General features: G+C 39.3%; 2 protein-coding genes across 3 annotated transcripts in view; one reads left to right on the top strand and one right to left on the bottom strand.

Annotated features, from left to right (window-relative positions):
* Positions 1-7,010: 7,010 nt before the first annotated feature.
* Positions 7,011-34,294, bottom strand: LOC121855489 (serine protease hepsin-like). Its single transcript, XM_042350464.1, has 10 exons — positions 34,261-34,294; positions 28,880-29,020; positions 20,472-20,539; positions 19,031-19,174; positions 13,606-13,839; positions 12,224-12,384; positions 9,590-9,753; positions 8,824-8,922; positions 8,515-8,687; positions 7,011-8,060 (listed from the first exon to the last, which is right to left on the bottom strand). Exons 1-10 carry the CDS (start codon positions 34,292-34,294, stop codon positions 7,875-7,877), a joined length of 1,404 nt encoding a protein of 467 aa, XP_042206398.1. The 3' UTR covers positions 7,011-7,874.
* A 16,054-nt stretch (positions 34,295-50,348) lies between these two features.
* Positions 50,349-60,948, top strand: part of LOC121855582 (liprin-beta-1-like) — a 214,986-nt gene continuing 204,386 nt past the window's right edge. Inside the window, exons 1-3 of one of the 2 annotated variants that reach the window (XM_042350612.1) lie at positions 50,349-50,418; positions 52,417-52,728; positions 56,516-56,559. In XM_042350612.1, coding sequence (XP_042206546.1) covers positions 52,644-52,728; positions 56,516-56,559 — 129 coding nt within the window. In that variant the 5' untranslated portion in view covers positions 50,349-50,418; positions 52,417-52,643. Of the gene's footprint in view, positions 50,419-52,416; positions 52,729-56,455; positions 56,560-60,948 lie in introns of both variants that reach the window. The other variant, XM_042350611.1, reaches the window with a different exon arrangement.

Genomic DNA, 60,948 nt, shown 5'->3' with positions numbered 1-60,948 from the left:
TACTGTATAGTAATACATGTATATAATTAATACAAATACTGTACATACTGTACATGTACTCTATTTTGTTAATACATTACTTGCCAAAAAATTCTTATACACCATAATTTGAATAAGTACTAAAGCCATTAATTGATGAAAAAATACAAAGATAATAAAGGAAATTAGAGTGTCTCATATTGGCTGATAATTTTTATATTGTTTAACGTGTTGAGTTTGGGTAGCTAAAGACATAAATGTATGTGTGCCAAATTATCTTTGAATTTCCCTTTACATATGACTATTGTATGTAGCACAAAGTTGAATTTTTATTCTACACTTTAGTCATATGCATTAATTATCAGGTATATTCTGTATACTCTTTCGTTGATTGTATGCAGTCTTGGTGTCTATAGTTGTGTAACCCACATTTCAGTGATCCCTCAGTTATTGGAGGTAAATTTCTTTAAGCTTAAGAGAAAAATTATTACCAAAAATTTTTTTATGTGAACTGAATCTCAACTGCTTAATACAGTGGAAATTGGGAGTTACTGTACCTGTGAAAAACAAAAACTTAAGAATAGAAAAATAAGATGTACTAGTAAAATTGATAGTGGAATGTGAAATAGGAAACCAAGTGCTGTTGTATAATTACCCAGTGCTGATTGATAATTAAACAATACAGTATATTCTTTGTTGTGTTGTGTAGTAGACTCTGTGGGAAGTCTCCTCACTTTACAGTACAGTACTCTGTCTGTTCAAGATGGTATAAGAGTACATCCCAGTTTTTAATTTTGTTTCAGTAAATTTTTTATCTGGAACTTATTTTAGTATATGAACACATAAAGCAGTTTAAGAATATATGGTACAGTGGTCCCCAGAATTATTGTGACTCTTATGTTGACATTTGTAAATATCCCAGGACATAAAATTATACTACAATTTTTATCTGGTTCGATTTCCGAACACTTGTCTGTAAGTTTGTAACATCATTTTTTATAGGATTCTCTACCAGCAAGTGTTGACAGCACTTCCCTCAAGCCTCTTCAGGGCATATGATCAGCTATATATTGGCAGTCATTTGTTAAAAAAAGAAAAAAAAGAAGGGAGAGCTGTCATATACGTGATATCACTCAGCTTAATGGCATTTTACTACAGAGCATCTGCTCTTACCTTTGAAAATGTCATTTCCTGGATAGAAATATAAAGCTAATGCTTTAACATGTTCAAGTAAGGAAAACAGAAAGTAGTCTCTAACTTTGTGTCCAAAAAAGATAGAATTACAGGATCACATGACTTAGACTGGTGTTAACAATATGTCTTGTAATTGTCAATGAGATCTATGGAAAAAAACGAAACAATACTGTACAATACTCATTTGTTGCACACAATGTAAATTGTGGGTGTATACCATTGGACAACTCAAGTTACTTGTGAAACAGTATTTATTTTTCACAAACAATCAATCCTATTATAAATTTTCTGGACCTCTCTTTTTGCATTATAATTATTAAATATTTTAGAGATGCCCCTTCCAGTAAATATAAATACATCTTAAGATTTTAGAAGTACAGTACAGTTCTAGGTATTGTACTCAGTTTGAAGATCCATTGGAATTACATTATATATGAAATACAGCACTGTACCTGTACAGCTCTTTTTGATTTGTAGTAGTGGAAACAGAAGGTGTCTGTATATGGACTGTCACATTTAAACCAACATATAGAGTTGCGAGACATTTTTATAGAATTAAGCTTTGGTGTTTTGAGCCCAATATTAGGACCTTTAAAGATAACCATTAACTAGTATATTTTGAAAAGTAATGAAGACCCTTTTACTTCAGATATATGATATGGCTCAACTGTTATATACAGTAGTGCAGAAAATAGAAAACAAGCTAATTAAAGCTTATTTTTTTGTTGTAAACCTTGATGATAAATTTTTGTTGCTGATACAGTAGGATATATTTGTCTCTTGCTCTTGTAGTTCAGGTATTACAAAGCTACTTAGATTCATTCATTTTTAAAGATTAGGCCAGATAAACTCCAACATAAAGTGGTGGTTATGGCAGCTGGTAAGGAAATGTTTTAATGTTACTATAATTACTTCAGAAGGATATTAGGTAATTCTTGAATTATGAACTGCTGCCACTCCCTTCCTTTTCTAGCAATTGACTCACACCAGTATTTCACAGGGTGGTGGTAGTTGTTATATTCCCTGTATCATGTGGACATGAAGATGATGGATCTCAGGTACTATACAGTATGTGTTCCAATACAGTACTGTACACCCTTGATAATTCAGAATATATGGGGCTCTAACCATTCCAAGTTATCGTGGCACTTACCTCCTGGTCTTTCATTCCACCCCCCAATACCCAACGTTTTGGCCCCAATGACCTTCCATAATCAGAAAACTTTCACAAAAATTAACTCTTATCAGCACTGCAGGAGAAGGATGAGGATAATTCAAGTTTGGTGTCAGAGGTGATGGGGTGCTACTGCTCACTGCACTACATTACATTTCTGTATTGTAAACACTTATAGGACCAACTTTACCAGGGAATGCTTGTGAGGTGTTCACTGAACCAGTGTGAGAGAGAGAGAAGGATCCCAGACAGTACTCAGAGCAGTTATTTTTCAACTCATAATTTCCGTTAGACATTCGTAATTGTTTTTTCATCTCTGTTACATGCACACACAGTCTTTCATATAGAATGTATAAAAAAAAATATCAAATGTTTATTATAAGGTAAAAAACATAAGGGAATAAACATTTCTTACGTGTGCTGGAGTTATCACACACAGTGAGAGAGGGAGATTGGCATGGGGGATCTTTCAGCTGTTCACTGTTTAGTGTCCCATGTGTAGTGAAATGATTGCCAAATGGCAATGCAATATTTTTATTTTATTTATTATTATTATTTTTATTTATTTCTCACATTTACTGTTTCAGTATACTGTATATTATTTTATGTGCAAAGAATAACTCCCTTGGGCAACCTGATACAGTTCAGCTGCTCAACCATCCAAGCTGACTCACATCGGAGAAGGGAGGGATACGGTTACACCTGGAGCTCACTGTCTCTAAACACAAACTTTCACTTCCCAAACTTACATAGCCATGCTCTTCATTTTTTTTTTTTTATGTATTATAGTTTTATGTTACGGCATATTTTCATTATTTCTAAGCCACATTATAGTATTACAATGATTTTGTTTTAGGTTTTTTCTCAAACGTTCACAGACAATTGATAAACATGGTGAGCTAACAAGAGATGCTGGGTGGGTAGGCTCACTCAAGAGCGAGACCTAAGCTTAAGATTGCATGTGTTATGCCAATCTGAGATTGCGTCATCATATCTAGGAATATTGTGTTATGCAAGAAACATTTATTTTGTAAAAAAAATATATATATATATATATATATATATATATATATATATATATATATATATATATATATATATATATATATATATATATATATATATATATATATATATATATATATATATTTTTTTTATGAGTTATCAGGGGTTTACTGTAACTGAGATCCATTGCCTGTGCAGCCATATGAAACAAATTACAACATTTTATAGTACTGTACTCAACATTATGTACACATTTTATTGGTTTAAATTACCATACTGTACACTAGGTAATTGGATGTGCTGCCAGAGTTGTGCAATAAAATATTTTTATGTATGAAATGTTATTTTGATCTGTGATACGGATTTTAATCTGACAAATACACATTTTCATAATATCTGTAGTATTAAGAAATAAGTTAGTTTCTTTCAAGGTCAACATACTAATGCATTGTATGAATTTTACCTATTTGTGTGTCAGAATGCTTAAGTTAAGGGTAGCAGCTTTGACTTAATACAAGTGTTTCCTTGGAAATATAAATTGCTTTTTAGTTTAGTTTCTTTGTTTTGAAGAATCAGGACAGTGCTATAACATTCCATATTAATTAGTTTAGCAATGGAATTCCTTTGAGATGACATGTTTTGCATTTTTTTAAATAAATTATACTTGCATTTTGTTACTTGGTTTTTATGTCATGTAAACAAAAATTTACTGCATATATATATAAACACAAGTTGACCAGAATTGGTAAGTACCTGTTTGTAGCCCTAGAGGTGGTAATGGCAGAGGGCTGGAGTGGTGCCATGTCGAGTGGTAGAACTCAATATACTTGTAGACAATATACTACCCAGTAAGTCTGGTTGTATCAGTGTTAGTAAGGGTACAGTTTAGGATTTATCAACTCCCAGAAGGTTTGCTTTGTTTCAATACTTATTAATTGCATGGGCTCATTTCTTATGCTATTGCTTCCAAGTCACTAGTTAATCTTAACACAACTTCTTGGATCCTTGTTGGATTTGCTGATAAGAGTAAAAGTTATTTTACATTCTATCATACTGTATTTGGTTATAACTCTGTTTCACCTTGTGGCACAAAGTTTGTTACATGAAATATTTGGGTATTACAGTATAGTGCAATAGTCTTGAGGGGCTGAAACTGTGTTCATAAAGCTACATTAGTTATTCCAAACTATCACAGGTAATACTCTGAGTTTTGGCAGGCAAAAAACAGTAATCGGTTGTCTGACACAAAGATAATCCACTGATGAATTTGATCTATGCAGATCAGTGAACTTTTAATATCAGTTTTCACAGTCCAAGTTTCATCAAAAGTATAAAATAATGAGCAATAGCATCTCTTAAGAGAGATGTTGTAAGTATGCCTTTATACCTAACTTGCCTTCAGCAGCTCAATTAGAGAATATCACTCATCACTTGTGAGTAGGAGACATCAGCTTTATCAGTAAATGAGAAGCTGCACACCGGCACAGGAAGTCATTCTCTTGAAGGATCTGCCTGGAGCAGTTACTCATCATTCAAATTCTACATTTTTCAGTGATACTTCATAAGAATATGTCTAAATACTATAGAGCCAACTTGAGTAAAACTGTGTCAGGGCTTGGAGACAGGAATTACTCATGGATTGCATGGTACCCCAACATAAGAACATAAGAATGAAGGAAACTGCAGGAGCCTATTGGCCCATACTAGGCAGTCCTGTTACACCCAACCCCTATTGCTCATATATCTGTCCAGCCTATATTTGAAGCTACCTAGCATGTTCGAGTTAATGGTGAAGTTTGGTAACTTGTTCCACTCATCCACTATATTTCCAAACCAGAGTTTACCTATCTCACGTCTAAATCTAAATTTGTCTAATTTAAAATCATTACAACGAGTTCATTCCTGGTTGGATAGTTTGAGTACCTTTGTTATATCACCTTTTTTTCCTGACTTCCATTTATACACTTTGATCATATCGTCTCTCACTCTACGTCTCTCGAAGAAGTACAAATTAAGATGCTTTAACCTGTCTCTGTACTCTAGGTTCCTAATTCCCGGGATTAGTCTTGTCTTTCTCCTCTAAATGCTTTCTAGGGATTCATATCCATTCTGTAGTATGGTGACCAAATCTGAACCGTGTAATCCGAGTGAGGTCTCACAAGCCCACAATATAGTTTTAGGATGACCTCGTTAGTCTTGTAACTAACACTCCTTTGTATGAACCCAAGTACTTTGTTAGCCATGTTTCAAGCAAATACACATTGTTGACTTGGCTTAAGATTCCTACTTATCATAACTCTTAAATATTTCTCAGTCGGACTTGCCTATAGCAACATTTTTCATCTGGTTTCTCTATTTTCATCTCCGGACCTAGACTAAGTACTTTACATTTTCTCCACATTTAAATTTATCTGCCATTTTTCAGTCTATGTGAAATTTTTTTTTAGATCTTCCTGTAGCTTTGCAGAGTCCTCGTCAAATTTAATTGCACGCCCTATTTTAGTGTCACCAGCAAATTTATTTATGTTGCTGTCTATGCCGTTAATGCTTACTCGCTGTTTCCTGTCCTGTAACCAAGTCCTAATCCATTTTAGAATATCTCCTCCAATTCCATGAGCCTCCACTTTTCATATTAGTCTTTCGTGGAGAACTCTGTTGAAGGCTTTGCTAAAGGAGAGGTATACCATTTCATAATCATGTCCGTCGTCCGCTGATTCGAAAACAGTTGAAAAGAATATTTATAGATTTGTCAGACATGAACGCCCACTTGTGAAGCCATGTTGGGAATCATTGATCAACTTGTGCATCTCCAGGTGATTTTGAATAGTTTGTAATGATTGCTCCCAGCAATTTGCCTACAATTGAGGTTAAACTGATTGGACAGTAGTTAGAGGATAGTGATATATCTTCCTTCTTGAAAGTTGGTATCACATTTGCTATCCTCCAGATTTCTGGCATTACACCCATTTTTAATGAAATTTAAACAATTTTGCTAAGGGCATACTAAGTTCTTCCTTACATTCCTTTAATACTCTGGCAAATATCTCAAGGGACCTGGTGACTTATTAGTCTTTAGCTTGTTTATTTGTCTACTGATGTAGTTACTAGTCACTACTATCTCCTGTAATCTATTTTCTTCACTATCTCTGTACAGTAGTATAGTCTGCATTTACGCAGTAAATTGAACCCGTGGAGGTCCGCGTCAAACGAGAAACGCGTAAACGAAATAACAGAACATATGGGATTAATTGAAATAGAGATTGGGCCGACCCCCAAACTACACTTTTTCCGACACAATACGTACGTTGTAGTAAAAATAACATCTTAATTTTATGATGGTATGCACACAATTAATATTTAAGAGAAATATAAATAATATTAGCTAAAATGTTTTACCTTTAAATAGCTATCAGAAACTGTGATATGACATTCAGTTAACTTTATAATAAATATATCACAACACTACTGTATATCCTCACTTAGTATGGAAACCTTGATGCAGCACTGTATGTATTGAGATTTGGACTCTGTGTCACCTCTTTGTATATTAATAATGATCTGAACCTGAATTCTGCTCCTCATTTAAGTCAACCCTTTTCTGTAACAAGAAAAACAAACTTTAAAAGTTTGAAAGTAGAGGTCAACCAGAATTTATATATAGGTTTTTAAATAATAATTTATTATCTCCTCACATGGTCATAGTTGAGGTTTACAGTGAAGCCTCCATGATAGAGAAGTTGGAAGTTGGATCACCACTTGACCTCATTTTAAATGCCCATGCGCTCAGGTGCTCCTTAATCCCTTGGGTACAAGGGGTCACTCTGGGATGAATAAAATTTCTGGCATCCAGTAGTGAATGAGTTAAAAAGACCCTGAGTGAGGTGCTGGTGACTGGGACCTTATTGTTTTTGTAATTCATTTACTCTAATAGCACATTGAAAAAAAAATGGAGATATAAGTGCATAAATACAACAGGTATTTACAAATGTATGGAGATAAAGTATTCACTAATGAAAAGAATGCAGTACAGTACAGTATATAAATCAAGAAATAAACTACGTACAAGTAATAGTGATAAGACCTTATCAACTGTATTTAGAAAAATTTATAATAGTTTTTCTTATGAAATGTCCATTACAGTATTTACAATGCACAGGAATACCATTGTAATGTTATCACTTGCTAAAAAAAAATGAAAGAAAACCACATGAAAGATAACTACAGTAATGGTAAATTTTTGGGTAGAATTGTATCAGGGCCAGTGCTGAGACTTTAGAAAATCTTCATCATTTATCAAGGGCTCAGTTATGGAATGAGGCAATGTTATATAATATATTAAATATTTTACACAGAATTGTTATTGACATCAAATCACCAAGTCTTGCTTAATGCTGCTAAAATACAGTCTTGTGTGACCACTTGTTATTAATCTTTATCAGTACTACTGTATAATGTAACTATTTTCTTCTTTATTACTAGTTTTTGCTTTTGTGGATTAATTTTCATTGTCTTCTCCTAAACCTTAAGTTCTCCGTTCACTTGTATTATCCATAAACTTTTTAAGGACAAGTTCCACCCAGAAGCGATGTTTTTGGACGAGTGTGTAGGCAATGGGGTTACTCCTCAAGGCATTAGCAATCCCTCCCACACCCACCAATTTCACCCTATTGGTTGTCGAGTCTTCCTGAAGAAGAATAGACTTTCCTACCTGGATGGTGAAGAAGAATTAAAAAAAATATATCAGTTTCAGAACATAACATTGGATTGCAACATGTGATAGGCTAATGATACAACACCTAAGCACTTTACTGTACCGGAAAATGTAAAAAAAAAGACATTTTCCATGTATCATAGAGCCAAGGATGTCTGATAATGTAAATTTATGGGAAGTTTGTCAGTCTGCTTCCTCAAGTTTGTTTAAGATAATTACTAAATTGACAAAATGTAGTTGTACAGTAAATTGTTTGAGATCTAGAAGCATAATGCAGACAAAATTAACTTCAGATATAATCATTATCACTATGATTGCCTTCTTATCATAAAAATTTGCATAGAAGCACTTTGCAACAGCACACAAAAACCAATACGGTAAGTCATATAAAATAATCCAAGTTGAACAAGCTTATTCATTTAGATCTATTGTACATGCAGTGAAGGCTTACTGATTCAAAGATCCGGTCAGCACAGATATGGTCTTCAGTGAGGAGAGTGTAGAGGGTCGACTCCTGATCTGGAAATCTCTCATTGACGAGCCTGATGGCAGTGAAACAAATAGACGAGCCCAGCACACGAGAGTTCCTCAATATATTCAAGCTGGCAAGACGCCCTTGAGGAGCTGAAAGAACATGTATTTACATCATATACATATATACTCTAAATGAAAAAAAAAGAGAATCATAAATTAGTCAGGATTTTTCTGTAAATACTGTACAGTATACATGAGATCTAGAAGTGGACAAGACTTGACTTACTATCAATGATGCTGTTGAAACCAACAATGGTGCCCTCCCCAAGAGCCAGTGGGTCTGGGGTGTCAAACACCCCTGGCAGACAGATTGGCTGTATGTAGTCTGCAGGAGAAAACAAACCAACTTGCTACTGTATATGGTGATAACTTTGTAAATGAGTACAGTGTTTCAATATCTTATTATCAGTTGTGTGTTGACTTGTAAATACTCTCTTAATAGCCTTTTGTGCTAAGTTTCGAATACTTAAGGCAAAATTCCTGTGAACTATTTAGTGAAGTGGATTTTTTTTTGTAAATTAGTTTCTAAAACTATTTTGTAAATCAGTCACTAAAATTATTATTTTTGTAAATCAGTCAATGAAGACAATATCTTTTATAAGAAAATTCCTGAAAATTTCCTTTATGTATGTCTCGGATTCTGACCAGTAAAAACAGGTCACCCAGAGTAATCATCTATCATCATCAGCTTCATGTTGCATACACTGAGAGCAAGAGAACAACACTTCATGTCACTCATGCAGTAACTTAAGACCTGTACTTCTTTCCAGTCATAGAAACCCTATTAACACAATAACTAATACTGTGTATTAAAATCATCCTCATCTTTTAATTCATCCTCACTGTGGAAGTGTACTGTGGTGTTGGTGTCAGCTAGTCATCAACACCATTAAACAACTCCCTGCTCCCTTAATTTACTCACTTTATTGAGATGCAGGCACAGGGCCACCTTATGACAAAATATCCCCCCTCCACCCTTAATACATTCTTACCATTAAAAAACACTGGCATTGCCAGTTCCAAAAGGCCTATGTTGCTGCCGTTGAGGAAGTCAGTTGGACCCCTGATGGACGGGTGAATCCTACGACCCACCACATAATTCTCCACTGCAAAGGGCTCAGGTAAGGCCTTGGTCACATTAAGTTGTACAATGTTGCTGTTGGGTGGAAGAAGTGAACCTATGGTAAAGTCACCATATATATATATATATATATATATATATATATATATATATATATATATATATAATATATATATATATATATATATATATATATATATATATATATATATATATATATATATATATATATATATATATATATATATATATAAGTACTGCTGAGGACTGAGGAGTTAGATTACAATAGCACACTGGGTGAAAACTATAAATAAATAAAGAAACGATGGTACATGAAGTGGCACAATTTGACCCATAATGTCATAATGGGAGGAAGGAACAAGGAAATATAGATAGATGGATTGATTGACAGACAGATGAACAAACAGGTAGATAAAGATGGATAGATAGATAAATAGGAAATGAATTGGGATAAGCCATGAAAGAAAAGCCATGATGGGGCTGGAGAATATATGGGAAAAGGAGGAAATCCCCCCAAGCTCTTAAAGACGCCTCCATCTCCAATATTTATAAGAACAAGGGAAACCGGGCAGACTGTAGCAACTACCACGGGATCTCGCTGTTGTCCGTAGCCGGCAAGATTATAGCCCGAGTCCTCCTAAACAGATTTCTTCCTGAGACGGAAAACTTTCTCCCAGAATCTCAATGTGGCTTTAGACCATCACGTGGCACCACTGACATGATCTTTGCTGCCCGTCAGATACAGGGAAAGTGCAGAGAACAACGTCGTGATCTATACATGACCTTCATCGACCTAACCAAGGCCTTCGACTCTGTCAACAGAGAAGCCCTCTGGCGGACCATCAGCCATTTTAGCTGCCCACAAAAATTCATCACCATTGTGAGGCAACTCCACGATGGCATGAACGGCAGTGTCCTGTACAATGACACCCAGTGTGAGTTCTTCCCCATCCAAATGGGGGTTAAACAAGGATGTGTACTGGCGCCAACTCTCTTATCTATTTTCTTGGCTACCTTCCCTGCTCGTGCCATTGACAATTTAGCCGGCGGGGTGGACATCGAGTACCGGGTGAAGGGTCTTTTCAACATAAGACGACTCCAGGCAAGAACAAAGCTGTCGGCAGCTTCGATTACTGAACTTTAGTATGCAGACGACCTCACCCTTGTCGCTCACACTGAACGCGACCTAAAGGAGATCCTTATCACCCACGCAGATTTGTATGCACACTTCGGCCTTGAGGTGAATGTACGTAAGACTCAGAATTTTCTTTCAGCCTGCCCCTGGTTTAGTCACACCTCCACCATCTATCCAGCTAAACGGTACTACCCTCTCTAATGTTACCCACTTTCGGTGTCTTGGCTCCCACCTGTCCACCACCATGGACATCGATCAAATGTGCATCTCAAGCCTTTGGTCACATACAGGAGGCACCTCAAGGCACTTGAAAACTTTCACCAACGTTGTCTACATTCCATCCTCCGAGTTCACTGGGAAGACGAGAACAAATGCCAGTTTTCTCGCTGACACCAACTGTAGGAGCATCGAGGCTACCATTATCCATGAACAACTACGTTGGACTGGCTATGTTACCTGCATGGACGACAGTAGACTGCCAAAGCAGCTACTTTACAGTCACCTAAAGAATAGTAAACATAACGTTGAAAGGCAACTGAAAAGGTATAAGTATAGTCATAAGACAAACCCGAAAAAGTGCCAAATCGATCCCATCACCTGGGAGACAATTACTCCACATCATAATGCTTGGAATTTCTTAATACAATTATAGTACCCTGTAATATTATACGTAATTATTTAAAAAATATATATTTCAGTTTATGATTTATGTAGGAATACTTATAAAATTAAGAGTGTATTATGCCATTTTAAGCAAATTGTCTATGAACTGCTAATATAGCTAACTGCAAAATATTGTATTTAGATCATATTAAATAAATACTGTATGTGAAATTAGTGACGGATCCAAAGCTGTGCAATATTTTACCTGAATGACAAGTGACATGGGTTGTGTCGGCCCTAAAATTACTAACAAGAGTGTCAATGACCAGTGCTGACACTAGAACATATTGTCACGAGTTTTTCAGGTCAGTCTCCACCCGAGGTAGTGCTGGGGAGGGTAAACTTTAGGTAAGATCAGGTCATATGACCTTCATCTGACCTAAAAGTCAGAAAATATCAAATATACCAAACGGTTGTGACCTGATATTAGCTCGTTTTGTATAAAATCCCCTCTGCCTGCTGATGTTGGCTCCAAGGGGACCAAGCCCCCCTCCGTAGTTGTGTGCCTGACTATACAGCTCGTTGATAAAGGCAAGAAATGTCATGATGGTGGACGATAAAGGCAGGGAATGGTATAATGAGACTTAATGAAGATAAAAATTGATAATGTGAGTTGATGAAGGTAGGAAATGGCAAACAATTGAGTAAAGAAACCAGATAAAGCCTTAATAGGGGCTGGTAGTGACAGTAAATCTTACAATGGATGTATCTTGGGAAACGACTCACATGTTAGCGGAAGCTGCACAGTCAGCATCAGTGAGGATGTGTTGGTTAGTGATCAGTGCACCTGTACAGCGGTAGTGGAACCTGCCATCCTCACTAGACCCCAGTGCCGCCACCCAGGGCAACAGCTCTGCGTCTAGTGGGTCCATAGGGCTACGAGGATTCTTTTAACGGAAATATCTGTTTATAGTTTACTGTTAACAGGAAAAATGGATTAACTGAAGATGAGCCCCAACATATTTAATTTTATTACTGACCACCTTTACCCAAATTTCTAACCTAACCTCCCCAGGTAGCATTGGGTATATAATTTTAAAGTGAAATATTGTGGGTGCTAATATTTAGGGAACACAAAAAAATGCTTTTATGAGGGCTAGGGCGGTTCTGTTCAGTGAAATATTTGTTTTTATAAGGTTTCAAGAATTACAGTAAGGTGAAGTGGGTAAGTGGCACACTGAATGCGAAGCCCTAGGCACTGCACTCAACTGTCTCTCAGTTCACCAACCATAAAGTTAGGCACCCAGTCTTTTGATTGGTTGACACATGTTTTATGTTCTTGTAGTTTATGAATATACTATGTACAGTGCAGTACTGTACAGTATATGATTACAGTACAGTACATCATTACGGTATGTATAATTTTTATGCTTTTATTATTATACATCAATTTTAATTTACATATTATTGACACTGCTTACAAAGTTTCAGAAAGTAATGAATGACAAGAATTTTATGGTAGATTGAAGTCTTACCTCATACAACTATTGTTTTTGTTATGTCGTAAGCTCATATTTCAGGTGTTGCTATTTTTCCAAAAAGTACCACTATTATTTTAAACTAAGTGATATCCCCATTAGCCGGAATAATTGGTGCAAAGGGCTTCCGGGAATGAGGGATTTCCGGGTAACGAGACGACTCTCAAAGCTGGAAAAAATCCCTCATCCCCAGAATTTTCCGGGTAGCGGAAAAATGTTCTCGGAAGTTCCAGAAATTGACCATTACATCATCTCTTGATCCCGGAAAAATATCACCCATCCCTGGAATTTTCCGGGTATCTGGAAAATTTTCTCAGAATTTTCCAAAAAATGTGATCCTCAGAAAATCGTTCCCAAAGCCAGAACTTTCCGGAAAATTCCGTCTTCGGGAACGATTTTCCGAGAAAATTTCAATTCCGGCTATCGGAGAGTTACGGGTTTGAGGGAATCTGGCTAATGGAGATATTACCATTAGTGTTACTGTACTCCATTTTCAAAAACTTCAAAAAATGATAGTGCTGAGAATTTGAACTCCTAGATTTACTGTGTCATAAGCGCACACCACCAGTTATTTGTTGTATTCTAAGAGCAGAACATGTGAAACACTAATAAAAAATGAACTGCACTAACCCGGCCACAATCTAATGGAAGGAGAGCCTCGATGCCACTGATAGAAAGAAGCTCTTTGATGCGTTCCTCGAAATCCTGGGCCGTCTCACCGGGTCGATGGGTACCTATCCCAGTGTTCACCTCCATTGTGGCGGTCATCTCCTTCATCTTCTCCATCAAGTTATTCATGACCGGGTCCCGATTACCTTCCTTCTCTTTCACTTTTGTCATCACGTCCACCATGTCCGTGATGGTCTGCAGGGAAACATTAAGAAGAAGGAGACATTAGGTGTGAAGAGACATATCAGGCGAGAAGAGAGACATATCAGGTGAGGAAAGAGACATATCAGGTGAGGAAAGAGACATATCAGGAGAGAAGAGAGACATATCAGGTGAGGAAAGAGACATATCAGGTGAGGAAAGAGACATATCAGGTGAGAAGAGAGACATATCAGGTGAGGAAAGAGACATATCAGGTGAGGAAAGAGACATATCAGGTGAGGAAAGAGACATATCAGGTGAGAAGAGAGACATATCAGGTGAGGAAAGAGACATATCAGGTGAGGAAAGAGACATATCAGGTGAGGAAGAGAGACATATCAGGTGAGAAAGAGACATATCAGGTATCAGGTGAGGAAAGAGACATATATTAGGTGAGAAGAGAGACATATCAGGTGAGGAAAGAGACATAATCAGGTGAGTAGAGAGACAATCAGGAGGAAAAAGACATATCAGGTGAGGGAAAAGACATATCAGGTGAGTAGAGATATAACAGGTGAGGAAAGAGAGACATCAGGTGAGAAGAGAGACATATCAGGTGAGGAAAGAGACATATCAGGTGAGGAAAAAGACATATCAGGTGAGGAAAAAGACATCAGGTGAGAAGAGAGACAAATCAGGTGAGGAAAAAGACATATCAGGTGAGAAGAGAGACATATCATGTGAGGAAAGAGACATATCAGGTGAGAAGAGATATATCAGGTGAGGAAAGAGACATATCAGGTGAGAAGAGAGACATATCAGGTGAGGAAAGAGACATATCAGGTGAGGAAAGAGACATATCAGGTGAGGAAAGAGACAAATCAGGTGAAGAAAAAGACATCAGGTGAGAAGAGAGACAAATCAGGTGAGGAAAAAGACATATCAGGTGAGAAGAGAGACATATCAGGTGAGGAAAGAGACAAATCAGGTGAAGAAAAAGACATCAGGTGAGAAGAGAGACAAATCAGGTGAGGAAAAAGACATATCAGGTGAGGAAAAAGACATCAGGTGAGAAGAGATATATCAGGTGAGGAAAGAGACATATCAGGTGAGGAAAAAGACATATCAGGGTGAGGAAAAAAAAGACATATCAGGTGAGAAGAGAGAGACATATCAGGTGAGGAAAGAGACATATCAGGTGAGGAAAGCAGACATATCAGGAGAAGAGACAAACTAGGTGAGGAAAAGACATATCAGGTGAAGAAAAAGACATCAGGTGAGAAGAGACATATCAGGTGAGAAGAGAGACATATCAGGTGAGGAAAGAGACATATCAGGTGAGGAAAGAGACATATCAGGTGAGGAAAAAGACATATCAGGTGAGAAGAGAGACATATCAGGTGAGGAAAGAGATATATCAGGTGAGGAAAGAGACATATCAGGTGAGGAAGAAGACATATCAGGTGAGAAGAGAGACATATCAGGTGAGGAAAGAGACATATCAGGTGAGGAAAGAGACATATCAGGTGAGGAAGAAGACATATCAGGTGAGAAGAGAGACATATCAGGTGAGGAAAGAGACATATCAGGTGAGGAAAGAGACATATCAGGTGAGGAAAGAGACATATCAGGTGAGAAGAGAGACATATCAGGTGAGGAAAAAAGACATCAGGGTGAGTAAAGTGAGATATATCAGGTGAGGAAAGAGGACATATCAGGTGAGAAGAGAGACATATCAGGTGAGGAAAAGACATATCAGGTGAGAAGAGAGACATATCAGGATGAAAGAGACAAGTGATGAGACATATCAGGTGAGGAAAGAGACATATCGAGTGAGAAGAGAGACAAATCAGGTGAGGAAAAAGACATATCAGGTGAGAAGAGAGACATATCAGGTGAGGAAAGAGACATATCAGGTGAGGAAAGAGACAAATCAGGTGAAGAAAAAGACATCAGGTGAGAAGAGAGACAAATCAGGTGAGTAAAAAGACATATCAGGTGAGGAAAAAGACATCAGGTGAGAAGAGAGACATATCAGGTGAGGAAAGAGACATATCAGGTGAGGAAAAGACATATCAGAGGAAAAGACACAATAGGTGAGAAGAGAGACAGGGATGAAATATACGGGAAGTGGAGAAGAGAGACATATCAGGTGAGTGGGTGACACATTTGTAGAGTGGGAAAAAGACATATCAGGTGAGGAAAAGACATATCAGGTGATGAAAAAAAGACATATCAGGTGAGAAGAGAGACATATCAGGATGAAAGAAAGAGACAAAGTGGGAGAAGAGAGACATATCAGGAGGGAAAGAGACATAACAGGGTGTAGTAAAAGAGAGACATATCAGGTGGGGAGGAAAGTGACATCAGGGTGAGAGACATATCAGGTGAAAAGAGAGACATATCAGGTGAGGAAAGAGACATACTTGTGGTGAGGAAAAAAGACATATCAGGTGAGAAGAGACATATCAGGATGAAAAAGAGACAAAGTGAGAAGAGAGACATATCAGGTGAGGAAAGAGACATACCAGGTGAGGAAAGAGACATATCAGGTGAGGAAAAAGACATATCAGGTGAGGAGAGAGACATATCAAGTGAGGAAAGAGACATATCAGAGGAAAAAGACATATCATAGGTGAGGGGAGAGACAACAAGTGATGAAACATATCAGGTAAGGGAGACAAGTGATGAGACAGAGACATATCAAGTGAGGAAAGAGACATATCAGGTGGGGAGAGAGACATCTGCAGAGAAAGACATATCAGCTGAGAAGAAAGACATATCAGGTGAGGAGAGACATCAGGTGAGGAGAGAGACATCAAGGTGGGCGACAACAGGTGAGGAGAGAGACATCAAGTGAGGAGAGACATCAGGTGAGAGAGACATATCAGGTGAGGAGAGACATCAGGTGAGAGAGAACTATCAGGTGAGGAGAGAGAGACATCAGGTGAGGAGAGAGACATCAGGTGAGGAGAGAGATATCAGGTGAGGAGAGAGACATATCAGGTGAGGAGAGAGACATCAGGTGAGGAGAGATATCAGGTGAGGAGAGAGACGTCAGGTGAGGAAAGAGATATCAAGTCAGTAAAGAGACATCAGGTGAGGAAAGAGATATCAAGTCAGTAAAGAGACATCAGGTGAGGAAAGATATATAAATTGAAAAGAGAGACATGAGGTGAGAAGGGAGTTATTAGGTGAGGAGAGAGACATGAAAAGTACGTCTAATTACTGTACCTTTTCCACGAGAATGAAGTATCTCGGCACGATCAAGTAATAAGGTGACCAAGGAGATGGTTAAACAATATGAAAGAGTACCAAACAATATATATATATATATATATATATATATATATATATATATATATATATATATATATATATATATATATATATATATATATATATATATATATATATATATATATATATATATATATATGCTGATAACCTACAAGGAAAGAAGAAAACACGAAGTTCTAGATCACGCACACCTACGGTGATTTGCTTGCATATATATATATATATATATATATATATATATATATATATATATATATATATATATATATATATATATATATATATATATATATATATATATATATATATATATATATATATATATATATATATATATATATGTAAGTATGCAAGTAAATCACTGTAGGTGCGCGTGATCTAGGTATATGCTGATAACCACAAGGAAAGAAGAAAACACGAAGTTCCCAAGCGCTTTCGTGTAATTCACATCTTCAGGGGTGAGTACAGACTAAAGAGAAATACAAACCAAGGTGTATATATACAGAGGAGGGTGAGACCAGGTCCACAATGGTCAGGTATTAGGTAATGACCCTACTAATCTTTAAATAGCACACAACGGTTGGTGGTCAGGTCAGATGGTCAGGTGACCCGACCTTCTCACCTGGTTACAAATCTTCTTAATTACAAAATTGTCCAGCTTGTACATGCCGTTACTCAAATTCATGTTGAATGCTTCGGTATGTTTAATAAGACTAGATTCTATGATGTTCCTACTATCAATTGAATTACAAGGTAATATTGAGGAGGCATTATCCCAGTCAATGCAATGCTTGTTATCCCTCAAATGAACAAACAGAGCATTGGATTCCTGGCCTGTCCTAACACTGTATTTGTGTTGTTTAATTCTAGTTGCAAGATCTTTACCTGTCTGGCCTAAGTAAAACATATTACATTCCTTGCAAGGAACTTTATAAATGCAACCAATTGTGTTGTTGGGGGAGTTCTTGGTTAACATTTGTTTAACAGTGCATGAGTTTTTAAATGCCACATTGACGTTCCAGGTTTTTAGTTGTGAAGGAATGTGAGAAATTTTTGTGAAATGGTAATATTAAGATATTCTTATGGTCATGGGTGGGCTTGGGATCAGTTCTATAAAAAGTTTTCTTAGTAATGTTTAGGCATTTGTCTATGAAAGATCTAGGGTATTTAAGGTGTAAAGGTGTGTATGCATCTATGTCCAAGCCTTGCATTCCAAACTGTCCAGAAAGATTCACCAAAGCAATCCAAGCCCTTAAGAAAAATAAGGATCTACATGTCACTAAAGCATATATATATATATATATATATATATATATATAATCAACACCTCAACCCGCCAGGATTCGAACCCACGGCCCACTAGCCCATGACTGTGACCAGGGAACGCTAACCGCTGGACCACCAGGATACCAATAGCAGTTCTAGACTCTGTTATATTTCACACAAAGCCTGTTCAACGAGCTTATGGCGCCGTGAACCTCTAATAGGGACTACCCGTATCACGTAGGTGGTCAGAGTAACGTTTTACCCCGCCATAAGCCCGTTGAACAGGCTTTGTGTGAAATATAACAGAGTCTAGGACTGCTTTTAGTATCCTGGTGGACCAGCGGTTAGCGTTTCCCGGTCACAGTCATGGGCTACTGGGCCGTGGGTTCGATTCCTGGCGGGTTGAGGTGTTGATTGTATGTAGAAGTCTGCGTGCTATTGGGCTAATGAAATATATATATATATATATATATATATATATATATATATATATATATATATATATATATATATATATTGTTGTTTACCACAAATAAAGTACACTCATCTGTGTTTCAAGAAACTCCGTCACTTACATGTCTTCAAATACGTAAGTTACCTTAACTATGGGTGACTATAATTTAAGTTTGAAGTGAAAATTCCCTGTCTACGTATGTTTCAATTGGATGATTATACATACATTTTCGGCTATCTCTTCAGGAGTGGGATTGGGGATGGTGTTGGCCAGGGGAAACGTTTTAGGAATATTCTTGAGCTCTATTTCTCGGTCCTCCTGACACATTCCCAGCATCACCTGCATCTTCTTGCTCGCCACATCCTGGTGCTGTGGGTTACTTAGTGGTGAGGCTTTTTGGTTGTGGTGATGATATGTGATGGAGAAGGTAAGCATTAACGTTAAAGTGGTGGTGAAGGTAGATGGTAATGGTGAAGGCAGGAAGTGATGATGATTACAGGTGGTGATGTTGAAGTAATGCAGGAAGAAATGAAGGAAGAAGAGATGTTAAGATGGAAAGGCGATGGTGAAATGTGGAGAAGGCAAATTCTCTCAAATTTTAAATAATTGAAATACCTCATTATCATTGGCAAGCTAAATCACGTTATTGACTGGCTGAGTTAAGTGTTGTCACGCAGTGAACTCACAGAGTGGCTGGTGCTGACAATGATCGAGAGTTCAGAGGGGCTTGTAGCCTGGGACGATACTGTAGTGGACGTCTCCCCTACAACTGCGTAGCCGCATGCCACCTGCTACGTCTTCCCTAGCAACCAAACAAGCGGCCCAAGGGGGGGCGTCACCAGATGCCACAGTATCCTAGCAACGGAGTCAAAAGACCGGGGTTCCCACGGGTGACTCACGGCTGCTGTGTATATAAGCTCTGTCTCTCCATTGAGATTCATTCTGGCCTCTCTTCTTGAACACGCAACACCTCCTCCTCCGCCGCTGCCTGGCGACCCTCGCTTCTCCTCCGCCTGCCTGGCGGTCCTCGCTCCCGCCGGCGAGCATGGCGACCCACCAGCTGTCCTTCTCTGAGCGTCCTCACCAACCAGCTCTCTTATTCTGCTCTCGGTTCCTGAACACGCAACACCTCCTCCAAGCAAGCTCCTCGCTGTCCCGTTCTCATTCAACCTGGGGGCCAGCAACAGGCAACATCTTCTCTAATGAAGCTCCTGCACATTTACCTCCTTCAACACGCTACTCACCGAACGTGTCTACTGAGCAGCACCAGACTGTCTACCATATAACTTATATTATATAAGAAAACCACCACCTTAGAGTTTCCATCCATCCTGAGTGCTAGACAACATTATATCACGAAACCCTACATTAGCTTTGGTTAGGTTAGGGGATCATAACTCAGAAACGAGTGATTGCAACAAATGAATGTTAGAATCAAATGAGTCACACTAAAATCCGTAGGAAAAAGAAAAATTTTAGCTTCAAAGGGAGTTGTGTGTTATTCAAGATGATTGTAAATATGAAATGTCTCATATAATATAATTTAAAATCACAAACTAAACATCCATAATGTGAAGCAGTAAAGCAACAAGCGTTTAGTTCCTCGGCAGTTTTGTTTAGAAATTAATTTACATAAAGAAAAGATGTAGTTTTGATAAGTACCTACCTTTTGAGTTTCTCTGATGATGGCGGGTGTTTGCATGGTGATTCTCCTGTGAGACTGAGTTCTCTGGTCTGTAAGACAGTCAAGCCAGTTAGTCGAATAATATTTGACCGACGCTCTTCGTTAGGTGGGTTAATTGGTTTTAAAAATCATAAGAGGCCATGGAATTGAGGGGGAGGCAGGGCTGGATTAAGGGTTTCGTAGGCCCTGGGCACTTTCTTTTCTATTGTAGGCCCTTAAATTTTCCAATGCCTTGTCTATTTATGTGCCTTATGTGCATCACATGAATTGCTCGAGAAACGGTTTGATTGATTCATTGATACGTTTATTGAGACACAATAAAAAAATACATCTCAAAAGGATGAAGTGACATAAGTCATCCCCACCCCAGTCCAGGAATGTCCCTCTCAGGACTCGCATAAATCCCTAATACAGATATATCTCATATTATCAAGTATAGTACATATACAGTTATATTCTAGATGCAAAATTTGTATATTTCTTTAATATCTCATCTACTTTCCTATTTTCAAACATCCATTCTATTTGCTTGGAGACATTATTTATCTGGGCATTTCTATATACATAAAGCAATGGGCATTCCAGTATACTGTATAATGTGGCAGGTCATGGGATTTGGATGTTCTACAAACTCTACATTCTTTATCCTGTTCACTTCTCTCAGCTGCAAGTTCCCAGTAATATTTATATCGTAATTTTAACCTCATATACACTGAATCTTTCCACCTGCTGCTATCTTTCCCATGTGTAAAATTTGTGTTCATGAGAACATGATGGTAATGTTTCGTTGTTCCACTTTTCTCATATATTTCATGCCTTTTTAAATTATCTTCTATTGATTGTTTTTTCCGAAATTTGCTCCTTAATTGTTTCAAAGTTTTAATACATATTGTGTCGATCTCGGCCTCTTCCATGGCTCTTTTTGCGATTATATCTTCTGCTTCATTAAGACCAATCCTCACATGTGAAGGGACCCATACAAATCGGATACTATGGCCTTTTTTCCTTATTGTATTTACTAATTTTCTACATGAACCTATAATGAGTTCAAAGACTGGACTCCCGCTGTTCAAAGAATCCAAAGCGGCCCTACTATCAACAAAAAATATGCATCTTTATTCCCCTTTACAACATTTTCCAATCCTACTAACACTGCATATAACTCAATTTGTGTTGATGATATAAAATTGCTCAGCCGGAGTCCAATTTTGGTGTTATCAGTACCTTGTTCTGTATACTGTCTTATAAGGATCCCACACCCTGCCCTGCCACTTGACACAACTGAACCGTCACAATATACATGCAAGGTGTTTATTTTAGGCAAATTACTAATCTTATTCCCATATAAAGCCCTTAACTGTCCTGGTTCATGTAATGATTTCTTCATTGTGAGACACACAATGTCTAACTCTACTTCTTGTTCTTCCCAGACGAGGAACGGTTTGGTTTCCTCCAAAGACTATAGAGTAAAGATTGGAAAACTCGCCTGAAACGACCTGAAACCGTTGTGCACTAGAAGATGCCAGATACTGCCATAACAGTGCCATCTATTGAGCGAGCTATATTATTGGAGGTACTACCGCCATGGGAAGCTTAATGACTGTTGTCTAATGTAGACCCTGCTACCATATGGTATCACAAAAAATGTGACAAAGTCCCAGGTTGCTGATCTGACTTTTTGCCTTACTTACACACAATTGCAGGGTCTCAATTGTGTCTCTTACTTTGACAACACAACATACATACAGTACAGTATATCGTTCGTCACTATTGCTATTTTTATTTATTTTTATTTATAGCTATTATTTTTATTATTATCATTATTATTTTAAAATTTTGATAAATTTTTATTATTATTATTATTTTATCTTATTATAATCGTTATTTATTTATATTTATTACTATTATTATTACAGGTATAATTATTATTTTATTATATTTTCGCACCTCAGATCTTGATGTGGGTCATTAGAAATGATCTGTGCCCGGGTGGGCTAATGCCCGTAAAAAAAAAAAAAAAAACTAGTTCACATTAGATTCCCTCCAGAATGTAGGAACTAGTTATAATGGCGGGGATTTTCTTCTTCCTATCCCTTATATTCTTATTTCATACTTCTTTCTTTGTCTTTTTTCCTTCATTTGTTCTGTCTAAATATTTCATTTCATGGTTACTTTATAGCCTCAGTCCTTTGGTAGCGTGGCGAGAGTTAGGGCACATGGGTACTGTAATTCTGGTATCAAGTCATTGGACAAAATAAAGGTGGATACTGAGGTAAAATGATACCCCTAATATACTCTAAGAAATGGTTTATTAATATGAAATTAAATTAGGTAAAAGATGTCATTAACATACAACTACAAGGTTCAACTCCTTGGCCTTACTCATCTGCAATTCCAATTGGATACTCTGGCTTCTTACAACATTACTGGTGGTACATTACATTAACATACAGCTACAAGGATCAACTCCTTGGCTTTACTCATCTGTAATTCCATTTGGATACTCTGGCTTCTTACAACATTACTGGTGGTATATTACATAGACTACACCACATGACCAACTTACATATGACCTTCACTAGAACTGTTGGTAGTACATATGGAGGATGCACTCACAACACATAACACGTTGTTATTGATACTAACAATTTTATGGGTTCACTACCCAACATGGGATAATTATATTTCGGTTAATTATCTCCAACCATATATAACAAATACTGTGGACCATATAACTGCAAGGAGTGTCCCGGGTATAACACTGGCGTCTCAACAAATGAAGATCGCTGTTATGGTCGGTTGTAGTCTGACACGTGGCGAGAGTCTGGGGTCAAGTTCCCAGGAATGCGGACTGGAGCAGTTTAATCTTGCCGAATCAGCGACATCGTCCAATACAGCTAACTGTTAGGTATCCACCGACCCCTGGCAGCCGGTGGGGTGTTCAAATAACCCACACACTGGATCTGGGATAATTTGGAAATCGTGAAAGAAGGGATGATGATGATGACTCAATCACAAACAATCTTTTGTCTCGCAATGACAGACGACATTTACGTTATAGTACTTCTTACACTGGGTAAATGATAATTTCACTGTTACAACATGAACACTGATATTCACAAAATTGACTAAGTTAAACTGAATGACTATATCGACGGGGAACACTCGCTCACATTCCTGGGATAATTTGGAAATCGTCAAAGAAGGGATTTCTCCTTCACGCACAGGTTTATATACGCCGTGAGTTGCCAGAGGTGGCTACTCACGCAATGACAGAAATTACATTCAAATCAACTGCTACACATTCAAAGATGGCCCTCAGTTGACACGGGTCTGGCGAATTTCTTAAGTTGATTTACATAAACTAATTCGAGATTGAGCTTGCCAGGAAAAAGTATAATAAATACGTTGACAACTGTTAGTACCCCAAATGGGCGGGACGTATGGACAAGGAGCCTTTGTGTATACTTTGAGATTTTGGAGAAAATGGCTGGCACCTAAAGAGAGGGAAAACGCATTTCTCCCTAGGGATAACTCACTAGTTATCCACATGTTTTGCGGGCTTGGAGTATAATATGAATCATCAGGTTTCAAACAGACTAGCCGTTATTGTGACCATGACATAGTTCCCATCAACCGTATCAATGGTATCATTTATGGGTAGCTTTACAGTATCTCCTTTGTAAAATTGTATTTTTTAGAACCCAGAATATAATTAACATTTGTTTTCTTTTTTCTTTACACTATATACTACTTAAGCCTTTGTGTAATCTAGTCTACAGGTGGCGTCACATTTGCACCTTTTCCGTCATTTTATTGCATAATTTTTCTAAATACAGGGTAGTGCCAATTTTCTGAGTGCGTCTTGTCATGCACGCTAGTCTATGCGCTCGTCAATTGTAAACAAAGAAAATAGGGTTGTATGCCGTGAAAGTTGAAGGAAACTTGCAAGTGTGATGCTGCCTTTGAAATCTCAGCCGTTTCTATCGAGTACAGTCATGCGCCGGTTAACGTCCTAGATACGTTCTTGGAAACGTGACGTTAACCGAAATGGACGTTGTCCGATCATCACATAAACTTTGTATTTATACTTACGTGTATGTGGAATACTATATACGTACATATACACTTTTACTGTTAAATCACTACTGTAATGTGATACAGGTGATTAATTTTTATCTCTTGTGCAAAATACATGACGTTTATATTAAAATTATTCACTGTTTTACAGGGATTCCAGCAACGCCGAGCAGATGGGGGAGAGAGAGGGTGGGAGCAAGCGAGGGGGCGTGGGGGGAGGGGAGGTAGTACGTTTGACAGTTGGCACAGGCCCAGGTCTAACGCGTGTATATTTATCAGTTCTTAGGTGACTAAGCTTCTCTCTTATAAAAAGCCAGTGAAATGACCTGGGTGAATATAATTAACATACCTGGGATTCTTGTAACATACTGATTAATTTGAATATAAACATGCTATAATTTGCACTCGACAAAACAATTTTAGTACCGTAATCAAATTAGTACATGTGCACTCCAGCTTTGCACTAAGGTCATTTATTTCTTTTACGTTTCTTTTAGTATGGTGTGTGCATGTAAATGGATGAAAATAAATGAAGAAATCTATGTAAATCTACCCAAAAATACAGTTGAAAAACTTTTTATAAAATGTACTACAGTATTGTACACTAATGTACTACATTTTTTATATCTTGAGCAAAATATATGACGCTTATATTCAAATTAATCTCTGTCTTGCAAGGATTTCAGCAATGCAAATTATATTATCCTAACTTTAGTCTGAGATATTATATAAAATAAACATAAAGAAATCACCAATCTTTTGTCTGGGAACACAAGGAAGGAAGTAGCCAGGAGCGTGTGGGAAGAGGGGGGGGAGGTGAGGTGACAGAATGTCTGGCGTTTGTTTGTTTATTTATTTGAGATAAGATTTGACAGTTGGCGCTGAAGGCCTGTGTGTGTGTTTATTTATCATTACTTAAGAGTGACTAAGCTCTTCTCATAATTTGCCACCCAAACGACCTGGGTGAATATAACTTACATTGGAGGGATTCTTGTAAGATAGTAATTTATTTGAATACCTGTATAAACAAGCTATATTTGCAATAGACATAACAATTTTAGTACCGTAATCATTTAGTACATGTACAATACAGGTTTGCACTTAGGTCCATTGTTACTGTACAATATTGACTAAATTCACTAGATAACGTACGCCTGGCAGCACAATCTATAAGAACACGCGATGCATACGTGACTGTGCCCGCTCTAGGGCCATTTAGGTTCGCTAGGTCCCATTATTTGAATGTTTTTTTTTTCAATTTAAATTTTAATTGTTTATTCCTTGATAGAGGAAGTGGGATCCTAGTGCTGTCACTTGGTACCCCTGTACCATAACACCAGAAGCAACTGGCCAGTGTCACAAGTATATACAGTACAGTACAGTCATCCCTTGGTTATCGCGCCTAATTGGGACCCCGCCGATGATGAAAGTACAGAACCTCTGGGATTTATTCTAATTGGTTCAGGCACCCAAGACCCAACCCCAAGTTTCCCATTTTACGACCATTTAGACCCAATAAATATATATATATAATGTTATGGTAAATATCATAAACACACATAGGCATGGCTAGGTTTATTACAAAGTGATGAAAAGGGTACGCTTAATACTGTAGTCCACAAAACATGTAACTATGCTTTTTATTTTTAGTAATGCCACAGAATTTGAAATTGCAACCCCAATTGCAACTGGGGTTGCAATTGTTGAGGCAACTAGATATGTCTGATTACAGCAAATGTGTTATTGTCAATTTGTAGGTGAAAGATTTTATCCTCAATAGATGTAGGTTAACATTTCACCTGTAGGCAAATGCTTAAAAAAGCCTAAGTAAGGAAGCATATTCCTTAAACACATAATATCTGATCCGTATGGGGAGGATCATCATGTCTCCGTCACTTTTTTTGGGGGGGGGGGTGCCACGGACGTCGTATATGCGATCCGACGTTGTTCGGTCAGACGTTAACCGGCGCATGACTGTCCAGTAAATACATTGATGCATATACTGTACATATTACTGAAGAGGCAGAGTGCACTTTTCGCATGTGCTAAACTAACAGAACTGACATGAAATACTGTGATGACACTGTTTACATGTCATATTTATGTACTGTGTTGATGTCTTAAGGTAAAATTGGATAATACAAAGTAATTTTTAAGCATATTAGTGTGTTCCACCATTGTTAACACTTACGAATCATAGTTTTGAACTCCCCTGTGAATGCCCTTTCCAATGATACCAAGTTCTATAATGTTGAGTGAGTAGCTAAAGGCATGTTGGGGGCGACACCCCCAATCAAATTAGGAATATACCTAACGGTAGCATGGTCAAATCCTGGTAACCAACACTTGGTTATGATGTCAAATACGCGGTGTAAACGAAAAATATCAATGAGGTAGCTCATTGACGCCGCGCTGGACGGTTCACAGCATGTGGTATAGATGCGTTGTGTAAAGATTGACAGAACTCTTAAGTGGCCCTCACACGGTTAGTATTTATTGACAATATTATATTGTCAATATTTTAATTATTGACAACCGCCACCTCACACGTTCAATATTTCCGACAAATTTGTCAGTCTGTACCAAGGAGGCTTAGAAGGAGTGCTGACGGAAATGTGTGCTCATAAAGCTTGTGTAGCTGTGATCTTGGCTTTTGCATAGACAATCTTTCTTCATTTCCTTGAAAATAATCAACAACTCATAAGCTGCATTTTCTTTCCTTTGTTCATGTAGTCCTTTGAAGTAACATCCCACAACCCTGCTAATTCTCTGTATGTACGAATGAATCATAAGAACACATCCCAAGTGTCACTTCTTGTTTGGGCAGCTGGCCCATTACCGCTATCAGCAAGACCGGAAGGCGATGTGCATGCCATGGACGATGTTACGTTTTAAATGCAAGAAAGCGGTTTTTCTTACCGTAGAACTCAGATACCTTCACACTGATTACTCACCCAGGAGATTATGGTGTATCACTACGTAGAATTTCATTCTGCTTCCGGCATTCAATGCGTTGTGTACTTGATAAATGATGATTTAATGAATTCCATTAATTTTCAACATTCATCTAAGTGATCACTTCCTTTACAGGATGCGTTAACTTTTCGCTGGACTTAACAACAATCTCGGGGATTTGCACACACAGACTCGTAGCACTGGTAGGACTGTATGGCCCGTGTTCTAAGTCCGCGGAGCAGGAGGTCTTCTCTCATCCAAGGTCTAAAGCCCACTGACTAAAATGAGGTCTCACTGGCCTCCCCTTATCGGCTGGCAGGGTACCTTATCTCTACCTAAACAAACATTTGGGATGGGTTGTGCGGGAGGCGCAACCCATGACAGACGACCGTTACAAACTCATTCTCTATTGACAATACTAGCCTCACACTGTCAATAAATATTGACAATATCATAAATATTTTGAAACTCATCAATCCAGTTTCCATCAATATTTTGTATTGTCAATACCTTCAATCTCATCCTCACACGATCAATCTTATTGTCAATAAATATTGACCATGTGAGGGCTGCTTTACATGAAAGGTGCCGGAGTAAAGATTTGTTTTAACGCCCCCGTCGTTTTTTACAGGGAAATATATTTCTTCTGGTGTATTTTGGTATGCTTTGTTGAAATCTGGCCTTCATTTTCTTTGAAAAAATCCCATTTATGAGAAATGTCTTAGGCATATACAGTAGAACTAACCAGCCAAAGAAACCTATATACTTAACCTTACCAAACTTCCTAGCCGTCCCTCGAATTCACCAGCTTGCGCCTCGTGGTCAAGGTCAGCAACCAGCGCCGCCTTGCATGACTGAGGTCAACTATCAAGCCACGCCTACCTCCGCTATTTAAGACCTCACCTCGTGGTGACCTACCTCTTTCTACCCACAGCCACCAGCAAGCAACACCTCCTCCTCCGCTCCTGCCTGGTGGCCCTCGCTCCCGCCGGCGACCATGCCGACCCACAAGCCACGTGTTCTCCTCTGAGCACCCTCACCAACCAGCTCTCTCTACATCACGCTTGGACTCACGCTGCCACCCCCCCAGCACCAAGCTGCTTTGTACATCCAATACAATATGTATATAGAGAGGACATTGTGAGTTTCCTCTCTCCATCCCATCCTGAGTGTGAACCAATAACTCGTACCCCACAAGACAACAGAAATTTACCTTATCCCAGATTAATGTTGTATTTATGATTCCTGGATATTCACGTTCATAAACCATCCAAAGGGAAAATAACAAATAGGAAACAGATTGGTCTAATTACTCTTCGTTATAAAACAAATAAATTTCCTTCTTGTGTACTCACTCATCATTATCCTGTGTGTGGCAGAGAGTTGCACCAGCACTACCAACCCCAGCAACAGCGACCTGCACGACCTGTGGGGCCCCACGCTCGTACTCATTATCATCATCTTGGTGGATGGACTCACTCGGACCTCACTGGCCTCTGGAATCAATTTGATTAATTACAGGAATATAGGTATACATTTACCTAAGTTCAATCTGAAATGGTCAATAACTACATCGAAGAACATGCTGATGGTACCATCAACATTGTTCTTGCTAAATAGATCTGTGATGCTAAAATATGACATGCACTTTGTACAATTGCCTACAGAGTGATATACTACGAGTTTCGAAACAAATACGACAAATATCTATTTATAACGGCTACTGAATGTAAAACCACGTATGGAAGTATACTGTACCATCATCACTCCGCTGAGTTGTATGTATAGTGTCTAAGTAACGAAGTCTTAATGAAATAACTTCTAAGTAATGTGATGAGCTATTGAGTAACTGCCTATATTAATCTACTACACAGTCACCCACAAATGTCCTGTCGCCTCTACTCCGAAACCACGAACCCTGACAGACTCGTGAACCCGAAGCAGTAGACACTGATCCATTATTATGTCTATAAATGCTTCGGTTTCACGAGTCTGAATCTCTGGGCTCGTGGTTCAGGAGTAGAGGCGACAGGACTTTTGTGGGTGGCTGTACAGTCGTGAACAGAAGTCCTGTCGCCCCTTCTACTGCTCCACGAACCCTGAGATTCAGACTCATGAATCCGAAGCATTTATGGGCAGAATAATGCACCAGTGTCTACTGCTTCGTGTTCATGAGTCTGAATCTCTTGGTTCGCGGAACAGCACAAGGGGCGACAGGACTTCTGTTCACGACTGTACATATATATGTTTCACACTAATTATCATTCATCAGCTTGGTTGTATTCACAGCCAGGTGAGTGGCGACTTTTCTGTGATCTGAATACAAGTTGGATTATTCACCAGTGTTGTGTTAATGGTAAGGACGATTGAATACCTAAAAAAAAAAAAATAGGGGGATTCGGTATTTTGGTTATTACCAATGTGGGACATGGAATTTTGAAGCATGGTGTTTGAAATGCTCTTGTTATTGCCAAATAAGGCAAGTCGTATTTGTGATATTTCTTCAAGGCAGTATTGTAGTATTGTAGTATAACTATTATCCTCTTCGCCACTGATCGGCTCGTTAGCCGCTTGGGCGATCGGTCACGTCTCTGTTACGCACTGTTGGCAAGTACTGGGCATGCACTGGCTCCGGATTTTTTTTTTTTTACGGGCATTGGCACACCCGGGCACAGGTCAATTTTATGACCCAAAAGGCCTGGGGGTGGGGAGGGCGAAAATATAAAAAAACAATAATAATAATAAATATAATAAATAACAATTATAATAAACTAATACAATACTAATAATAATTTTTTTGGAATAATAATAATAATAATAATAATAATAGAACCACAAAAAAATATATATATATATATTATATATATATATATTTTTTTATAAAATCACAAGGGTGCTCCGTTGTTTCCCTTTTCCCGTGTGATTTTTTCAAGATTTATCTTATCCACGTTTTCATTGTGGACCTACATGATATATATATATATATATATATATATATATATATATATATATATATATATATATATATATATATATATATATATATATATATATATATATATATATATATTATATATATATATATATATATATATATATATATATATATATATATATATATATATATATATATATATATATATATATATATATAATAAGGAAAGAAAAAACACGAAGTTCGTGGATTATCAACATATACCTCACTTACAGTGATTTACTTGCATATATATATATATATATATATATATATATATATATATATATATATATATATATATATATATATATATATATATATATATATATATATATATATATATATATATATATATATATATATATATATATATATATATATATATATATATATATATATATATATATATATCAGGAGTGAGAAGTAATATATGTATGTTGTGTTCTTAACGTAAGAGAAGCAATTGAGACCCTGCAATTGTGTGTAAATGAGGCAGAAAGTCAGATCAGCAACCTGGGACTTTGACACAATTTTTGTGATGCCATGTGGCAGCAGGGTCTACCATTAGACAACACATTATGCTTCCAATATCTTTCCAGGCGGTAGTACCTCCATGTTTGATAGCTGCCTACTACCTATCTGAACCTGCTCCAGTGCTGGTCAAGTCTGCACTTGAAACAGCTCACACTCGGTGCCGCCACAACACTCTCTGGCAGGTTGTTCCACGAGTTTATAACTCTTACTCCAAAAAAGTTTGCCCTCACAGTTTTCTGGACTTGTGACTTCTTCAACCTTGAGCTGTGACCCCTTGTGCTTGGGGCGAGTGTCCGCCAGCTCCAGGTAAGGACACTCGACTGAGTTGTGCCCTTTGAGATGTTTATACACCTCAATTAGGTCTCCTCTTGCCCGTCTGTAGTATAAGCTAGGCAATTGCAGGAGCTGTAATCTCTCTGGGTAGCTGAGGTGCCTAAGTGCTGGCACCAGTCTGGGCCCTCCTTTGGACATTTTCAATCAACTGACAGTGCCTAGCATATCTCGGGGACTAGACGGGGTGACAGTACTCCAGGCGGGGAAGCACCTCACTCTTGAAGTTGCTTGGTTCACCTTCTCACAATGGCCCGAGAATTTCAGTACATTGTCAGCATACACACACCCAGGTCCTTTCCACATTGTCTCAATTAACCCAGTTTCTTCGTCCCGTTGGAATATGTGATACGCCTCCTTACCGTTGGTACGTCCCAAGTGCAGCCTCTTACACTTCGTGACATTGAATCTTAGCAGCCATTTCTTAGACCATTCTTGAAGCTCACAGAGATCTTTCTACAGCTCTTCACAGTCTGCTTGGTTATTTATCTCCCTAAATAGCTTGGCATCGTCCGCAAACATTTGTACGGAGGAGTGTACAGCTTTTAGCATGTCATTTATGAAGCAAACAAACAACAGCGGGCCCAATATACTGCCCTGTGGTATCCCGCTTGTCACGGGCACACATGACGATTTCATGCTTGCAATCATAAAGGAAAGTCATCGATCCACGCTAGGACAATTCCCCGAATCCCGTACCCTTCCAGTTTAATTTTTAGCCTTTCATTGGGTACGCTGTCGAAAGCCTTGGCGAAATCTAGGTATACATTGTCGATATTGGCACCCTGTTCCGGAATTCAGGTCCAAACATCCAGTACCTTGAGTAATTGTGTTAAGCAGGAGCGCTCCGGCATAAAACCGTGTTGGCAATCCATAAAAAGATTGTTTCGTAGTAGATGTTCCATCATGGCATCTCTTATAATGCTCTCAAGTACTTTTCTTTCTATGCTGGTCAGGCTCACTGGTCTGTAATTATTCGTGGAGTGACGTTCGCCCTTCTTGAAGATAGGACTCACATAAAGCCATTTTCAAATTAATGGGGACCTTTTGCTCACCCAGGCATTTACAGAACAGGATCTTCGGGGGCTTAGCAAGCTCGTTGCACAAATCACTTAGCACTCTGGGATGCACCATGTCAGGGCCGGGACTCTCATGAACTTTTAGCTTTGCCAATTTATTTCTTATACCTTCTGAGAACACAATGTGTGTCAGCGCTGTGTCGAACAGTCTGTCCCCAAACGCAGCAAGATTGTTCGTATCCTCTCTTGTGAACACCAAAGAAAAGAAACTGCTCAATGCCTCCGCTTTGTCCTGGTCAGAATCTGCGTAACTACCATATTCAAGCTTTCGGGTTTGACTTGACCTTGTTTGCAACCAGCCTCTGGAACTCCTTTTCAGCCCTTTTACAGTCTGATTTTGCTTGGTTCTTGGATCTGGTATACATCCTCCTGTCCTGCTCATCGTTTGTCCTAACCCACGTCTTGAATTTCTGGGTTTTCTTCTTAACTTTGTCGACCGCCTAATGGTTCATGTGGAGGCACTGGGTTTGGTCTTGGGTATGTATTTATCGATCAAACATTGGTTGGATGGATATATGAGCGATAGGGGTTGGGTGTAAACGGGACTGCCCAGTATGGGCCAATAGGCCCGCTGCAATTTCCTCCATTCTTATATTCTTATGGCTCACTTTACTATCTATGATATTCAGCGTAGTGTCTGCGTTCTTATACCTTAGTGAGTTAGGCCAGTGGATACCCCTCATCCCGTCGTAATTTCCATTGTAATATTTGAACCTTGGCCTGATTATGTCGTGAACTAAGTAACAGTTTAATCTAAAGGACAATGTTACGTGATGGCTGGTGCCAACGGGGGTTAGGTGTTCCAGCTTGGCCACCTGTTTGTTATGATGAGGTCCCGTGGCTTGGGTGTTTGCTGAACTCTGTAATGAGTCGGGTCTTTAACACGCTGGAACAGAAAATAATCTCTCATAGTTTCTACAAAAAGAGTAGCGGGGTTATTTCAGTAATTTGGCGTGGTCTCATTTCTCCAGTCGATGTCGCCATTGTTAAAGTCCCCCATTACAAGGAGGTTGCTAGGGCTGAGGGCTGAGCGCCGTTGCATTGTCTATTGAGGCTCTTAAGTTCCTTTGCTTTAATAAGCTACAGTTTAGGGATCTGTAAATATACCCACAATAAGTAAATCTCTCCCCTTTAATTTAATTTTACACCACTTGGATTCTTCAAAACATTCTCTCCCTGTACCCTCGCCTGGCTGGCTCTAAGGTCTTGCCTAGCATAGATAACCACACCCCTCTTGCAAGTTGCTTGAGAAAGGTTCGTAAATGTGTCATATCCGTCAATGCTGAACGCACATTCCTCCGGGTCGATTCTCCTGTTCTTGTGCAAAAGTTCTACAACACCTATCCGTACTATATCGGGTTGATGTACGTACAGGTACAGTACCTCCAGTAGTGTTTCAAACTCCTCTTTCTTATCAAGGAACGTGTCAGTATTAGTGTACATGACTTTTAAGCCGGAATTTGTTTTCGGTAACGTCTCTGCTCTTGGTAGTCACTCCGGCCCCCCTCCAGCTGCGGCATTTGCTAAATACATTGTATTTTGCGGGGTGTGGTCAGAGATGTCATTGTTTACATGGCGCTCGCCTCCACCTGATTGAGGTAGAGCGGGTAGGGGTGTCCCTCCGTCTCCCTGCTCTGTACTGGAGCTCTTGCTTCCAGTAATGTATATGGTAATGTTAATCTTAACCCCACTATGACATCTAACGAAATATGCACATAAACACAAGCATGGTCAATATTTTATTATTTCGCGTGATCTAGAAGAATAGTTAGACGATTTTCCCTGGATCAAGACCACGTCCCTACTGTACACATACCTGAAGCGTAGCACGGCGTCGAATGACGTAGCATGAAGGCCGGCAAGTCTTATAAATGCTCGGCAGGTGCCAGTTTGCTCCTATGCTCAACCAAATTTTTCCTAAAGTTCAAACTTTTTTTTTTCTTCTCCAGAAAGAAGCCCGTTCAGATAATGCTATCTAAAAGCGCTGAACATGTTTGGGTTTTACGTTCATGAAAATGCACAATGTAATTTGATTCCTTTGCTGTGTTAACGAAAATGAAACATCTGTGTTTTCCCTTTGAGGATCACTAGTAGCTTCAGGTGACGCAACACTGCGAATTCCTCCCTGATTATCATTCTACACCACAAGGTTAGTCCTCATGCCACTTCGAAGTTCACACACACACACACAAAAACACACATTCACATTTTACCTACATATCCACATACACACAAAAATACACATACCTGTACACTCACGTAAAGACTAAACCCCCTCCCCCCCCCACACACAAACAAGACACATTCGCTGTTTCTCACCTATCTACAGTATAGCGACGGAGTGGTTGGCTAAGAAATAATAAACAGATTCAAACATGGTGAGCGTAAGGGTGCAAATGATGGTAATAAAATACTAAGACGAGGTCGACAATGGTGTAACGTGGGATGAAGTTGGTCACCTATATTCATTACGCAACGATCTCTTGCGTAATGCACCTACCGTATTACAGAGTAAACGTTGATGATAGTATTAATGATGATGGTAGTAGTGTTGATGGTGATAGTATTAATGATGATGGTAGTAGTGTTGATGGTGATAGTATTAATGATGATGGTAGTAGTGTTGATGGTGATAGTGTTAATGATGATGGTAAGAGTGTTGTTGTTGATGGTGGTAGTATTAATGATGATGGTAGTAGTGTTGATGGTGATAGTATTAATGATGATGGTAAGAGTGTTGTTGTTGATGGTGGTAGTATTAATGATGATGGTAGTAGTGTTGATGGTGATAGTATTAATGATGATGGTAAGAGTGTTGTTGTTGATGGTGGTAGTATTAATGATGATGGTAGTATAATGAGACAAAACTCACAAGAAGAAGATTACATATAGGTAGAATATTGATAGTATAAGAGTATAAAAGAGAGGAAGATTTTGGTAGCGTGGCCGTGATAGTTATTTACACTTATCGTACACTCGTTCTTATACGTCAATACACATCTATTACGTTCTTAAAGGCGACTTCTCAAACACTGCTTCGTTACAACTCTTTATTAATTACGAACATGACATGGACACATTAATAACACCTTCTATTGAAGTTACTAGGACATTATATTACGTTACTAGACGCTCTGACTCTCGGACACGAACATGAAATGAATACACTTCCCACATAAGTAACTCATCCCGTGGAAAGCTCTGACAAACACTCACGTGACCTAGGGAAGGCCTAGCAGGGAGACTGCTTAGCTGGAACACTGGTGTCGGGAGGGCGACTGCTTAGCTGGGACACTGGTGTCGGGAGGGCGACTGCTTAGCTGGGACACCGGAGGGAAGTCTCGGTCCTGACCGGAGGCGACTGGAGGCGACCGGAGGCGACTTGCCTCCGGCCCCTGACTTCTCTCGAGCAGGACTCCGGGGACGTCGTAGCTGGCCACCTTGTTACAAGACCACTCTCTCTCTGCCTCTGCCTGTCAATGTCACGAGGGAGGACTAGCACGTCCTATATATTGGGATGCGAGCCGTGAGGTTGAGCTGGCCGGCGGGGGGGGGGGGCGGCGAAGGGTCTCCTTACATTTGACCTCGCTAATGTAGGGTCAGGTCTGGACTTTGTTCAGAGACTATAAGTTATGTCTTCTGGAAAAGTCATCAGGTGGGGCCTTGTGACATGAGAGGCCCTGGTTGATTTGTGGCCCCTTGAGTTGGGCTCCGAGGGTTACATTTGACCTGGCTAATGTGAGGTCAGGTCCGGCCTCTCTCTGCGATGTAGGTTATTGTATATTGGGAGAGAGTCGGCTGGTGCCTTCTTACATGTCTGTTGTGGTGACATGTCACATGGGAGGGGAGCTAGTTGATTTGTAACACCCTTGAGCACCTGCGAGGGATACCCTTACACTTGACCCCCCTAATGTCGGGTCAAGTCTGGCTTTCCTTGCGATGTAAGCTGTGGTCTGACAACCCATCACTCCAGTAGTGTTGTTGTTGATGGTGGTAGTGTTGTTGATGGTGGTAGTGTTGTTGACTGTTGCGATGGCGGTAGTGTTGTTGTTGATGGTGGTAGTGTTGTTGATGGTGGTAGTGTTGTTGTTGATGGTGGTAGTGTTGTTGATGGCGGTAGTGTTGTTGTTGATGGTGGTAGTGTTGTTGATGGTGGTAGTGTTGTTGTTGGTGATGGTGGTAGTGTTGTTGATGGTGGTAGTGTTGTTGATGGCGGTAGTGTTGTTGTTGAAGGTGGTAGTGTTGTTGATGGTGGTAGTGTTGTTGATGGTGGTAGTGTTGTTGATGGTGGTAGTGTTGTTGATGGTGGTAGTGTTGTTGATGGTGGTAGTGTTGTTGATGGTGGTAGTGTTGTTGATGGTGGTTGTGTTGATGATGATTCACTTCTTACTTATACCCTCTTCGCCACTGATCGGCTCGTTAGCCGCCCGGGCGATCGGTCACGTCTTTGTTTCGCTGCTACGCACTGTTGGGAAGTACTGGGCATGTACTGGCTCCAAAATGTATCTGAACCTGCTCTAGCGCTGGTCAAATATGGTCTTGAAACAGCTTACACTCGGTGCCGTTACAAAACTCTCTGGCAGGCTGTTCCAAGAGTTCACAACTCTCACTTGCTGCTTCTTCAACCTTGAGCTGTGACCCCTTGTGGGGCGAACGTCCACCAGCTCCAGGTAAGTATGGAAAATCTAGTCAGACTTCCTTTCAGACAAACAGCCAAGCTCCTCTGCTTTGCAGACGACTTACAGCTCATAGTAAGAGGAGCAAACAGACTAGCCAACACGCAACACGCACTCCAACTTATAGAACAGGAGTGCAACAGACTTGGATTCAAGATAAATCCAGCCAAGTCGAAAGCGATGTCCATCTGCACAGACACACCAGACATGATGCTCTCCATACAAAACACACCGGTAGTCTGGACCAACACCCACCAGTGTCTTGGAATCTGATTCGACCAGAAACTCACTTTCAAGCCGCAACTCGAGTGTCTCAGGCACAGGGCGAAGAGCAGACACAACTTAATGAGGTCGCTCACCAGCACAACCGCAGGAGCGAAAATGCACGTGCTCAAAGCCTACTACACGGTCGCCATCAGATCGCTGGTAGATTACAGTGTTCCAGCGCTCATTGGACTGAGAGAAGGCCAGATAGCCAAGCTAGAAGTTATCCAAAATAATGATCTCGGGACCATGCTCGGAGAACCCATGTGGACCAGAATTTGCAATTTGCAAATGGAAACTGAACTACCCCCCCTGGCAGTACGAGTCAAACAGGTGACAGCCGGTCTCCTCGCCAAAATCTGTAAATCAGATAAGCCCACAGCTGCCAAAACGCGAATCAGTGCCTCTCTCCACCTCGACCACAGAGTGGGAGAGGCCACCTGGTCGCACGAGGCAAGCGAGGTCATCGGGCACCTGCAAGCAGAAACACTCGTCAAGAACAACCAAGACATACGAGACAGGGATTATGTAGTTCCACCACCATGGAGCCCTCCACCAGCCACATTCAAAATCACCGAACTAGGTGATAGCAAAGCCAACCTCCAGAAGGAGGACCTCAAAAGAATAACCCAGGAAGCCATAGCCACCGAGACACCGGCTGATGCAGCATCATACTTCACAGACGGCTCGGTGGACCCAAAACATCATAGATCCGGAGCGGCCTTCTACACCCAAGGCCAGACTTTCCTATGAAGACTTTCTAATGACTGCTCCACCCTACAAACAGAGTTGGTAGCAATCTCAAAGGCCCTACAAAAAGCTGCAACACAACACAACACGTCCATCATAATTCACACGGATTCGAAAACAGCCATGCAGGCGCTGCAACACAGTCAACCAAGAGACAACATCCACATCATAGCCTCGATCCTCGTACAGCTACAGGACTTCCAAAGACAAAATCACCCAGTCGTCTTACACTGGATTCCCAGTCATGTAGGGATCGGGGGAAATGACATGGCACACGAAGCAGCCAAGGCAGCCACACGTTCTAGAAGCGTATACATTCAAGTTCCAGCAAGCGTGCAACAGATCAAGAATCACCTCAGAAAGACTACCAAGCTCCACATCCAAAAGAGCTTCCTTGACGCATTCAACGCTGGTTCCCAATCAGCCAAATGGTACCTGGTGGCTACAAAAGAAGAACCACCATTCGCAGACAAGAAAACACCAAGACAAACCCAAGTTAGCCTTCATCGACTACGACTAGGGAACAAGAGCACCCCTGTCCATGAAAACTCAGTTTTCCTAATTTCGAGCCATAATATAGAGCAACGGGGTTACAGGGACAATAAATAATAAGAAAAGTGTAATACATTTGAATGGGTCGTGGTACAGAAGGAGGGACACGTCTATTTCCTGATCACTTGATGTCAGCCCGTCCATGGCTAATGTTGTCGTGTCGTCATTTATTTGTCTATTACCTTCGCCTTTGTAGCACCTGGGTAACTTACCTTTTGTCAGATATGCAATATGAATTTCATTAATACGCTAAATTTTAAAGAATATTAGCAAAACATCTTATAGAATTAATTCTATCAAGCCAGCGTGGTTCCAAACTTCTCATACGCGTCCACCATGGGTGACCCATAGACTCCATCATCACTACATATAACACCATCCACCATCACTACAGATCGGTAAAGTAGGTTTCGAGATTCTCGTGCGGACACACAGACAAACAGACTTCTTTGTTTTATATATATATATATATATATATATATATATATATATATATATATATATATATATATATAATATATATATATATATATATATATATATATATATATATATATATATATATATATATATATATATATATATATGCTGATAACCACAAGGAAAGAAGAAAATACGAAGTTCCCAAGCGCTTCCGTGTAATTCACATCTTCAGGGGTGAGTACAGACTAAGAAGAAGTACAAAACAAGGTGTATATATACAGAGGAGGGTGAGATCAGGTCCACAATGGTCAGGTATTAGGTAATGACCCTACTAATCTTTAAAAAGCACGGCAACGGTTGGTAGTCAGGTCAGAGGGTAAGGTGACACCAATCTTCTCACCTGGTTACAAATCTTCTTAATTACAAAATTGTCCAGTTTGTACATGCCATTACTCAAATTCGTGTTGACTGCTTCGGTATGTTTAATAAGACTAGATTCTATAATGTTCCTACTGTCAATTGAATTACAAGGTAATATTGAGGAGGCATTATCCCAATCAATGCAATGCTTATTATCCCTCAGATGAACAAACAGAGCATTGGATTCCTGGCCTGTCCTAACACTATATTTATGTTGTTTAAGTCTAGTTACAAGATCTTTACCTGTCTGGCCTAAGTAAAACATATTACATTCCTTGCAAGGAACTTTATAAATGCAACCAATTGTGTTGTTGGGGGAGTTCTTAATTAACATTTGTTTAACAGTGCTTGAGTTTTTAAATGCCACATTGACGTTCCACCAAATTATTACTCATTTCTCCGTCGTTATCAGTGAGCTCGCCGGTATCTGACCGTATTGGTCCAATCTTTTCTCGTGTTTTAGTTTGATACATTTGGTAGAATCCTTTGGGGTTTGTCTTTGCCTCCCTTGCTATCCTTACCTCATTATTCCTCTTGGCTTTCCTTATCTCGGTTTTAACCCTACTCGCCAATATCTTATAATAAACCTGGAGATAAATTTCGCCACGCTTTATCCTTTTACCTATAGCCTTCCTTTGGCCAATGATGTTCTTTAAATAATTAATTATCCATTTAGGGTCATTGTTGTCTGATCTGAGTTTTTTGTATGGTATGTTCTGCCTCTGTGCATTAAGTAACTCATTATTTAAATTGTCGTGGAACTCGGCAGTCTCAGATGTGTTCTGAGTTGGAATTGTGACCGGGACCACACCTGAGAAGTTTGCTATCCAGTGTGATCTAACAAACATGACAGGTTTCCTCCAAGTACAGTACAGTACTGTGGTTTCTTCCTGCACTATCACTTGGAAATAAAGTTCATGACAAAGATACGAGGGTCAAAGTTCACCTAAGTCAAAGAGAACTTGTATCTCACGTTCAAATGAATGTGGACCTTTGGCTGTTTTGCAACATAACACATTATAAAACAAGACATACAGAGACATATTTTGGTAACTCAACGAATAAAGGGACTCCGTACCCAGTGGAGGTAGCTTGTTCGCTCTTCCTCCTCCACATTTTATCAAACTGAAGAGAAAAGAAATTACGTCTTCCTACCACCTCCAGGTAACATTAAAACTGATCTGAAAATATGCTTTCCAGGCGGTGCCACTCAACTATAGCCAGATATCAACTGTTACCAAATGGGATGAGAACTACAATATGATCTATGAAAATAGTTTAAAGTCACAGAGAACGGATTTGGGATTGAAGTTGAATACCGATATATTTTGAAATGTAATGATGCTTTTATGTTGAAAATGGAATTCATTAACATGAACAAGTAATTAACCTATGAGCAAATGTGATGTTAGGAGCTATTTTAGATAAAATTATGGAAAATAATATGACGAGTTACCGTATACAGTATCTAATTGAGGAAAGCAATATCTTCCAGGTTTGGAAAAATGAGTGCGCAGACGAGCAGGCATTTACAGTACAGTACGTACAGTGCATACCTGCTCGGCTGTCCTCTCAGCCAAACTTTACCGAGCGAGACGCGGTCAACGACTGCACACGTTTGGCTCGACTGCATGGGCGGGCAGACGAGCAGCTGTATGTAAATGAGGTCCGCCTCACTGGGAAATATTTGGAGCACGGTTCATACTTGGCTATTCCCTCTAGTGTGCAGGAGGTGGTGTTCTGAGTCATCCATGCATCCTCAGATCTTCACTAAAATAAGTTGAGGACGTACAGTGCTGTGTGGATGACAATATTTCCCACCGAAGCGAGCATGCCACTATAGTGAGTTTACAATATACATATACTCAGTATGGTCAGTGTTCACAAGCAGGAATAAAAATCTTGGTGACATCTCTCAGTGTAATCACGATTGAAGACCCAAATATCTGCTCAGGTATATTATTCAAGGCGTCCTTAGTACAGTATTTTGTGAGGTGATTTGTTTTTGTCTGGCTTGTGGACGTCTTAACAACTTAAATTATTATTTATGTTATTGAAAATAATTAGCCTTTGTGGTGCACTCATATCTTTTGTTTATTTTTTGGGTCAGTTTTAACTTCTTGGATCACAATTTTACGCAGTTTGTAGACGACTGTGATGAATTCACTTGTCTCGGACAGTCCTCAAAACTCATGTTCTTCAAGCGTTCACATCTAATACATTCCTCTCGACTGTTCTTATCATCGTCTATATGTACTATACAATCAGCTCTTTTTAACCATTTGCTAACAAGATCCTCCCTGAACGAACTGTAGTTTCCTTTTTACAGAAGAATTCCCTATAGGTCTGTTCTCTGTGTCTGTACATTATAATAGTTGACTTTGGGATTTGTGTTTTGCCTCCGATGTTGTAATTATACAATACACATTTATTATGAAATCTTAATATCTGAGGTTTATTTATGCCTCTCAGTATTCTCTTATTAGTGATGGGTCACCTGAAGGTTAGGCACCCCGGCTTATTTCACGTGATAATTTAACACCTTAACGCCAACCTAACCTAATTTGATCTAACCTAATCTAACCCCTTCAGGTTGCATCACATGAAATAAGGTATACCAAAGGTTCAGTGATCTACTATACTCGTATGAAGTTATCTACACACATAAACATAACATCTCATTCTCCTCCTTACTCCTTCAGTTACTGAAGGCTCGGGTACTGCCTCTCAAGGGTGTGAAAGGCGAGACAAAACCTGCATCGGTGAGGTGACTCAGCAATCTTCTGTGGTATGCGATGCGACGTCTCTCCTGCCGCTGTGATCAACCAACTGTTTAACACTTACATTACGAAAGTGTTAAATACTTTTATGACTGGTACTTTTACTAGTCGTGCTGCTGCTAACGCTAATACTTACCACGAGTGCTATTATTACTGTATGTTCGAGGTATTGCAGGTCTTACCACTACTGATACTAACGTTACTGTTTTTATTAACGAGGTTGCAGGTACTGTACCTCACCTTCAGTACTATTATAAAAATAACACCGTATGCGGAATAACAATTACGTAAGTACGACATTGATGTTCAATTCGCTGAGTTATGGGACGCCTGAAATAATGTACTAGTATCTGTGTCGGGAATGTTTTAGGTAAATAATACTGTACATATCGTTCAACATCGTTCTTGCAAGTCAAACAGTCATGACCAAGCGTACACCTGCTAGGCTATGGGTAACAATATAAATAATTTCTACATTTTTGCTGTAAAGAGCTACTTATTTGATTTTGAACTTTGTCTTACATTTCCATCGCTTTTTTTATGAAATATGATTTTAGAAATATATAGATTTTCGTTATAAGAACTCAATAATCCCCAAATTTTTAGAAGACAAATAAACCGAACACAGCAATGAGTTTTCTGTGTAAATTTAACCTTTTATAGTCATTGATTATAAGGACAACTGAAGTGTTACATAGTATTATCTCACAACAACAATAACATCAATAACAAAAGCCCAATATATCTTATCACTACAACGTCAACAACAATGAAACAGGTATTTTTGTAAATACAACAACAAAACAGGCATTATTGCAACAACAACAACAACGACGACAAAAGAGGCATTGTTGCAACAACAAAACAGGCATTATTGCAACAACAACAACAACGACGACAAAACAGGCATTATTGCAACAACAAAACAGGCATTATTGCAACAACAACAACAACGACGACAAAAGAGGCATTGTTGCAACAAAACACAATAGGGTACATCTCGGACTCAAGGGATGGTAAACGTGAACCCGGGTGATTCTATTGTGATTTCACCAACATGAGAGGACATAACTTGAAGCCCGCCAATTTATCAAACAGAATGAACAGAAGGAAATATTTCTTCACCTAGAGGGTGGTAAACATTTGGAACAGTCTACTAGCTTAAGTCGTGGAATCGAGAACAGTACTGGACTTCAAAATAGACTTAGACAAAACTATGAACAATAATGGAGGGATTCTATATAGGCCACCTCCTTCCTTTGGCATGGCTTCCTCTAGTAGGGAGCCAATAGGTATATAAGTGGTAAATAAAACAAGAACAACAGCTGCAGAACAGGCATTATTACAACAATAAAACAGGCACTATTGCAACATCAGCAACTGTTATCTCAAAATCTACAACAGCAACAACAACAATAGGTGTTTGGACTGTATGAGCAATTGCGAAACAGTTACAAGGTAATTTACCTTGTGTCTTCATTTCTACTTGTTCTGTATCGCAAACAAATAAAATCAAACAATCATGCACTCGAGAAGTGTAATAAGAACATAAAAAAATAAGGAGTCTGCAAGAGGCCGGTTGGCCTGTGCATGGCAGCTCCTGTCGAGAGTTACTACCACTCTCTATCACCCATGAATCTATCTAGCCTCCTTTTAAAACTTTCCAGCGTTCCAGCACTTACTACAAAGTTGCTAAGCTTGTTCCACTCGTCCACCACCCTATTTGTGAACCAATTCCTTCCTATCTCCCTCCTAAACCTAAACTTATCCAACTTGAATCCGTTGCTACGAGTCCTATCCTGCTCGGATATTATAAGAACTTTATCTATATCCCCTTTATTGATTCCTTTCACCCACTTAAATACTTCTATCATATCTCCCCGCACTCTTCGTCTTTCTAGGGAATGCAAGTTTAGATTCTTTAACCTATCTTGATATGGAAGGTTTCTAGAAATTAAGAACCAAGCGGACTGTGAAGAGCTGCAGAAGGACCTATGTGGGCTCCAGGAATGGTCGAAGAAATGGCTGCTGAGATTCAATGTCACGAAGTGTAAGAGGATGCACCTGGGGCGTAGCAACGGTAAGGAGGCGTATCATATGTCCCAACGGGATGAAGAAACTGCACTAGTTGAGACTGTATGTGAGAAGGACCTAGGTGTGTATGTTGACAATGAGCTGAAGTTCTCGGGCCATTGCGAGAAGAGAGTAAATCAGGCAAATAAATTATTGGGTCTTATAAGAAGGTCGTTCAGATATCTAGACGGTCCGTCCCTCGTAACGATCTTCAAGAGTGAAGTGCTTCCCCATCTGGATTACTGTCATCCCATCTGGTCCCCGAGATATGCTAGGGACTGTCAGTTGGTTGAAAATGTTCAAAGGAGGGCCACCAGACTGGTGCCTGCACTTCGGCACCTCAGCTACCCTGAGAGATTGGAGCGCCTGAACTTGCCTAGCTTATACTACAGACGGGCAAGGGGGGACCTAGTTGAGGTGTATAAGCATCTCAGGGGGCACTACTCAGTTGAGTGTCCTTACTTGGAGCTGGCGGACGCTCGCCCCACAAGGGGTCACAGCTCAAGATTGAAGAAGCCGCAAGTCCAGAAAACTGTGAGGGCAAACTTTTTCGGAGTGAGGGTTGTAAACTCTTGGAACAATCTACCAGAGAGTATTGTGACGGCACCGAGTGTGAGCTCTTTCAAGACAAGACTTGACCAACACTGGAGTGGGTTCAGGTACATTCAGGAGTCGGTGCATGCCCAGTATTTGCCAACAGTGAGTGACAGAGACGTGACCGATCGCCCGGGCGGCTAGCGAGCCGATCTTTTGGTGAAGAAGATAAATGAAAAGGAAAAGTAATCAGAGACGTGACCGATCACCCAAGCGGCTAACAAGCCGATCAGTGGCGAAGAGGATAAAAGTAAAAGTAAAGTCCCGGAATCATTTTCGTCATTCTTCGCTGCACCGACTCCAGTGAATTGATATCCATTCTATAATAAGGGCACCAGAATTGAACCGCATAATCGAGGTGCGGCCTGACTAACGCAAGATATAGTTGCAATAAGACCTCTGCACTCTTATTACTTACACTTCTAGATATAAAACCTAATACTCTGTTTGCCTTATTTTGAACATTAACACACTGTTTTCTAGGCCGTAGGTCCGGGCTTACAAGTACCCCTAAGTCTCTTTCACAAGTCGACTTCTCTAGGTTGATGTTGTTAAGGCTGTATACATTATAAGTATTTGTTCTTCCAATATTAAGTACGCTGCACTTGCTGGTGTTGAATTTCATTTGCCATTTCTCTGACCACGCCTGCAGTTTATTTAAATCCTCCTGTAGTGTATTTGCATCCTGCCCTGAATTAATCTGCCGCCCTATTTTGGTGTCACCCGCAAACTTGCTGATGTCACTGCCGATCCCAGTATCTCGATCGTTTATGTAGATTATGAACATGAGTGGGCCCAGTACTGACCCTTGGGGAACCCCACTGGTTACACAGCCCCACTCAGATTTAACACCATCTACGCTGATCCTCTGTGTTCTATCGGTGAGCCATGATTTTATCCAATTTAAAACTTTCCCCTCGATACCATGAGCCTTAACTTCTCTCAGAAGCTTCTGTTAAACGCTTTGCTAAAGTCTCTAAGTAAATAACATCGTAATTTTCGTCATTATCTACTGCCTCGAAGACTTTCCTAAAAAACGTCAGCAGATTTGTTAGACAAGATTTTCCACTTTGTAAACCCATGTTGAGAGTCGTAGATTAATTTCCTTTTCTCTGAATGCGATCGAATGCTATTTGCTATAATTGATTCAAGAAATTTCCCCACTCCTGACGTCAAACTAATCGGCCGGTAATTTGACGCTGATGCTCTGTCTCCCTTTTTGAATATGGGCATTACATTTGCCTGTTTCCACAAGTCTGGCACAACTGCCGTATCTAATGATTTTGTAAATATATTTATGAGGGGTCCGCTGATCTGTTCCTTACACTCTTTCAAAACTCGTGACATAACAGGACGTGCGCTGGTGGGTATTGCAGTGACAGGTTGCTGCACCCACCGTCCTAGTGGATATTTAGGTGCATCCTCTGCTGGCAATCCTGTCATAACCTTTGTGTTCACCCTTTAGCTGCGGGAGGTTACCCCCAGCTGAATGAGAGAATCGCAGAGGAAGGGTTCTTTTGCTGAAAGGCGAAGTGGCCAGAAATTCCCTAAACAAGCAAGGGTTAAGAGTTCGGCCGTCACACATCACACATTCTCAGAAGCTGCAGGGTGTGGTTAGAAATATTATTTACACTGCGCTCGCCTCCTCCCGGCTGGTAGGCGGAGTTGGTGTCACCTACACACATTAATAGGGGTTTCAATATTGAAATAGCCTGTTCCTCACCAGACCTTACCGACCAGTTTCCTGTAATGCACCACGAACTAACAACAGCACTAATGAAAGGTGAGTCATCCTCCCCTGGTGAGGATGGCATAACCTATAACACCCTGAGATTGTTGAATGAGATCCCTAACCATCCACTGCTTGACCTGTATCAAATGAGCCTCACACAGGGTATTCTGCCTAAGACATGGACTCATGGAAACATAGTACCAATCCCTAAAGCTAATTCTCCAAACTTCAGGCCAATTTCACTCATATCCTGTATGTGTAAAGTCCTTGAAAGAGTTGTTCTAAACCGTCTCATGTTTCAAGTCAAAGACAAACTCTCCCCTAATCTGTACAGGTTCATGCCCGGGCATAGCACACAGACATGCTTTGCAGAATATCTTGTTCACTCAAAAGATAAGACACAAACAGCCTTCATAGACCTTAAATCAGCCTTTGTGTAGCTAATAGAGACATTATACTTGAGCAACTCACTAATTTTGGTATCCAAGGTAACCTCCTGACATGGATAAAGGTTTATCTGTCCAACAGGTATGCCAGTGTTCTGTTTAGGGGAGTTAAAAGTGCCAGAATGAGATCATTTGAGCTTGGCATGCTTCAGGGAGGAGTGTCAAATCCTATGCTCTTTAATATACTGATGCACAAGCTTGTTGCTGGCGGGGGACCGGTGGTAGAAGTAATACCATTCTTGCCTCGCAAGCGAGATGTCACGGGTTCGATTCCCCGGGCCAGTGGAAGTTGTTTGGATTTACTTCCTAACCCCCATTAGTCCCTGTTCACCTAGCAGTGTAGTAGGTACCTGGTGTCAATCAAAAGTTGCGAATTCGTATTTAGGGACAAGTTGTTGGAGCTTCCAATAACTTGACGACATAAACCACTGACTCTTTAGGCTTCTAAGCCCTTGACTCTTCAGGCTTCTACACCATTAACTCATGAGATATAAAGGCAAGCATGAACTTAGCATGCTTCCCTGTTGGGCGCTGTAAACGCTTCGGCGCTTCACCTTACACAAGAATGTCGGGGGTACCCAATAAATAATAATACTAAAAATAAAAAACTTATTGCTGACATTCCAGTTCAGCCAAACGAGGCTGTAATATGCTATGCTGATGATATCTGCATTATGACACAGACCAAGCCCAGGTTCCAAGCCTTGCTGGATGTATTTGCTTGGAGGTCTGTGGACTGTGGTCTCATAATATCTGTTGACAAGACGAGGGTCCTCAATCCTCGTCCTGCTCACCCCCTGCCTCTTGACTTTAACATTAACAGCATGCCCTTGGAACTATGTAGCTCCTATAAATATATTGGAATTTGTGTGAATGATGCAAACTTTGTCGGCAACCTTTGTGCCAAACTAATGCAGCGCATTAAACCCCTCAGAACCCTTGTTGGCAAGGGCTATGGAATTAACATCACCTATGCTCGTACTTTCTATCTTCACTGCATTCGTTCTGTAGTTGACTATCATACTCTCCCTCTTGTGACTATTCCGCCTAAACAACTCAACAGCCTTGAGGTAGTGCAAAATGAAGCCATGCCCATCATTCTAGGTTGTCCAAAATCAACCAGAATTGTAAACATGAGGAAAAAGCTCGGACTGCCCTCCCTATCTCAGAGGATAGCTCTACTTAATACCATGTTTTGTGTCAAAGTTTTGAAGAACAATGGTCCCCAAACTACAGCTCAAACTGAGTTGATGTTCTATCTAAGTAATCCCGACAATCTCGCTAACCTTCCACAAAAGACTCTTTGGGGCGTGGCTTCATAAAAGTGTTGCAGATCTCTTGAAACTGAATGTCCCAATCACCCCAGACGAACCCATTAATGCCATTCCTCCTTGGCTGGATATATCAGTTCCTATTAATTACACTCCTGTTAGTAGTAAGCAAATGTTAAACACCGATGTGGTGAGATGTGTCACACTAGAAACTATTAACAGACACATAGAGAGTATTAAATCAAGTGAATGTTATGCTTTTACTGGTGGATCTGTGCAGAAAAACACAGATAGAACAGGCTGTGCAATTGTAATACATAAAGAAAAAGAGATGATAGCGTTAAACAAGCAAAGGCTGAACAACTGGGTCAGCACAACACAAACTGAACTAACTGGAATCTATTTAGCCACAGCCTACCTTAAAGAAAATGGAGGTGGGGTGATATTCTGTGACTCTCAAAGTGCTTTGAAATCAATGAACAGCCCGTCAGGCTCTATGTCTAAAGTTGTATGTGATATTAAAAGGAATGTGATAACTGCCAATGAGAACAACTTTCCTATCGAATTTGTGTGGATTCCGTCCCATGTTGGAATCAGGTATCATGACCGTGCTGATAGACTCGCCAATGAGGCATGTAAGAAAGAAAATGTTGACCGTGACCTTGGCCTGTCCAGTGCTGTAATTGAAAACATTCAAGTCAGAATCATGAACTCTGATCTAGAAGAACTGAGAGATGCAGAGAGACCTGGCAGTTGTAGCATTAGTAAATATGACAAATTTTGTGACAAAAAGTACCGGTATGGCCAGCATAAGGACAGAACCAGACAATGTGATGTAGTCGTGGCCAGAATTTGGCTAGGATACAGACACATCTGGCAAGTTAGTGACGCTGTACCCATATCGGATCACTCAGCATGTAAACTTTGTGATAAACCTTTAAAGCATACACTTGAACACTATATTAATGAATGTGACACTGTCAAAGACTTCAGGCCACCTGACTTATTGTATCTTGAACTTTGTAATTACTACATTGAATCGGGGGTGCTTGAGGACATTCTTGCTGTTTATCCCAAATTTGCTAGCCCACACTGATTACTGATTAGTCTTCAACTAGAATGAGGGGTCGGCTAGTCAGCGACAAACGGCAGTTGTAGTTGTAGAGGAGATATCCACTACATAGGCTCTGATGATGGAAAATGATTTTTCCGAAACGTTAGTGATTAAAGAAACCCAACTTAGTCAAGATGTTTGTGTTTTCCCTGGTTCTTCTCTTCGTTATGAAACTACGCTTTCCACGTAACAAGTCCATATATATATATATATATATATATATATATATATATATATATATATATATATATATATATATATATATATATATATATATATATATATATATATATATATATATTTATTTATTTATATACTGTTAATGAATATGATGTATTTCTTTGTGTATGAGCCTCTGTCCTGCATGGCAGTGAGAAGTGTTACACCCTCAGTGTCAAGACCTGACTGAATTACTCACAATAGACAAACTGTCAATAAATTTGTTAAACTAAAAAAAAATTTCTGCAGTTCTTCACCTACTACCTACGCCCTTTGAATATTATAAATGTATCATTAAAAGAATAAATGTTAAAATTTCTCATGCCTGGTCTTTTCAATGTTTTAATTTATGTTGCTGTTGAAGGTTTCGTTCGTCTGTAAACTTTAGGTAGATGTGAATAAATGAAGCAACAGGTGTTGTCTATTTCTTAATAATTTCTATATATTAAACAAATATTCATATTATAAATACGACTAGAAATTGCATGCTATAGACACTATTTCTTATTTATTTCTGGGCATAATTTTAAATACCGACAAGAGATCCAACCAGTGAAGAAAAAAAATAATAAAACTTTACACCGAGAAATCTTTGTTTACAAATTGCTTCCGGACGGTGGGACGGCTCGTCGAACTTTGTCCATCACTTCAAGTTTTGTAGTATGAAAATGTTCCATATTTTATTTTAAGATTAACAACTTAACAGTAGTTTACATCCATTTGTAGGTAGAATTGTTGAAACATGAATAATACGCAAATATGATTCATTAATAGTGAGAGGAGATCTTCAGTATGACAGTAGAGCTGTATATTCTTCCTGTAATTTAGTTTGCTGTCGTAAATAATGGATGGATGAATGAAATTAAAAACTTGGTCCCTAGAGAGATACAATACCTTACAGGATTGATAAAATCAACCCGAAAACGTTTAGAGGGTAATGTATGAGGAACCGCTACCACCACAAGTTAGATTCGTTCATTTTTTCCACAGATTTTCTTATCATTAATGTAATTATTAAAAAAAAAGCGACAAATATTTTTTGAGGTAAAATTTCACTTGTTGCCACTATACGAAATCGAAGTTGAACTGTTTTTCCTATGGTTTTTGATGTGTTATGAACGAATTTGACCTTCCTTCTGGCTCTAATCAGTAGTTTCTGAGATTAGCCCCCCTCCCCTCCCATTTCAGAATCTAGATTTTTGCTATAAATCAAGGTAAAAAAGTGGGTTAATATTGACTACTAAACCACAGACGAGTTATTTGTTTTACTGTTTATTTTCTTAATTTATTTTCATCAGTGAGTTCTGATACGATGATAATTTCTTGTGCAAATGCTTCGTCTGATAGATAATTTGGCGTCTAAGCGCACACAAGTTTGTCTTCTCAGCAGTAATGCGGAAATGATGTCTTATCCCAGGATGTAAATCGCCAATCGTATTGACATATTTCAAAGCATTCAGTCGCCTGGGCTTGATCAACGCCGTTGCTCACTGTATGCTTAAGTAAGTTCTTTTTGTTTAACTTGCCGGGGAGTCTGGGGGGCAGAGCCCCCGGCTATGAAGTTCGGTAAGGTTAGGTAGGTTTGTATGGTTTGGTTGGTGAGATCTTATAACAACGCTTCTGCTATTTGTTTTCATATCAGCTAAGGTTAAGTTAGGTTTAATTTAGAACTAACTATGGCAGTATCCACTATAAAACACAGTGATATTGCGGCATTTTTATAATCGTTTTCTATGAAAATCGGCTTTGGGTCAATCGTCAATAATTGCCAAAAGATGTTCAAAATATATAAAAAAAACCTCGGAAAAACAAAACCCAAACCTAACTGGGGAGCTGAACAGTTGTTCTATGTTCTGGGTGTGTACCGCCACGTATGAAATACATAATGAAATGTTAAATATCTCACTTCGATATAATTTGCGCCAGAAATGTCATTGAAGAAAAGTGTCTTAGAATTGTCAAAACTACTGATAGCAACTTTAAAATTCCTGAGATAAGTGTAGTGGCAACTAGTAAAATACTGTAATACTTTTTTTTTTTAATTTCTGTATAAGTATTTTTGGTAATATTACTACCACCAGAAAATGTTTGATTTTGTTAATTTTTTCACAGATGTTTTTATCATTACAGTTAGTAATTTAAGAGGTGATAGTTTCTAGAACCTAATAGAACCTGACCTCACCAACCAAAGAAACCTACCTAAATTTTACTTAACTTCCTAGCCAGATGCCTTGCCATATTAAACAGAAAGTACTGTACCAATGAAAGCAACTTTGTTTAAGCATCATGGTGTGATTTTACGTTTTTTGTGGATGTGAGAGTACGCTCGTACTAAGCGGGTCGGTTGTAAACAAGCCGAGAGACAATATGTGCTGACAAAGGCTGATTTTTCAAAGGAGTATTTATGGTAAAGAATTAATTTTTTTATGTACAAAGCACGTAGAGACATCATTTCAGTGTCATATGATCAGTTTTCACCATGCATTACCCCGCAATTTCTTTCATCCTTTATGCCCTGCCCACTACAGTTGATATATGATCATATATAGAGAAAAAAATTAATATAAAAAGTTTTCGCCTCTATTAAAATATACTCCTATATGCTGAGATAGTGCCGGTAAATGACATTTTTTTTAATAACATTATTATATATTCCAGATCTACATGGGACCAATACTAACAGGAAACAAGCAATTAGATGCATAATTTATGGAAAACATGTGAAGAAAGTGGCTATTAGAGGACTTTTGACCAAGAAACTATTGTCTATGATACTAAGTACAAAGAAATACAACTGTAGAAGTGTTAGTGAATGGAGTTTGGTGTAGCAGTGATACATAAGGAGTCTTGTAGTGGAATAAAGTGCAGTGATCAGTAGTCAAGTGATGAGTGCTCAGCTTCTACCCCCAAATGTGGAAGCCTCCAAAATGCTGGAGGCTGCATTGCAGCAGATGGATGGCATCATAGCAGGTACAGTAATTGTATGATTTTTTCTGTAATTGTGATGTTTAAAAAAAATATTTTGATAATTTACAATTTTATATGTTAGTTGTATTTATGCACCTGCTTCCTTCTTTGTGATTACAGTACTGTATACATGCCAGTACTGTACTGTACTGTACTACAGTATATTAGCTTTGGCAGAGCTGGGTTTAGAATAGTGGTGGCCCTTTTCATAATGAAGTTTAAGAAAAAAAATAAAAACCATTAATCATATATGAAAGATTAGCAACAATAATACAACCCAAATAGAATACAACAGTTGCAAGTCTTTTTCACAAGCTTACAGCAATTAAGATATCTTTCCATGCCTGCTTTTATTGACCTGATAGAACATTTCTTGATAATAAGTGTAAAAGTTACATACAGTACAGTGGGGTATGCTATAACGAATCTAATTGGTTCTAGAACCTTGTTCGTTATAGCATTCGTTTGTTATAGGATTAATCCGTTCCAGGCCCCCAAATACAACCACTTACACTGAAAAATATAATATAAAATTGTAAAAATTGTAAAAAAGTGCATAAATATGCATCTAAACCCCTGAAATAAAGAATATCATTAATATTTGTAATAATAAAACAATAAATTAGAAAAAAAAAAAATTAAATTATGTTCGTTGTAGGAGTTTCGTTCGTTATAGCATTCTCAATTTTATAGGTAAAACCGTTCGTTATAGGAATTTTCGTAGTAGGATCCGTTCGTTATAGCATACCCCACTGTATACAAGTATAAAACCATAAACTAAATCATTCATGTGAAACAGAAATCGTATTCATCATAAACAGAACAGCAATATTAATACAGAAACACTTCAAGTTGGTTTGTTAAAGCCAGACACTTAATGTACCTTCTTGTTAGCAAAGTTGCTAATGAGTTGGGCCAAATACTGTTCTCATATACTGAAATTTAGTGTAATTAATTACCTTGGAAATGGGAGCTTGGTACCGTACTGGTGGTCAGTGTTGCCAACTCGTTCTGCCTGAATTCCAAGAGTCGCTATATTTTCTATGTACTGTATCAAATTTAGTGTTTTGTTTTATAAGAAGTCATATTGAAACACTCTATTATTGTAGATATTTTTTAGCTGCACAAAATCAGCATGAACAATACATAATTGAACATGCAGGTATCCCTCGATATATGAACGTTCGAAATGCTAGAATTTGCTTATATGAATTTCCTAAACTACCACATACAGGTACTGTACATGAATTTGGGTCCTGGCAAAAATTCAAATTGCACGGCCCCAGGAGTAAACTGGGGCGGCTACGTCCCCCTAGCACTCTCCATACCAGGCTGAGGTAGGAGTTTTGTTATGGTTATTTTTCAACTCGTAATTTTGATTAAACAGTAAGTCCTCGCTTAACGTCGTGGTTCCGTTCCTGAAAATCAGGACGTTAACGGAATAAATTTTCCCCATAATAAATAGATAAAATACGGGAGTTACGTTCCCCAGCCTCCGTTTGCCCCATAAAATACATTCATATACATGTATTCAATGGAATTTTTATAGAAAATAGTATACGTATACTGTATTATACATCCAAAAAGATAAATACTAAACTAAATCATTTTGTATTGTACTCACTGATGGGCGGAGGTGGAGCGAGTGTGTGGTGGGTGGCTAGTCACTGAGACCCGGATGGTGGCTCCTCCTCCTGCTCTGACTCGATGAGAGAGGGTGATGCGCCGTACAAAATATAATCTGTGACGACGTTATACCGAATCTGCGAGACGTTGACCGAATCATGGGTATCTAAAGAGTAGCGACGTTATAACGAAACAACATTGTCGGGGGCAACGTTAAACGAGGACTTACTGTATAAGTATCCCCATGATACAAAAATTCACTTATACAGTAGAGTCATGATGTGTCGCGATTTGATGCATTGCATTTATCACGAATAACTACATTATCCCAATTATTTTTAATTTTTGCAGGCCAGTGCAATACATCACGAGTTTAACTTTTCCCCGCCAGATGTCTCATCGCACGGTCACGCGCCTGTCTCCCCAAGCGTATCCCACCAGGCGAACATCCTCTCAGTTACTCACTAGCTTTCCTATTGTGTAGATGTGTAAATCAACGCTTGTGTTGTTAGACTTTACTTAATTGTCGGTGTGTTGTATGCACAGTTTTACGATGTCCAAGCATCCTACAATGGCCCCTAGTCCAAGTGGAACTTCCAAGAAAAAATTAAAATCTTGGATGAACTTTAGCGCGTTTGTGAACACAAAACTTTAATAAACACTAAATATTGTACATAATACTTGAAAAATAGAGCATCACATACTGAAGATATTTTACATAAAAGAGTTCTTCATTACATAAACAGCTCCTTCTGTGGCTGACTGGGTGGTCAGCTGTTCGTCTATGTAAACATATCCCTGGGAATTTAACTCATAACACTCATCTGGAGTTGAGTGTGGGATTCTTTCTTGTGAAAACTTATTATTTTATGATAATTTTTTATTAATCCGACACCAAATGAACCTAAATGATATGGGAATTACAGTACAGTATAGTCTGCATTTACGCGGGTTTTGTTTACGCGTTTGGTCATTTACGCAGTGCCTTGCCAGAATGAAAATGCTTTAATTACGCGGTAAATTTGGTCATTTATGTGGCGAGCGGCTGGAGAGGTCCAGACCGCCGCACCATTTTTTACTCACACGATCCATTCTTGACCATACGCGGGAAGCGGCGCGGCGAGTGGTGGCGAGTCACTGAGACCCGGATGGTGGCTCCTCCTCCTGCTCTGACTCGATGAGAGAGGGTGATGCGCCGTACAAAATAGTCTGTGACGACGTTATACCGAATCTGCGGGACGTTGACCGAATCATGGGTATCTAAAGAGTAGCGACGTTATAACGAAACAACATTGTCGGGGGCAACTTTAAACGAGGACTTACTGTATAAGTATCCCCATGATACAAAAATTCACTTATACAGTAGAGTCATGATGTTTCGCGATTTGATGCATTGCATTTGATTTATCACGAATAACTACATTATCCCAATTATTTTTAATTTTTGCGGGCCAGTGCAATACATCACGAGTTTAACTTTTCCCCGCCAGATGTCTCATCGCACGGTCACGCGCCTGTCTCCCCAAGCGTATCCCGCCAGGCGAACATCCTCTCAGTTACTCACTAGCTTTCCTATTGTGTAGATGTGTATATCAACGCTTGTGTTTTTAGACTTTACTTAATTGTCGGTGTGTTGTATACACAGTTTTACGATGTCCAAGCATCCTACAATGGTCCCTAGTCCAAGTGCAACTTTCAAGAAAAAGTTAAAATCTTGGATGAACTTTAGCGCGGTTCAGGGATCTCAGCCGTTGCTCACTGTTATGGGGTTAACTAGAGCACGATTAGAAGCAACAAGCTGAAGGCAGCTGTAATAAGAAAAGTTTATTCAGAACTCACAATTTCTGAGACAACGCTGCTTCTCAAACTGCCGATGTACGAGAAAATAAAGGAAGGACTACCAGTGTGGGTAAAAGAAATGCAGAGTCGTCATGTTAAAGTATTGTGGTATGGTGTTAGCTTTGTTGCTATCAGTTAAGTTGAAGGCTAGTTTATATATGTAACTAAATTTTAGAGACTTGGTGTACAGTAATTTTAGCTATTAATGATCATGGCATTTCTATTTTTAGTTAACAGACTGAGATATGTCCCTATTTATATCCAGGTACACAACTGGAGTTAGCAAGCATTCCTGACTGTAGTGCATCTCCTTCTCCCTCAGCAGCAGATTTAGCAGAGAAGCTAAGACAGGCAGTTCAGTTATCACAGGTAAGTGACATATTTGATATCTGCTTTAATCTAAAGCATAATTACCTGTAGTACAGCATATTTTTTAAAATTCATCTCCTTATAAGCACGAGTTCATTGCATAATTCTGGCTATCACCCTTAACCAGTTGGTTCTCGTAATACTTTACATACAGTTTTGTCACTCTACCTGACTCATCATTGCACAGGTACGGAAAGTCCAGAGCAGTGGAAATTACTATACAGTACAGTATAAAAATGACATTGCCACAACAGCCTACCCTTCCACTTTCAGTACAATATAACCTCATGTATTCACACATTAGGGGCCAAAATTTTTTTGATAATGGGTCTACTCCCTGCTAGTTTGTCCAGAGGTCACTGGTGATCGTCTCCAGTTTTTATGAAGATTTTCCTGTCTATACGTAAATAGTTTTACCTCCAATCCAAAATAATTGTGAGCAGCCAGGTCAGTATAGGGAGTTTTTAGTATAAAACGAATTTGAAAAACTCGTTAAATACCAAACTTTGTTTGATATATATGAAAAAATTCAGTAATTTTAGTCCAGATTAATTGTTAGAATATTGGATTTTTTTCTTTATAATTATAAGATATAGTTTGTGAACACAAAACTTTAATAAACACTAAATATTGTACATAATACTTGAAAAATAGAGCATCACATACTGAAGATATTTTACATAAAAGAGTTCCTCATTACATAAACAGCTCCTTCTGTGGCTGACTGGGTGGTCAGCTGTTCGTCTATGTAAACATATCCCTGGGAATTTAACTCATAACACTCATCTGGAGTTGAGTGTGGGATTCTTTCTTGTGAAAATTTATTATTTTATGATAATTTTTTATTAATCCGACACCAAATGAACCTAAATGATATGGGAATTACAGTACAGTATAGTCTGCATTTACGCGGTTTTTGTTTACGCGTTTGGTCATTTACGCAGTGCCTTGCCAGAATGAAAATACTTTAATTACGCGGTAAATTTGGTCATTTATGTGGCGAGCGGCTGGAGAGGTCCAGACCGCCGCACCATTTTTTACTCACACGATCCATTCTTGACCATACGCGGGAAGTGGCGCGGCGAGTGGTGCGCATTAGGCCGCTCTTACGTTATCGCTGATGTCATATGACGTATCGGACTGTGATTGGGCCACGCATCCTTACCTCCCTCCGCCGCTAGCTGTGATTGGTCTAATGTAACATGACGTGCTGTACCACCAGAGGGTAGAAGTCGCTGACCTAGCCGGGCCTGTCTCATTGTTCTCAATCCGCGTATACAGTTCTCTCTTGTGCCTGCTATTCCCCTCACAACTCACAATGGCTTCCGCGGGACCCCCACCACCAGAGAAAAACCTTGAATTACCTGGACCAAGCCATGATAATGTGAAGGAAATCATCGAGTTGGGGGAGAAAATTAAGCTCATCCTTGACAACGACTCAGAGAAGCATCGGTATGAAGTGTCTAATAACCTTCTGTCGAAAGTTATGGAGCTGTATATCCAGATCTATCTTGACAACATCAATGCTAGTCGTCAACGCCCGCAATCCACCACAACCACAGCCAGCCCAAGTCAGTGATAGTGGTAGTGACAGTGAGGATATGGACTTTGAGGGGTTTGTCTGGGAGGCCCTGCAAACCTCTGCGAGTAATGAAAGTGATTCACTGGAGGGCAACTAATCTGCCCTCTGCCTCGGAACCAGCTGCCATCCACGTATGCCGATCCAGCTTTTCTACTAACGTAAGTGTTAAATAACCTAATATTATTGATATTTCTCTTAATTATTAATTGTGTGTGCATACCATCATAAAATTAAGATGTTGTTTTTACTACAACGTATGTATTGTGTCGGAAAAAGTGTAGTTTGGGGGTCGGCCCAGTCTCTATTTCAATTAATCCCATATGTTCTGTTATTTCATTTACGCGTTTCTCGTTTTACGCGGGCCTCCACGGGTTCAATTGACCGCGTAAATGCAGACTATACTGTATTGTGAAATTGTATGTTGTCATTTTAAGGGGGTTGCAGGACTTGAGGGAGAAATTTCCACTTGGTCCTCAGTCCAGCCAGCAACCGGCCCTTCTTACCTTTTTTCCCAAACAGAATTAAGTTCCCACACCTCATTTTTCTTATGTATTTTATAATTTTATACTGTATTATATTTTCTTTATTTTTAAGTCATATTAGAGCATTGTATTAGTCTTGTACAGTACTGTATTTGAATATTTAAGATATTTGAGGATGGCTTCGGTAGAGGGTTTGGTACTGTATACAGTACAGTAGACTCGCAACTTACACGGGGGTTATGTTTTTGGGATCTTGCATAAGTCAGAAACACTTAAAAATCCCCTAAATCGCCCTTAAATCACTATATATACATACATATACCCAGTCGACCTTCGTTAATTCGGACCCCTTTAATCCGGATTTCGGATAAATCGGACGAAATCTGAACTGTCCATATCAAATTTCTGGTTCTGGGATTGTCCCAGTTGCAATTGGGGTTGCAATTTCAAATTCTGTGTCATTACTAAGGAATAAAGAAGTCACTGGTGTACTGCACTCTAAGAGTAAGAGAAAACGGATGACTCAGGCGTCCTGAAGTGAGAGAAAACGGACTTCTTTGACGGGGCACTCAAACAAAGAGACATAGCTACATGTTTTGTGGACTACCCACTTTACAGTATCCTTTTCATCACTTTATAATAAACCTAGTTATGCCTATGTGTGTTTCTGATAATTACCATAACATTATATATTTATATATTTAGCGGTTGTACAAACACAAGGCGTCACACATGCCATTCAGACTGACAGACTTGACAAGTTTTACCAACCATAAAGACAGTTAAAGCTTTAAACATCACTCACAATGGATCTTGATATTCCAACTGTAATCAGACATATACCTAAGTTGCCTCAACAATTGCAACCCCAGTTGCAATTTCAAATGCTGTGTCATTACTAAGAAATAAAGAAGTCACTGGTGTACTGCACTCTAAGATTAAGAGAAAACGGACGACTCAGGCGTCCTGAAGTGAGAGAAAACGGACTCCTATGACGGGGCACTCAAATAAACATACACATAGCTGTATAATGCAATATTATGCAATATTAACCCCTAAATCGGTTAATTCGGACAATCGGCTAAAACGGACACCCTTCCCCCCCTATTAGTCGGTTTTAACGAGGGTCGACTGTACAGTAATACCCCGCTTTACGCATTTTTTTTACGCGTTTCTACATTTACGAGGTAACCCCGCCAGAACCGGAATGTTCACTTTACGCGGTGCATCTACTCATATACGCGGGAAGCGGCGCGGGCAGGGTGCGCACAAGGTCGCCCAGTCATCAAAACATTACCGAGTTCTTCACCCACCACAGCTGGCCCAAATCAGTGATAGTGAGGATATGGACTTACAGTATATGGACTTTGAGGGGTTTGACAAAGAGGCCCTGCAAGCGTCTGTGGTGGATAGTGATACAATTGATGCAAGTGATACAGGTGAGGGCCAATAATCTGCCCTCTGCCTCGGAACCAACCCCCCATCCCCGTGTGCGCAGCCATCTTTTCTACTAATGTAAGTGTTAAAAAACCTAATATTATTGATATTTTTCTTAATTATTAATTGTGTGTGCATACCATCATAAAATTAAGAAGTTATTTTTACTACAACGTAGGTATTGTGTCTGAAAAAGTGGAGTTTGGGGGTCGGCCCGGTCTCTATTTCAATTAATCCCATATGTTCTGTTGTTCACTTTACGCGTTTCCCGCTTTATGCGGGCCTCCGTGAGTTCAATTGACCGTGTAAAGCGAGGTATTACTGTGCACTAGAACTCATAAATCACTATTGTAATGTAATATCAACATCTGTAACAAGTGTATAACAGCATAAATAGAACACAGACATTACCTGTATGTAGACAGACATGTGTTGTTGTTTTGAGATTATTCATCCCCTTTCAACGTCACCGTGGGGGATCATCAAGGTCAGATAACGATGCAGGGGAGGATGTGGGCAGCTCAAGGTCACTGCGAAAAGTTGAGGGCGTTGGCTGATCTGCTGACGATGTTGATGCTGAGGTTTTCTTAAAGAACATGGTGATGGGAAGCTGTCGTTGTTGTTTCTTAAGCTGCTGGAACATATTCTCATACTGAGCCATAATGCTTGTAAGACCTCGTGAGCAGTTGATGCTGTGCTCCATAGAGGGGTCATACTCAGACACTAAGTTTTACAAGTGCTCGGCCACCTGAAACACTTCACTAAACTTGTGTATATCCCAACATGCTGGCTCTTCTTGTTTTTCATCATCGCTGTTGCTGTCTTCTTCGTCCGCTCTCACTATTTCCTCCAACTCACCGTCAGTTTGAGTTTCCCTGTGCCCTTCAG

The sequence above is a fragment of the Homarus americanus genome, unplaced genomic scaffold, assembly GCF_018991925.1.
Source record: "Homarus americanus isolate GMGI-L3 unplaced genomic scaffold, GMGI_Hamer_2.0 scaffold48406, whole genome shotgun sequence".
Lineage (NCBI taxonomy): Eukaryota > Metazoa > Arthropoda > Malacostraca > Decapoda > Nephropidae > Homarus > Homarus americanus.
Note: the sequence above shows the minus strand (reverse complement) of the source record. Positions and strands in the feature narration are given on the sequence as shown.

Excerpts from the sequence above, each read along its gene's own strand:
- LOC121855489 (XM_042350464.1), bottom strand. The coding sequence starts at position 34,294 with ATGCTACGTCATTCGACGCCGTGCTACGCTTCAG. Across the intron at positions 20,540-28,879 it reads CACACACAGGATAATGATGA|ACCAGAGAACTCAGTCTCAC; the intron begins GTGAGTACACAA and ends ACTGTCTTACAG. Across the intron at positions 9,754-12,223 it reads TGTGCAGCTTCCGCTAACAT|CAACATTGTACAACTTAATG; the intron begins GTGAGTCGTTTC and ends TCCACCCAACAG.